We start from the raw sequence: 60948 nt of genomic DNA on the forward strand, positions 1-60948 counted from the left end.
ATCAGGAAACACTCATATATTCATCCCATTGGGTTAACTAGCCCTAAGTTTGCCCTGCAGCGGGTTTTTATTTTCCTGTTTGTTTGCAGAGCAATTTAAAAAATACCAAACAAATGAAAAACAACCCAAACAGCTGATGTGAAAATGGGGGAAAAAAGATTCCCTTGTAATTGGGCAATTCTTGGCAACAACACATCATATGATATGATGATAGTAAAGTGGAAAAACATCTGTGTATGGGGGTATGGATGGCCCTGGACAGTGGCATGGTGAAGGAAGGAGTAGCAAGGAAAGGAGGGCAAGCAAAGCTCACACAGTGGCCAACTTCACATCTGTCTTTAAAAGAAGACTCATGAGTAAGGAAAGAACTTTTTGGATGTGTAAGGAGAGAAAGTGAATTTAATAAATATCTGTATTTTTAAGTGTGCCTTCAGGATTAAATTAGTCACAACAACCTGTTGTTTGCTGGATTGTGTTACAGTGGTTTTTCCCTCCCAACTTTTTCTCAGTGCAAACTTTGGTAGAAACATGCTGACTGTTTAAACTGATCCTATAGGCAAGCTGGAAAAGGTGTAAAAGGGCAGTAGAAGCAGGCAGGTTTCTGCTCTCCTTCTGGAGGATGGGGCTAACAGGGGAAAGCTGCACAGGAGATCTCAGCACTGCTGTGGTTCTGCCCATATGGTCACAGGAATCATTTGGTGGGCCAAGTGATGTCCCACTCACCACCAATTAAGAGATGTGAATAACCATTTTCCTCTCTGCTGGCTCCAGCGCAGAAGGTGGCAATGGTTCCAAAGGAACAGACCCATCAACATCAACCACTATGCCAACAAGAAGAGCGCGGCCGAGAGCATGCTGGACATCGCCCTGCTGATGGCCAACGCCTCCCAGCTCAAAGCTGTCATGGAGCAAGGGCCCTCCTTTTCCTTCTACGTCCCGCTGATCATTCTCATCAGTCTGTCGCTCACCCTGCAAGTTATGGTGGGAGTGCTCTTGATATTCCTTGGTAGGTAACAACAGCAAGAACCACTGACTCGTATTTTTCTTATAGGACACAGCCTATAGGATGGTAAATAAACACCCTTTGCTTTTAAAAAGCCTTTACCTCAGAACCAATTCAGGTTAGAATCACAGAATCATTTAGGTTGGAAAAGACCTCTAAGGTCAGCTAGTCAAAAAGTTAACCCAGCACTGCCCTGTTCACCACTAAACCATGTACATAAACATCACAATTGCACATCTTTTAATTATCTCCAGGGATGGTGACTCAACCACTTCCCTGGGTAGTCTGTTCCAACGCTTGACAACCCTTTCCGTAAAGAAATTTTTCTAATATCCAAAAATGCAGATTTTCTCTTGAAACCATAGAAATACTGCAACAAAGGGAGGAAAGGAAACTTTATGTGAAATCTTCAATTTTTATCACCTTTCTCCTACTCATTTGCCCATACTATGAATATTTTTCCTCCAGAAAGCCTGAGGAGGAAGGAAAGTTATGAAATTTTGTAAAAGAAACATCAGTAGGCCAGACAGGATAGTGAGGTCTATCAAGTTTCATAATTATGTTTTTGGCAAGACTGTTACTTAATCTTATGACTGAAATGTATTTCTTCCATATCATATAAGAAAATAATGTGAATGGGGAACTCCAAAAGGGAAGTGAAAGTCAAAATTTCCATCGTCATGTTGGTGTGGCATGTTGTCTTTAGCTTGGCTGTGTTGCAATCAAGCTGCATCTACCATTGCCCACCTGGAATAAATGACACTGCCAATGGTAGGAAACAGCTGTGGATCATTTCTGCTAGTGATATGGGATCATTTATTCTCATAACATTTTTCAAATCTCATCCTTTACCTTAGTGGGAACTAGATAACTGACCTTGGGCCTAATGTAAATGAAAAGGCAGACTTCACACATGGCATTTAATGAGTTTGGCATCCCTGACAATCTTTCAGTGTTCTGCTCTCTTATCACAGCTGAAAAAATAATGTTCTGTTCAAGGAGAAAGTTCCTAGGGATCCAGGATATACATGGCTTGTAATATTCACAGTTGATGTGGCTTTTTTCTTTCTTACAAAAGAGATGGAATACAGCTGTCTCTGCATTTGTTAGAGTTGGTGCAAAAGCAGAATCCAGGTCTTGGCTCAGAGGAGATTGCAGAAGGGGACTGGAAAAAACCCAACCTGTTGATGCTGGCAGGTGTGGGAAACAGGTAATGGAAAAATCAGTAAAATACATCTATGTTCCTCAGTTGAAGGCGTCTCCCTGGTTGCTTCATCAGGCTTTGAGGCTGTAAACAAGCTCCCTGTCTTTCTGCTGGGCAATAATTTCTCAGTATATGCTGAGATACTGCTTTTTAATGCTTGTTTCTGCAAGACACTGCTTAAATGGTTTAAATTGCTATTATGTTACGGGCCACATGTTCAGTCCCTTAGGTGGTTGGAGACAGGGACGACACACACACCTCAAAGCTCCATTTGACAAACAGCATGTTTTGGTGTCCAAACCTAGTATATATAGGGGATTTGAAAACCCTGGTCTCAACTGCTAATTGGTCTGATCCCCACACAGCGCAGCTCCTGACCAGTGAGATGTCTGCAGCTTAGGATGGAATGTAATTGGTTGAGGTTCCTGTCTGTCAACCCAGGGGCCAGTTTATGGAACCAGTTGGGTTTCTTATTTATAGCCAAATCAATTGCCCAGTACAAGCCAGCTTGTACTGTGACAAATTGCTGTCAATTTTATCATTGTCACATTGAGGATAACAGAGCCCTTGGCTTATAGTGATGCACTCTTGGAGCAGTGTTGTCCCGCTAAGGTCAAAGACAGGAAGAAGACAGGAAACAGGACACAAAGGTATGAAAATGCAGGCATCAGAGCAAGAACTTTCTTTTCACAATGTATATTTTATAGTTTTGGCTTGCAGGAATAGTTTGTTTCTGTCCAGCCATGAAATTCTGTCTCTTCAAGCTCTCACACGGCCAAACAAAAGTCTGTGCCATGATCCAGTTTCTTTCCTTGAGTCAGGGTTTTATCCTGGGAACTACCAGTTCTCACAGTTTCTACTAGGTATTAAAAGCTTTTCCTCCTTCTAAAGAGCCTTTCATGAAAACAATGTGAGAAATGTTCAGCAAACTTGTCCTTGGAAGGGATTTGGTCACCTTAACTTTTTGGAAGAAAAGCAAAGAATGTCTTGAAATAGTTTCAGTGGCTTGAAATCATAGTAATCCATTATAATAAAATACTTGATGAATAACTGTTCTTAAGAACATTTTCACAAACACCCTCATCTGAAGTGCTGTAATTACAAAGATAGGATTACTGCAATTCTACTTGAAAGTTTAGAGCTTTTCCTAAACTGACAAGTATTATTTGTCTTCTCTGACCCTCCTGTGGACAAAGGGACAGCTCTGAAAGTGTCAGTTTGCCTTTCAGTGTGATTGCTTTTTACTCACATAACAGGTCAGGCCATTATTACCTTTCTATTTTTATCCAACTGTCCCAAATGCTGTTATTCTATGTTTCAGAACTAATGATTCAGTTTCATTTATTCTTCACTCACATGGAGTCCTTCCAGGTCCTGCTGGGGTGCAAGCATCCACATGCCTCCAGATACTTTACAGATGTGTATACTCATTTTAAGGTCGAAGTATTTACTGAACTTAAATTATTTAATGCCTGCAAAGGTGTGCAGTAGCTTCTCAGGGCAGTTCCCCCACACTGTTCTTCAATGTTTTGCCTGGCCTGTGATGTTTGACTACACTACTTTAGCAAACAGGACTTGAGCAGGTGCTCAGAATTCCTTGAAACCAAAACAGCATTATTAGGGACCCCAGGTGAACCTGGCTGTTAGCACTTCAGCATCACAAGTGTGTTTGCGACCATTCAACAACAAGGGGTATTGGTTCAGTGGTTCACTTCTGCAGTATGGAACACAGTGATGATGGTACAAGCAAGTAACAAGATTTATTTTGTGTGGTAGAGTCATAAGTTGTATGTCTATGTATGTGCCTATCAGAAGGAGCCCTAGGTTTTATGTTGCTGTAAAAACTTGTCTGGTATAAACTTTCTCTCACATGTTGTGCACATGCAGACACAAGCTCCAGTGATATATGCTGTTGAGAACTTGGAGTCTCAACAGACAAAACTCATTCTCAAAACATGCTCCAGAATTCATCAGCACTCACTCCATCAGCACCAAAGGAATGTAGCCAAGGGTCTCAGCTGCAGGGCCCTTGCTGCCAGAGAACAGAGACAGGAAACTCTTGGGTTTTCACATGGTATTTCAGTGGGCATAGTATTTGGTCAAAGTTGGATCTGATGACCTTGGAGGTCTTTTCCAGCCTTAGTGATTCTATGATGCCAGGCAAGTGCCCCAGACTTCTCACTGTCTTAAAACCAAACCTATTATCAGCCCAATGTAACTAATTTGTATGCTATCACAAGGCCTGGAATCAAAGCTTACACTCCATTAATGCTTGCGTGAGCCTCCCTCACTCCCTTTAGCAGTTCAACCGAAAAACAGCTGCAAGAAACAAAGGAAAATGTTTCCACAGCAGATGCTCTCTGTAGAAAGGACTGCAGCTACACTGCTCTGACACCTCCCTCTGTTTAACAGATAGAGTACCCTTGCTTTCTAAAAACAGAATCAGGGCAAAGGCAGGGAGTAAAAGGGAATACAAGCTGGGGAAGGGCACCAGTACAGAAAAAATCCAGCCCTGGTAATGAGATTTGTAGCATTTTAACTAGGAAATTCAACTTCATCCTCTCAGGGCTTCAAGTTTCATATATTCAAGACTGAAATAATTTTTAAATGCTTAAAGTCTGCAACAAAGCTCGGCTTCAAAACATCAAGAACTCGAAAGATTTCTAGTGATGTTAGTGCATCCATTACTTCCCATGTGTGTCCACAGAGATTAGATGCTAATTACTTGAAGTTAATAAGCTCCTTGTGGTTACAGACCTTCTCCTTAGCACTTTCAGTGACACTGCAGAATCTGACTTCCCTTTTAAATATGACTGATCCAAATAGCTTAGCATAAGATAAATTCTGTAACTGCAGCAGAAACCTTTTATTCTGGATTTTGAAATATACATATTATTAAACATTTTTTCTCCTTTCTCTTTGAAGTAAAATATGACCTTAACAACCCTGAAAAACATGGAAAGCTGAATTTCCTCAACAACCTTGCAACTGGACTAGTATTCATTATAGTAGTTGTGAATATTTTTATCACTGCCTTTGGAGTGCAGAAACCAGTTGCTGAGCCAGCATCAAGACAGTAAGGACCAGGTGAGTGTGGTCTCCTGCAGCATGAGGTAGCAGAGCACTGCATCCAGGAATGCAGAGCACACTGGAGCACTTCAGAAACAGCCACAGGCTGATCTGTACTGTTGAAGTTCTTGCAGATACCTGAGCTCACTTCCCATTAGTGCAAAAGCAGAAACTGCTGGGAACTGGTAAGCTATTACAATGTGTTTGTGAATGTGGAGTTCAAAAGTTGATGGCAGCACGTCACCCGTAGGAAGTGTAAGGATTGTCCTGGCCTAGCCACTCCTTTTCCTTACTGCTGACTGACACAATAAGGGAAATAATGTTGTTCTGCTTTCTCCAAATGCCTCTCCATTTTTTAAGGAAGGTTTGCATCCAGTCTATTACTTAATGCTGAAGACAATCTGTTTCCAAGTAGCTAGGGCTGTTAAATCTGACATGTAACACTGCACATGCTGGAGTCTCTCAGTTTCTGGGCTGGCTCCAGATCGTGTGGCTGCTCTGTCCTTCACAGGACGGGGCTTTGCTCTGTGGGAGACTCAGCTCACAGAGATGAGCACTATCACTTCACATGTGGCCATTTAGGACAATCTTGTTGCTCTACCTGCACTTGCAGCTTTGTTCTTTACTTATACAGAAGGATAAATACAGGAATTGTGGGGATGAAACTGGGTGTCTTCCTAGCTATGATGAGCAGTTTGGGAGGACATAAACCTAAATTATAGGCTCGTAATGCAAGAAGCACCATGGTCAACATCTGCCTTTAAAATAGCAGTGCTAAGTCTGTGCGTGCCAACATTGCTCTGGCACTTGGTCTCCCAGATGTCAGTCCAGGGTCAGAGACCTGCTGAAGAAGGAATGGCTGGGCTGACAGGCCATGGTTGCACTCTGTGCTACACAGACAGCCCGTGCAAATAACATTACTGCTTTGTGCAAACTTCTACAAGAAACCCTTTCTCCATAAAAAAGAAGATACAAGGCCTTTAAACTATTAATCTGTAGATGAACAGTGCAACAGAAATCTGTAACAAAAATGGGAGTCAAACCAAAATTTATCATCAGTCAAAACAGCATGAGGAGAAATCATTGTAAAAAGTTACTAGGAAAATTAAGAACTACAGTAATTTACTCAGGATGTGGGTGTAATTTTCTCCTTTAACCAAAACCTATGAAATTCTGGCAGTGAAAGAAGATAGTTTTAATGCATTTTCTGGCCATAGTTGCTACAAACAGACTAATAAGTATTTAATTTTAACAGCGAAGAGCACATAGATTATCTGAGCTATTACCTGAAATGCAGGTAGAATGTTAATTTCAGGAGAACATGTTAAAGCAGTACTGAAGCAATAACCCCAAAATTAACACTGGCAAAACCAAGGGAGCTGCATGAAGGATTATTGGAATTTTAGCTGCCTTCAGGACAAAACACACAAAACACCCGGGACAGAAGCAGAGACAAGGATCTGAAATAGGCATAAGGAAGCTCAGAACAGAACCAGAAGCTGTGGGCTCCTGCCTCCATGCTCTCACACATGCAGTTTCCTAATTAAACAGCCAAATGTGGTGTCCAGAACCTATTTTTTGCTGCAGACTTGTTAAATGTGAAAGTTCTGTATTGCTTTGGAACATTACAGCTGTTGTTTGCTCATTTGTACACATTGCCCTTGCTTGCCATCTGAATGTAACCTGAGAAATAAGTGTTTTTCAGTCTGTTGCCACAGTCTCCTCAAAACCCTGAAAGAAATGAGTAGCCATGTTCTGGCTTCACCTTTACTATTATGCACCCTTTTCCACAGAAAACTTAATTGCCCCTTTAAAGTAAATGTATCATTTACTATAATTCCTGTATCACTAAAATATCAATATCTTTGTGTTTCAGAGACCTGGAGCATTCATTTTAGATGCCATTTGCAGTTGAGCCAGCTACGCTGGACACAGTGGGGAAAGAAAAATAATTTGAAGAAGCTGGACACACCAAGCAGCTTTCTCAGGCTTCCAACACACCTGTATACCTGAAATTTTCCCATGTCTTAATATTTAAATTGTTTGGCATCTAAGAGAAGGTTAGCTTTGCCCCAAGGATGCTGTTTTTCTGGAATATTGGCATTTCAATTTCTGAAGAAACTTATTTTTTTTTCAGAGAAGTGACATAAATTCATGAAACAAGGAAATATCATCTGGTAGCATTTCACAGGATTTTTCTTTTTACATGCCTTTGGTTTTTGTGGCAATTTGTCATTTCACGATGGTAAGAAATGTCAGGCCTTTGATTCTGCTGTGGTCACATTGTCCTTTATTTCACAGCTTGGCACCAAGCCCATGTACTCTGTAGCCGAGCGGTGTGTAAAGGTGGCTCTGCTTTTGCACAGCTTTTTGTTTTGCATTTTTTTTCCACTCTAGCTAAAGGAAAGATGAGACGAAAAGAAATAAGCAGCATTCTTTTGCCCAGTTTTGTTCACAGGTAATCGTTTGAATTGTTTCTTCTGGACACACTTAAAATTTCCTGTCCTTCATGCACAGACACAAATCACCTAATTTTTAATGGTTTCTTACCATGTATTGCTATTCTGTGTATTCTGTCCATTATATGTATTTATTTGAATCATAGAGTAGTTTGCATTCAAGGGACCTTTAAAGCTCATCCTGTTCCATCCCTGCCATGGGCAGGGACACCTTCCACTTGCTCCAAGCCCTGGCCTTGGACACTTCCAGGGATGCAGGGGGAGCCACAGCTGCTCTGGGCACCCTGTGCCAGGGCCTCACCACCTTCATTGTAAAAGGTTCTTTCTTATATCAAATTTCTGGAAACCCTATTACAAGTGCCACCTTTTCTAGGCTCTACTGGTAAACTGGAAGATCCAGGGTGAACTTTACCTGTTAAACTGGTACCACGTGCCTGTCAGCAGCAACTCAAATGGCAAAATGAACTGAGTTTTTCTCTCTAGTTTCCACTCTCTCTTCCCATCATTGATTGCTGCAGTTTTGTTCCTTTTATGAGTTTATGGCTAAAAGCAAAATAAAATTTTCAATTTTTATTTTTAAATATATGTAGAGAGTTATAAATGTCTTCTAGTCTCTTACCTGCTGGCTCAGGGACTTACACTTTTTCTAAATACACTATTGCTAGTAATAGTGTAGGTTACAATAATTTCTTCAACAAAAACATTTTAGTCATTTCATTTCCAAAGTATCATACCTACAATCAGAAAAATCTAAGTTTTCTAGATTGCACTTATATGTAAATGCAAGATGTAGATTTGTATGAATCAATTTTCTTGATGTCAATTTTCAAAAGCTCCTTTGTACATAAGAATAGAAGATTGATTTCATGTGTCTCATCTCATTTACAAGTTTTATTACTGACCTTTCTCTTTGTCTCAAAGCCCACTGATGTACCAGACTTTCATGTATATGTTCTGTAAGAATTACTAACAGAAAACAAATCAAACTCATGTGATTAGTAATGGAATAAATATTCTTTTTTTATTTTCTAATTTGTCTTTTGTTGCTTCATTTCCATTGTTACATGTGTTTAACCAGTATCCAGCAGGCAGTGGTTTAATTCTGTGGGCTATACTGATGTAAACATAACTCAGAACAAATTCTGAAAGAGGCACACAGGACAACTTCCTTCCTGTATTTATTTTTCACAAACCACCAACTGCTGTAGAACTCTTCATGCCCACTGGCTGTCTGTCATGGCTGTCACACTTCTGATGCTGCTTCCCATGTCTTTTATTGTGATTAAGTAAGATTTGCAAAACATTCTTATACATGAAATCTGTATTTTAAGTCTTTGAAGCCTTCAGAGTTCATGTATTTTTTAGCAGACAGAAGCATCTGCAAGTTGGTTTCAAGTATAAATAATTTAATCACAGGATTATTATTCTTTTAAGTCAGGTGCTGCTTTAAAATCCAGGCAAGTATCTCAGAGGGGCAGCAAACAAATACATATGTTTGACTCATTCTTTGGTTTGCTGTGCTTTTTCAGAGTTTTTGGTTGGAGGCAAATATCTCTTTTAAAAAGAGGTCATCAATAATGAAGCGAGATGAATTTTCCAGACTCTGTGGGGAGCAGTTCGTGCCAGGTCAGCCGTTTGCTCCTGTTTCATAAGCTCTGGGCAGGGTGAGCACTGCTCATGGTCCTTCTCATTAGTCCCTTCAGCATGCAGAATAGCCTGGGCTGGGATTTTCAGTGTAGCTGTACTTACTGAAGCAGGTGACAAAACCATATTTACTGGAACTCTGAGTATTTGTCTTCTAAACCAGGTCACTGCTGGAGCTCATTCTGATGCTGTCTCTTATATAAAATGGGCTGAAGCAGAAAACACCATCCTGGTTTCTGTATCCCCTCAACTGCCATTCAGTTGTTTGAATTAACAACTTCTTTACCCTCAGTGAGTTTGCAGATGACACTAAGGTTGCTGGGAGTATTGATGTGCTGTCAGGCAGGAAGGCTCCATAGTTTTATCTGGAGAGGCTGGATCCAAGGCCAGTAATTGAGGTTGAACAAGGCCAAGTGCCAGGTCCTGTCCTTGGGTCACAACACCCCCTGCAGCTCCAGGCTGAGCCAGAGGGCCTGGAAAGGCCCTGGGGGTGCTGGTGGCAGTGGCTGAACAGGAGCCCAGGCGGGTAAGAAGGACCAGGGCACCTTGGGCTGCTCAGCACTGGTGTGGCAGCAGGGCCAGGGCAATGCCCATCCCCTGTGCTGGACATGCTGGGGTCAGTTTTGAGCCCCTCACAACATGAAAGAGCTTGAGGGGCTGGAATGTGTCCAGAGAAGGAAATGGAGCTGGGGAACGGGCTCAGCCTGGAGAAAAGGAGGCCCAGGGGGGACCTCTTGGCTCTGCACAACTCCCTGACAAGAGGGGGCAGCTGAGGGGGTTCTGGCCCTGGTCCCAGGAAACAAGGACAGGACGAGACAGAATGGCTTCAAACTGTGCCACGGGAGGGTCAGGCTGGGTGTTGGGAGGAATTGGACAGCACCAGTTCCTGGAGCAGGTGGTGTTTCTGATAAGCCCAAGAGAAGCTGAGCCCAGGTACATTTCTCAGATCGTGGTGCAACTTGAAAAGGGGCTGGGGGAGGCACCACCACCTGGACCCCACCAGCCAGTGCATGCAGCAGTCTTGCTGGAGAAGCCCATTAGTATTCATTCACAGGTGATCAACAAAGCTGAGACAGAAGCTGAGACGTCCCTAGAGAAGGAAGTAAACTGAAATAAATGAGAGAAGGTACTCCAGGAAGAGATAAATAACAACATGGTCATAGCAGGCCTTAGGGCAGAGTTTCCATCAGAGGCTGGGTTGCACCCAGGTGCTGCAGCATGACGTGTCAGCTGTAGCTGGAGTTTCACTCCTCTCCCCATCACTGAGTATTCCCATCCTGACATTGGAACACGTTCAGCAGCGGTGGGAGGGCAGAAGGGGCAGAAGCATGGACAGAACTGACCAAACAACTCGAGCTGATTGATAGCAGACAGCTCTTGGGCATGTCAGGAAGCAAACACACATTGTTGGAAGTACATCTACAGCAAAGAGACAGGAGAAAATGTGGTATATAAAGGCTTCAGCTGTTTGCAGGAATTTCTTCTTTTCACACTTGATCAAATTATTTTCACTGTACGAAATCATGAAGTCACAGAATCACTGAATCATTTAGGATGGAAGATACATCAAAGATCATTGAGTTCAACTTTTGACTGACTCCACCTGTAAATGCCCCCCCTCATCCTTGCTCCTGATGTTCATGTAGTCCATGGCTGTGCCAGTCGCTGACATGTCAGTGCAGATAGGGTGTGAAACACAGGATACAATCTTTTCAAAATAATATCTAACCAATAATTATCCAACTTCCTAACAGGGTGGTGACAAAACATAACCTGCCCTCCTATGGGATACTATGGGTTATTTTGAATTAACTTTTCTCCTCCTCCACAGTCTGTTGAAGATTTTCATGGTTCATTTTATCATTTTATTTTGGGTTCTCATAACGAGAACTATTTACTAACCTGGCTGCCTTCCCAAGAAGAGTGCCACAGCTCCAAGTCAGGAACAAAGACTTATCAATAGCTCCTCATCAGGCAAGTCAGGCTTTGTCAGAAATGGAGATTTCTGCAAAATGGCAAAAACTCCTTTTTCATTCAGCCTCCTTTCTGATGTTTTCTGCTCCTCTTTTTCCAGTCTTCCAGCCTAGAAGTTGCCCCACCCCTTTTTTAATGGTACGAGTTTTAACTAGTTGAGAGGTGAGTGTAAATATGGTGCCATGCTAGGAAGCACCACACCAGGATTACTGAAACATTGCAAAACATTTTCACTGGTACCAAAAATATTTGAGAATAAATCAGTTTCATCACCACTCAACATTACCACAGATTTCTGGCGGGAAGGATGAAAATAGTCTAAACTCTTGGGAAGGCCTAATGTTTCAGATTTGTTTTGGACTTGTGGAAGATATGGAGGGAGACTGCTATGTGTCTTTACCCTGAAATAGGAGTCAATTTTTTCTGTGTCAGAAAACATGATTCACCAGGCATGCCAGGGAGAGAACTGCTCAGGAAAGAGAGCCCTCAGGCCTCTTCATCCCTTGTAGAGTTTCAAATCCTGGCAACATGACTTGGGAACATGACTGAACTTCACAAACTGTATGAAGTGCACTAACTGGGGAACATTGGGAGCAAGCCACAATGTGCCTGTGTGGGTCACTGTTCTCCTTTGTACTCAATAAAAATTCTTTCTTCTCCATGCTAGTAGAAAAACAGGTTTGAAGGCCCACATCCCAGCTGCACTGGTAGGATGCCTCACAGCCTCTTGAAGGGACGCTGGTTATCACACAGAAGTCCTGCAATCTTCAAACCTGATATCACTGATAATATTTTGCTTAATTTGCATGTCCTCTTCACTTGCAGACAGAGGGTGTGATGGAATGATGTGTCTTGTTCATCTTTCCAGAGTCAGGACCAGCCTAGACTCATCCAGGGCTGAATTTCATCCAGCTCAGAATGAGGAATTTACCTCCTACTTGTTTTCTTATTGACTCTGAGATCACCAAGATGAGTTTCACTTGTATCTCACAGCACTCCTAGCTTGGGAATACCCTGAAAGATATCAGTGCAATTCTTTCATAGAAACCTGCTATCTAAATGATTACCATTAATTTTTATTTTCTGCTATAATTTTACCTGTTATACCTGGACTGTGAATTTGGTTCCAATCTGATGTTAGTTATCTCCCTACCTCCTGGCAGAACAGAGTTCTTTCAAAGCAGAGCAAAGTAGCCACATTAAATTGGCTGTGAGCCAGCTCCAGAGACACAGGTGAAACAAAATCCAGCTCTGTGCAACCATTATGTATCAGGAATATTTAAGAGGCACAGGTATCATCTTTCCAGCCTTCACTGGGAGCTTTTAAAATAAATTAGCTGAGAGCCCACAGAGGAAAAACAACGTCAGCTCTCTCTGTTTCTGCTGCAGTGGAGCGTTCAGCAGGGAGCAGCCCCGGGGACCCCACAGCCCTGCAGCTGGCATGCTGAGGCACCTCAGGACAGCACAGAGCAGCCTTGGGCCAGCACCCACAGGGCTGGAGCACTAGGAAACCCCCAGGATAGCTAAATCCAGGGCTAAAAAGGAAAACAAAAGCCACCTGAGAGTGATGAAATATTTTGCTATGGAGAAGATTTGCTGTAAATCATGCTGTGAGAACATGTCTCGCCTGTGATTGATCCAAGTTTCATGTGCACTGGCACTCTGGCTGCTGGCACCCGACTTCACCTGTTACCAGTTTGTGAAGCACAGACTGAGTCTGAAAGGTTTTTGCTTTACTAGACACAATGTTATTAAAGATTTATCAACAGCACCACGGCAGAAAGTGTTTCCCTGTGACAACAGTGTAAAGTGGCCTGTGTTCCAAAATAGCAAGGGCAGCTCAGGATTCCCCCAAAATGTTCTTTTATGCCAAAGCAATGGGACTGAATTAACTGGAGCAGTGCTGCTGCATAGCTGTCTCATCTCCTGCCTCTGATTTCTTTCTTTCATTTGGCTCTAATAACATCTCTATGCAGTGGGTGACATGAAGATAGAAAATTACCCCCTCTCCTGAATCCTATAATTTTGTAGTTTCATCAGGCTGTTGTTTCACTCATATCCAAACCTTGGTGATGCCCCTGATGCTCTGCTCTGGTCCCTTCACCTGGCACCTGGCACAAGGCTGCTCCTGCAGAGGCAGAGGGTTGGGGCATGCTGCCCAGCACAGGCACCAGCACAAGCACAGCCTCCCACTAAGAGCTGCTCCTCTCCCCAGAGGGCTACAAACCAGTGGGCAAGGAGGGAAGTCCAGTTCCCACTCATCAGGGAGTCAGTCCACAGAAGGGCACAGGATGAAGAGGATCTCTTCTCCTGATGAAGTTATCTCAGAGATGCTCCTCCATGACCACTCAGGCCCTGTTCAACAGAATCCAATGCCAAGCTCTGGCATGGGCTGCCCAGGACAGTGGTGAAATCACCATTCCTGCAAGTGTTTAAAAAAACATGTGGATATGGCACTTTAGGACATGGTTTAATGGTGAACATGGTGGTGGTTCAGCCTCAATTATATTAAGAGCTCTTTTCCAACCTTAACAATTCTATGATCCCATGATTATCCTGCTACAGCAACAAGTTCCTTTGATGGGATGCTCAACACTGCTCATAGAGGCACCCATGCCAGCAGTTCCCCCTTACCCAAAGGAACAGGCCAGAAACAAAATGAAGTCCCTTTCTGGGGGGCCCAAGTAGCACTTCAAATGAACTGTGTGTCAAAGTCCCTTTACATCAAGCACCAGTGCACCTCCAAGGCTTCATGGGCAGTGACCCTTGGAACTCCCAAAATGACACAAAATCAAGGATTCACCCAAAGACACCCAGTCTTTGAATTGATGAGTCCTGTTTAACTCCAGATCCCTAAACAAGCTAAGCAGAAAAACTGCAATTTTGAAATCGGGTGAAAATGTTAAAAATCCTGGTGCAAATACCCAGAAAAATTTAGCCATGAGAGGCAAGAGCCCAGGACGGGTCAGTCAGCAGCCACAACCAAGGGGTGCTTCTGCAAGGAAGAGCAGTGCATTAACTACAAGAAAAACAGCAGCATTCTTCTCCCAGATTTTATTTCAATTTAATTGACAGCTTCACCCCATTAAAAAAAGAAATACATTCATTTCTAAAGGATGTAATTCAGAGAAATTAATACAGGACACAGGCCCTGTGAAGTGCAGCAAATTGATTCTTGCCAGCACAGCCAAGGCATGGCATAACATGAAGTAACATCTGTGCACACAGAATGGCAGGGAAAAGCATCCACAATGGCACATTTTGATCAAATATGTTTTCAATTTATTACAATATGAGAAAAATAACAACAATTGAAAGAAACAAAAGGAATAACTTTGTCTTGGCAAAGGCACTTGTAACTTCCAATTCCATCCAGCAGCTGTAAAGCAGCCCAGTGCATCCCAGAATGAATCATCACTCCATTCCCACTCCAGCTCATCAGTCACATCATCCTTCACCAAGTCCTTTAAATAGCAGTCTGGCTTTAAAGAGAATTGTGCAAATTCTTTGTAGGATCTATCACTTTGCTTCCCAGCTCTCTGCACACAGACAGTCCCGTACTCAGCCTTAACCATTTCCATGGCTCAGGCCAGTACCTGCTTAGCTCCTGGACAATTCCTGCCTACAGCATGGCAGCCACAGTGTTCACCAGGATGGTCTCCACCCTTGGCATGGAACCACCTACAACCCAGCCAGGACAACTTCCCTGCACAAAGTGTGAACCATGTTTATAAATCAGTACCAGCACAGTTTCAGCAGCAAAGGCCAAGCTGTTCTTGACTTGCCAGGGAAACCAGAATTCTGCAGCTAAACAGCTTCATCCAAGACCCTGCTTGATTTATTCCCAAGTCTGTAACACTGTTTGCCTAAAAGGACCTGACTCCCATGCAGGTGCACATGTGCTTCCTCCAGGAGCTGAAAATGGAATTATCTCTGTCCATATGTGCTGCATAGATGTGCTTGCAGAGAAGCAAGCTCCTGAAAGAAAAATATTCTAAGAATGTCTCCCAGCCTGTGCACATGCCAATTGTATAAGCAGCCTGACACTCATTGTTCATATTAATAACTGGCACTAATGAAAGAACAAATTGTTTTCTATTCTTTGCTGTTAGGTCCTTTAACACTAGGATGAACCCAGACTCACTTTTTCTTCCTCCTTCCAGCTCTAACCCTTGGCATAGCTCATTCTGGATCATTTTTTTCCCTGAGAGATATCCTCATCTCAAGCAACCTCAGGAAGGGAGGAAAATGTAGCCCTAGCCATAGTAAAATTTCCTGTACCATACTGGGAAAGAATTCTTCCCCCAGCCCTGGCACAGGTTGCCCAGAGAAGCTGTTGCTGCCCCATCCCTGGAAGTGTCCTTTCAAAGCTCTCTAGTAGTTTAATATCTTTCTTATATTGTGATGCCCAAACTGCCCCCAGCACTCGAGATGAACCTGCCCCAGTGCAGAGCAGAGAGGGACAATCCCCTCCCTGGCCCAACTGGCCATGCTGGGCCTGGTGCTCCCCAGAACAGGGATGTCCCCCCTGGCTGCCAGGGCACTGCTGACTCATATCCAACTTTCCATCTGCTAGGATTTCCAGGTCCCTTTGCATGGTGCTGCTCTCTAGCATCTCATTCCCCAGCCTGTCCATACATCCAGGGTTGCACCATCCCAAGTGCACAATCTGGTACTTTCCCTCGTAGAACTTCACTGAGTTGGTGATTGTCCAGCCCTCCCATGTGTCCAGGTCTCTCTGTAGTCTCCCTTTACTTCACTGGGAAAGGGAAAGCTAAATGAATCTGGAACATTTTCTTGGTAGTCTGAAGTGCTTCAGGTCAGACATTCCACTCCCTGGAACGGCCCATGGGCTGGGAAGCAGCCTGCAACAGCTCCAGGGCATTCAAACCAGGGCCAGCAGCTGTGTCAGACTGGGAACAAGGCAGACTGGGATGAGGCACCAACAGGGAATCAGAAGACACAATGAATACAAGGCACACATCAAGGGAACTGGCACCCATAAACTTTTTACAGGTGCCAGTACACCTGAGCTCAGGCAGTGATTATAAAGGGCCTAGACAAAACAGTTCTGAGATGGAGATCCATTTCTTAGTAAGGGCTTTGAGTGCATGTGTTTAAGTTCTTTTCTTAAATTACTTCTCACAAAAGGAAAGCCAGAGTTTTTCAAACAGTTGTGATCCTTCATTCCAGTATAGAAAACACATACGCAAACATGGCTTCAGACCCATGCTCACTTAAGAGATCATTTTAAAGCTTATAATAAAAATATTTTTTATACAAACAATAAATACTTCAAGCATTTACAAAAATACACGGTCCATTCCCATAAAGAAGGACATTTATAGCTGAAATTTCGAATACATCTGGAGGCAAGGCAATTATTGATTAAGCCAGTTAATAAAATCTTTGGTATGAGTACAGGACATTTTTATCCACTGTTGGCTTCCTTTGGTGTACTGTACAGACAAGCAAAGATACAGCTTTTCCTTAATTTCTTGACATGTCTTCCAAATACAACATACAAATATTTCTAACATGTCTTCCTATGATAATAGGAGAAAAACCCAAGATTCTCCTGGCTCTTCCTATGACTTGCGTTTCTAAAACGGAATGATGAGAGGAAAAAGAGAAAGTGAGCAGTTAGATTTCATTTTATCTAGGAAACAGCATCTGCAAAAAATAAAAACCAATTAAAAATAACTCTAGAGGAAAGCCCATTTCCTTCAATTTGTAGAAATCAACTGCCAAGAGAGGTAAACAAGGAATCTGTTCAGATTCATTGCTGCAATCTCCTCTTCCTGAGACAGGAAGAGGAGATTGATCAATTAGGGAAGGGGGCAGCTTCACCCCTGAGCACAGCACTGGATGGTGTGGAGCCAGTAGGACTGTCAGGTGGCAGTTAGAGCTAACACCCAGAGCCAGCAGCATGGGGCAGCTGTAGCTGCTGGAACTCAGCAAATCCAGCCAGCATCCCCCAGCCCTGGCCAGGCTTCCACCAGCTCCCAAGGGGTGTGGGAGCCAGAAGGTTTTGGGTGTGTCCCATGACTGCTGGGAATCATGACCCATTGCTATAGCAACAGGAGTTCACATGACTACTGCATTTAAAAAGTGCCCCTATTGGTGGCATCTTCTGTAGGCAAAATATCCATTATTTATACCTCAGCATGTTTGCTGTGCAATTTGTATCCGGAGCTCATTAATGAATGATGACGCCTTGACCCACCCTGTTAGGGAGCCCTGTCAGATGAGGAGCCCGGCTCGTTCCATCCCTGCTGAGGGAAGGCAGGCAGGAGAAGCCCCTGAGAAGCTCACCTGAGTTACAGCAGTACCAGAAAAGGGCCAGTCCTGCAGCCACGCTGAAACACGCCAGGAAAAACACTGGGCCTACAGAAAATGGCAAGAAAACACATTGAGACAGAGCAGGGCACCAGAGGTTTAGCTCAGCTCACAAATCAACAATATGCATAATTAAGCATATTCAAATGAAGTTAACATATTCACAATTCTGTATGTTCTGTAGCTAATGTACTGTGAAGCACATTTATTAGACTGCAATTAATTTTTACTACAGTTGCTCTGCCACCATTCCCTGTTCCCCTCTGCTCACCTACCAGCTACAGACTATGACATTTAAGGAAAAGTTTCCAAACCAAACCTCCTGGAAACTGCCTGCCTGGAATTACACACAGTTTAATGGTGATGGTCAGTACTGATGTTCAATAAAACCTTTCTAATTCACACTTAGCCACTGACAAAACAGTATTAAGATTTGTATCTGCTTCTTTATTACGTAACACTCTATTTGTAGTTACTATCTCACTAGAAGCGGAGATACAATTAAACTACACATCTACTTGTAGATACAATTAAGCTACACCTATCAATTTAAGGTCAAGTGTACTGCCTCAACAAATTCCTGGAGCTGACTGCATGGACAAGGACATTGGAGAAACACTAAAGGAGCACAGATTTTGTTGTTCTTTGGCATGTAACCTCCCAAGGAGGGTGGCTAGTGGCCAAACAATCTCTAGTCTGAGGCCAGGTCAGAAAAAAACAACCAAAAAACAAAACAAAACAAAACAAACCCCAAAAAAACAAACAAACAAAAAACCCCCAAACACCTTCATTTTCTTATTTCCAAACACTTTCTCTGTTCATCCTGTACTGTTATGCTGCAGACAGCATCAGCAATGTGTAAACTCTGAACAGCAATTTGGTTCAATATTCACAGAAACACCACCACCACAGACAAAAATATACATTGAGTTAAATAGTGTTTCTGTTACGTATTTCAGTTTTTTCTCAGGAAACTGCAAAAAAGGCATAATTCACAGAAGGTGTTTTGAATCTCTCATTATTGTATCTAAATCTCTAAATAAAATACTGAACTTAAATAACACAATAGTTCATTACAAATGGTGAGAATTCTTCATCTTTATTTGAGATCTTCCTTTTCAAAATATCCTACCATGAAAAAAATATTTGTCTGTGATCTGGCATTGAACAGAGGAAAGTGAAACTAATTAATATGTTTTCCTAAGGAAAATATATTTAAGTTTTTCCTGCCTTTCCATCATTGCTTTCAAATGACTTGTAGTTAAACTGAGAGCTTAAAAAAAAAAGAAAAAAATTGAAAGCCAGATCAAAAAGTTATTGATGGCTTTATGCAAAATGAATAGACCTTACTGTTCAGGCATTGAAGAAATCACAGGAAATTAAGAGTTTAGCTGTAATAGTGTAAGTAATACCATTGTAAATATTGATTAAATTCTACAGTCTCTTCAATTTCCTGGCACTGGTTTCCTCGACAGTAACTCAGAACATTTTCCTCCATTAGTTCTACTTAACTTGTGACACTAAACACATCATAAGCCAAAGTAGTTGCTATATACAGTGCAAATTACATGATATAATAAATTGTATCATAATCTGCAAAGCCATTCCATCCGGTGACACTGTATGATTTATTTACCCCTGTCATTTAGCATATATTGCTCCTTGTCAGTGTCTATCTCTGTGGGATCTGGGGTTTCTAGAAATAAAAGCAATACATGAAAAGTTAGTACTCAGCTCAAGCAAACAAACAAACATAATCAGCACATGCAAAATGGTGCAAAACACCGTATTTCAGAAAAATATCCAATATTGACATAAAGTATTAACCCCTCCAATGGTAAACCATTGCTAAAGTTGGACTGACCAAAAGACACAGGCATAGAGTCATCTGAATGCAACTACAAATAGCTGCAGTCCCACCTCTGATCAGCTTAAGCACTGACCACATAAATAACATTACACTTTTTTCCTAAGTTAGGAAAGCAGGAGATAATCCTTCACAATACCAGCAGTTTTCATTGTAATACATAGAAACTCTTTGTTAACAGATGCACTAATATCAAAACATCTCTATAATTTAATGTATCACCATCCTTTGTTCTTGAGCAAATCTCCAGGCATTGATGTATTTAGCAGGTAAAGCACATAGAAAGAACTTCTTGGTGTAGATTATTTACTAAATGCAGGTCTCAGCTGAAGGCATTCTTTAAAACTCTGTAGGTTCTACATGTTAACATTTGGCACAAGTAATTTCAGCCTCTATCTTTCTGCATATTCTAGTAGAAAAGGAGGCTGGCCATAGGACAAGGTGTTCAGTAGTTTCCAATCTGTGCAGAAAGACCCTTTCAGAGCTGCCTTTGCCACACAGATGTGGAGATTATGCTGTCTGCAGAAGGGGGATGCACAGCTGTCACCAGACATGGCAGAAGAGTGACTTTTCCTAACACATCACTGATCTGCAACACCAAAAGCCAAAGCTTTTTGTTGTCATGCAATCACAGAATCATAAAGGTTGGAAAAGACCTCTATGATCACCAAGTCCAACTGTCAAAGGGCTAGGAGGGTTAAAAAAGGAAAGGAAAAAAAATTAAGAGTTCTGAATCTGGCTGTCAATAGGGAAGAATTTAAGACTGATTGGTTTCACCTGCTCTCCTTCTCTCACAATGACACCAGGATGTAGGAGAGGTGCCTCGAAAACTGCCCAGTCCACCCAGACATCCACCCAGACAGCGACAGGGGAACATCCATCTCCCCTGCTAAGGATATCCCTCTCTGTGAGGGGACAGGGCATGGCCCTGGAGCAGGACAGAAGCATCTGGTGCCCTTTGCTGTGAAGCCTGAGAGTCACCAGAGCAGCAAGGATTGCTGCAAAGCTCCCATAAGCTTGGTGTGCCCCTAGCAGCCTCACCCAGCCTGCCCCTTTGAGGAGCTGATGTCCTTCCTAGAAACTCCAACTAGGAATCCTCACACTGCACAGGAGAGCACAGGCAAATCTCTGCCACTTCTATCACTGCATGGGGCTGATCCAAGCCTTTATCCTTTAAGTCTATGTCAGCATGGAGAGAAATAAAAACATTTTCTGAGTCCCTTGGAAACACCCATTTGCTTCAACAGCTCTGAGGCTGCCCATACCATATGCCTTACCTCCCCTCTAGTGGGAATGTTCAGACATTACCAGACACTTCATTGGCAATTTACACTTCAGGCAAAGAAATTTTGTTCTAGCATGAATTTTAAAGATGTCATAAAAATGAAAAAGAAATATTTGAAAGGATTTCCTCTGCTGAAAAAAATCTTTACATGCAGCATGCATACATATGTAGTATGTATAGCTGCATGTAATCTATTACAGAACTACGGAGTTCATCCATGAACCATCCATGGTTCATCTATGTCCTCATTGATAATTTCTCCAGCTGTTTGTAATGCTGCTTGTTTCAGCTCAGCCTGCATTTAGAAGCCCCATGTTAGTGATTCTCCTTGTTCTTCATATTTACAAATTCTAGTGGCAGTTCTGTAAATGCTTTGTGCTAAATTTAACAACTACTGCTAAGAGCATTATAGAATGATAGCATGGTTTGTGTTGGAAGGGACCCTGAAAACCACCCAGTTCCAACCAACCTCCTGCCATGAGCAGGGACACCTCCGCTGACCAGAGTGCTCAGGACCCCATAGATTTTGGCCCGTAACACCCCTTAAGCACTTCCAAGAAGTAAAATTCAAGTAACAAATTGTGCGTGTTGGAAGTCTGAAGGATAATGCCTTTGATATTGAAAATGTCCAAGTTCATTTAAATGAAAAGTTACTCCTCATATTGACAGAAGGAGCTTTTCCTGAAGCATAAAGGTGTTTGCAGTTTCAGCTTAAAAAGCTGCACAGATGTTTCTTGACCATTCAATCCAGAATGCAGACATTTGTTTTAATTACAGAACTCTAAGAAGGAGCAAGCATATTAACACAATCATCTAAATATTTATTTCTTAGGTCAACAGAAAGAAACTGCCGAATCTCAGCACACAGTAAAGTTTTAACTCAGTTCTTTAAATTATCCTTATCCTTCTGAGGATGGTAACATAAAAGAGTGTACCAAGATAACAGAGAATTTAATGACTTTTCATGTTTACTGAAGTCAGCAGTTTGCAGCAGCAGCAAAACTGTTTTTGAGTGCCACAAGGAGCTGTATGTTTAACGTGAAGCACTTCTAGCACAGGTATTTGCTATGCAGAGTCTGAACATGAGAAACCCTCACCCTGCCTACTCATGGCTACCTGAGGAAAGCGCAGAGTCACCACATAAATCATGTGCAAGGATGAGCACATTTCTGCTCTAGCTAAAGGTGAAAACATCCCACAGACCCTATCCAAGTCTCCTTGTAAAGATACATTTTCAAAAATGGCTTGTGGAATATGCTATTGAATATTTAAAAAGCTTTAACTCTTAAACATCAAAACAGTCTTAAAATTTTTCTTCTTAGTGATTACACCAAGACTTCTCAAACTGCTCTTAATTCATAAAGGCTGTCTGCTAACTGCTACTCAGCCTGGTAGAAAAACTTGTTTCTTGACCTCTACCAAAATAAAAATGATAGATCCAAGACAATTTGATTGAAGAGCCTGTTCTCCAAAGTGCACAACTTCTGCAAGGTGAACATCAGATCAAAGCACTGCCTTCAAGTTGCTGGGAGGCTCAGTCAGTTGGGACTGGGGCTCATCTGAGATTCTGAGGCAGGATGGGCCCAGACTTCCCCAGTTCAAAAGGGTTCAGGTATGGATGTGGGGTAACTCTGCAGCCTCCCCATGCAGGCAAGAAAATGGTCCTCCACCAGTTTGTGCAGGGTAGATACAAATTACTTCTTTCAAAATGAAAGACAAAATGAAGGAAATTACAATTTTACATTACAAAATCCCCTTACAGCTTTTGGAAAACTCAAGTCAGAAGGAATTAAGGTACACCCCAAAAATTATTTAAGTAACTTCTTTATTTGTATTATTTATAATCTGTTTAGGTTGTTTAAATGACCTACACTACATCTGAAATTAGGTTTTGTAATACACTGGTGAGGAAATCCTCAACTCAATCAACTTACAAGTCAACTTACTCAAGATTTTCCTGCTTGGCAGGTCATTATACAGCTGTTCAGCATTGATCTGCAGAGCCCTGTAAAACTCCTGACAGTGTCTGTCTCCTTTCTTTTGGAGGTGTTTTAACAGATCTGAAAGCCTGGTATGGAGTGATGCCTTTGGGTTCCTGAACTGCAAGAGAAAAGTGCTCATCAGACAAGAGATTAAAACAGAAGACAGATTAAAATATCAATTTTACATCACTATGCCAGTTATGTAGCTTCTTTATAGAGCTTCTTTGATATTTACTAAAAGAATGGGCCAAAAAGGGAAACCTAAAAAGGACATACATGCAGTGCACAGCCCTGAGCTCCATGTGGTCAGCAGAGTCTGATGAAGAGCATATTGTCTCTGCCTCTCCTCCTTTTTTCTGTCCCAATCAAGTGAAAGACACTCTGCATTTGACATCTTCCCTGCATCCAAGCTGCGATGGTACTTGCTATTGTACAGTTTAATTCTGGCAGCTGTAGATAGAATATTTCAGCAAATCTTATAATTTGAAATAAAGTTTGATTTTTTCAAGTTTGCCCTTAGCTGCCTAGTAAGGATCCCCTAAAAGGCACTTTATACTGCTTATCCTAGTCCCAGTACTGGAGTGTTCATCATCCCAAGATTTCATATTTCATGGTTTTTTATTGTTTCCAGCCAATTAACTGCTGTACACCCACTTCGACAGGCACAAATTCCCATTACTCAGGTTGGCAAACAGTTGCAGTGGGAAATACATTTTTTCTGTAGTGCTAAATGTGATGAGTATTAGCAGACCTTACAAAGAGAAGGAAAATGCATCTCTAGCTTTACACTTCAAACCATTCTCAGTTTATTTCAAAAAAAATCCAAAGCCATTCTCAGCAAAACACCATATTTCATAGCAGCACAGTGGAAAACCTTTGAGGCATACTGAGTTGGGAACAATTGCTGCTTGAGGGGGACAAGAATGCCACAGATTTTACACAATACTCCTTATTCTGACAAAATTCCCACAGGGTCTTCCAGATACAGCTGAGATTATAAGCTTCCTAAACATTCAATAGAGTTGACACAAACTTGCCTGAATCTATTAAAAAGCAGTTCATTTCTGCCTAAGTGCAGAAGTCACAAATCATGTTTCAGATTCTTTATGGGTTTATTTTGAAACTCTTGAGGGAAGTGGCAAGACTGGCTCAGTAAATGATCTAGCTCTGCTCTACACCACAAAACACTATTTGTCTCCATGAAGTTTGATTCTGATAGAATTGGACCTATTTTTCCTCATGTTCAAATACTGATATACCAAAACTCTTTGCAGACATGAAGCCAGCAGAGGGTAAGTACAAACTATTGTAAGTAGTATTGTGGAAGCTCTTAGCTGACTTTTATTTTGTCTCCACACAGGATTAGAAGCTTTTTCTCCCTAGAAAGAGCTACTCATTTTTGAAAGTTTCACATCAGGGAGGGTGGCCTTCCTCCATACATGGTGGCACCACTGCAAGATATTATTAACTCCACCCACTTCCCACAGCTCCACACTTACTAATGGGACTAAAACCCCCCACTTCTCTACCAATACTTAAAATTATTAATTCGTTACCAAAACTGATTGAGCTAATATAGATGATTTTGTGGGCAGAGATGGATGCAGCACAGATCATCTTGTGTGCCACTCCACAGCACCTCGTGGGAGGAGACAGGCATGTCAGGCATGTGGTCACAGGATGGGTGCCCTCCTGCCCAAGGACTGGCTGCGTGACTGTGTGCCCCTGATCATGGCAGGGACGGTGGCATTAAACTGCTGCTGAAGAGAGCATTCTCTCCCATGACCACTTGGCACAGGGAACATGCCAGCCCTGTGACTGCTCCTCTTACATGAGATGCCAGACATAAGTAGTCAGCAAGCAGGAGGTGAGGCAGGCTGGCTGCATGTGGCACCAAGAGTTGTGTCAGGAAGAGGGCAGCTGGGGTAGTGACCCGCAGAAGCAATACAGCAGTCAGAGACACAGCAAAACTCCTCAAATTACCTTTTCTGCTTCTTCATTGGTAAGAATTTGGGGATAGACTCTGTTGAGCTGAAGAACTATTTTATCAACCACTTGCTCATTCAGTCGGCTAGTGCTTGTAAGGAAATACATGTCATACTGCAGCCGATGACAATACGACTGATCTAAAGATAAAATAACACAGAAGAAACCAATGCAATTAATTAATAAGCCATTTTTAAATTCCATACATTTCATTTTACTACCAGTGATTAAATAGCTAAAATAAAATTATCACCACCACCTAATATTAGCAAGCTGAACTATCTGTTAGGGAAACATAACACTGCCATGTGCTTTCAAAGACTCATCCACTTGAAATTACACAAATCAGAACTTCTGGCTGGTCACTTCTACTGCCTCTCTCCTTCCAAAGGGAGAAGGCTATAAATCATTTAGAAGTCAAGCGCTGAAGGATATTTAATCAAACACAGCCTTAAAGTTAATGAATTACTGCAGATAAATACTCTATCACTTATGAAATCAGATTATGACATTTAAGGCACCTGCAAGATGCTTCTCCCATCCAATGGGACGCTCTCATTCTGCTCTTGGAAATAATAAGCCTCATAAAAAAACTTATCATACATGACCATAAGGTGCCAGACTGTCTGCTAGAGCACCTGCAGAAAAAAACATCAGGGACACCCTTTCTTAAGTTCTTCAAACAGGGAGTTTGTCAGACACAATTCCCAACAGAGGAAGGGATATGCCAGACCCTGGCAGCAGCCAGAACGCTGGACAAACCCATATAAAGCACTCTGCTTTATATGCCTGTGCTGAGGTGTGTGGCTCCTGAAAGCTGTCACTAGCGCCACTGGCACAACACAAACTAGAACTTTCAAGTTACATTGGTTGCTAAAAACCCCTTTGTAATTTTGTTTCTGCTTAACTATTTTTAGCATAAAACCCTCATGTTGCTTTCTGTACAAGAAACATCAAACAGGATTTTTTCACCATCCCCTGCCTACATTTCTTCATGATCTACTTTCACTGCCTTTCTGGATAAAGCCACAGGGCCCTAAGGAGTTGCACTGCCACTTCATATTTATCACAGTAAATTAATAAATACAGCTGCATTGCAAATTTGTAGGCCGAGACCAGCCCTTCCCTGCCCCGCTGCAACATGCAAGCACTCATCCACACCCAGGCCCTGGGAGCTTCCAATCACCTTTAGTCAGGCAGGTACACACTCCTAATTAATAAGTCCAACAATATTTACATAAGGACTCTGGACACTGTCTCTGACATCACTGTATCTTTATTATGGTTTCATCTTTGGTTTGTTTTCCCCTTAAAAGCCGTCTTAAGTTTATCAAGCAAACAAACAGGATCATTAAGGAGATAAATTTAAATACAACAGACATGAAAACCAGTGCAGCCCTCTGATGTTCTCTTGAACTTGCAAATATCCATTCCAGAAAGCTCAGTGGTGTCTGCTGTGCAGTGCAAACACGAGTTGCTACTTCCTGTAAAATTCCTGGGTGATTTTCATAAATATACAAAAAAGCTGGCAACTAAAACCTGGAAGGTTTGGATCTGATGATCAAACCATTTGTACGTGTCCGTAAGAACTCCTTTCAGAAGCATTTCAGGAAAGAGGAAAAAGACTCTCTCAACAAAATGTTAGCTTAACACTAATTTAGTTTTGCCTCTTCCCTTTCAAGATCACAAGAAAGGAATGGCAAGGATTTAAGAAGACTGGCTGCAGAGAAATGTTCTTGAGAAGATCAGATGGCACTGGTTACCAAATGCACTCATGAAGAGCAACTGGTCTGTTCCTCTGGGCTGAAAGGATGACAGAGGTGAAAAACAAGATGCCACCCTCCTCTGCTACTGTCGCCCACTGCCATGTGCTACTGGCAAGTTACCAGAAGTCAAGGGACTCTGACAGCAAGTGAAGAGAATCACAGAATCATTTAGGCTGGAAAACAACCTTAAGACTTTTGAGTCCAACCATTAATCCAGTATCATCAACATGTTCAGCACTAAACCATGGAGTCATGGAGTGTCACATCCATTTGTTTCTTGAACATTTCCAGGGACGATGACTCCACCACTGCCCTGGGCAGCCTGTACCAGGCATGGGCAACCCATACCAGGCCTGGGCAATCCTTTCAATGAACAAATTTTCCTTAACATCCAACCTAAACTTCCCCGTGTGCAACCTGAGACTGTTAACTCTCATCCTGTCACTTGGTGCTTGGGAGAAGACTGACACCCACCTGGCTACACCCACCCATCAGGGAATTGTAGACTTCAACAACTGCAGTGAGCAAAATATTAAAAAGTATTTGATACTAGAGTGCGACATTAGGTTACACACAGTCTCAATCCTCCAAGCTCCAAAAGACGGCTAAAACAATCGGAGTCACCAGGAAAACTAACCTGTGTGCTCCCCAGGTGTAGAGGCACAGTACCAGCGAGCTGGATGGAGGCTAAGAGTAAACAGCAGACTTCGCTGCCACACAACAGGCAGCCAGTGTGCCAGGGTGTGAAACGTGGCACTGCCCGGCTACACCGGACACGCCAGGCTGGGGCTCCGCACGCCCCTGCTGCCACGAGCCCCGCGCCCGGCCCCGCCCCGCCCACCGTCCCACGGCCCGCCCGTGCGAGGCCCAGCAGCGCTGCCCGGGCCGGGCCGGGCCGGGCCATGCCCCGGGGCGGTCAGCCCGACCCACGGCCGGGCCGCGGCCGCGCACCGAACCGCCGGGGCCACCGCGCTGGCGGGACCGCTGCGGGGCGCGGGGACACCGCGACATCGGCGCTGCGGCCCCGGAGGCTCCGGCCGGGCCTGGGAGCGCAGCGGCGCTCACCAAGCCGCCGAGGATCCCCGGACCCTGCCCGTCCCGCACTCACCGGCCATGGCAGCCCCGGCCCCGCCCGGCCCGCGGGCTGCGGCCTTCGCACGGCGGCCTTCGGCCTTCCTGCCAGGCCGGGCCGGGACGGGGCGGGGCGGGGTGGGACGGCCGGCGCAGGGCACCGCCTCCCGGGCCCGGAGGCGGCGGGGGAAGCGCGGAGCGGGGGAAGCGGAGCGCAGGGCTGGGGGCAGCCGGGGTGGTACCGGGGCAGGTCCCCCCTGAGCCCCCCCCGTAGGCCACATCGGCGTTCCCATCACCTTGACCTCCGAGGTAAAAACATTTCTTCAAATGTCTGTGCTCACCAGCCCGTCCCGTGTAGAAGCATAAATTTACACTTGCACAGCCACAAGTTTTTAAACAATTAATGCATGATTGGTAAAGCCGCGATTTCCTTTTCCAGAAGAAATTACAGTGTCCAAAATACCATGTCTACATCTTCACAACATCCATGTAGAATTTATATTTTCCTTGTGCTGCAGCACAACACGCATTTAAGTGCAGCTGGACACGTAAGGTACATTGGGCAGGTAATGACTCAAGCCCAAGGAGCAGGGACAATTTCTCTCATAGAAAGAATTTCAGTGAAGCATGTAATTAGTTGGGATAGTTAACTTTATGAGTGAAAAAGTACAAGCAAATCTGTGGATGTAAAACCTGCTATTTGTCCCAAATTTCATCAACAATTAATTACCTAGCAAGGAATGGAAGAGAATATGCCTTGCTAGGGATAAATGCTGCAGAGGATTGAAGCATTGTCAATTGCTGTGACATTCAGGGTGCATATCCTTGAGAAGATTAGTAGAGTATATACATCCTGAGTTTATCCTATTTACCCTCCGGAATCCAGATCTTCCTAACAGCATGAAAATACATTTTAAAATTATTATTATTATTATTGCACATGGAGACCTTGATCACACCTGCATTGGTGTGATTTTTGGCAATGTATTTAAGTAAAGAAACAGAAATCTTGTGAAAAGTAACTTGGAATTTTGTAATTCCTTTTGTGATATATTTTAACATCATTTTGGATGGGGCTGAGCTACCTGGCACAGTGGAAAGCGCCCCTCCCCATGGCAGGGGTTTGGAACAAAATTATCTTTAAGGTCCCTTCCAATCCAAACCATTCTTGTATTCTACAATTCACTTCCATATGCATATTAAAACATTACAGCAAGAGGGGTTGCCTAATACTAAGAAGCAGTGGGAGAATGCCATGCTGAGGATTTGTTTTTATGACCCCTTTATACCTCTGTGAATTCACTGCATTTTGTGCTCTACTAAAAAGTTTCCCTGGAAGCTTTTAGAAATTTTAGAAGTTTTAAATTTAAAATCTTTTAGAACTTTTGAAACTACTAGAATCTAAACCACTAAACAGAAAACCTGGTCATCTTAGTGCGATATAGACTGAAATCTCTAATATAAATCTAAATGTTTTTCAGCACACAGTGATTCAAAGCACAGTGAGTGAAGTGGAAACGAAAATCAATCCCTCAGGAATGCTGCGATATACAGTGCCACACTGCCTGGAGATATTTTTGTCCTGCAAACTCAGACAAATACACAAGAAGCAGAGGTTAAACATATCTCCTCCTCATGCCGGTGGCACGCAAGACCTCTGCAGCAGGATCGCTGTCAGGTTCGCTTTGCACAGACAGATCCTGGCGGAGCCACACGTCCACAGCAGAGGCCGCCGCCGTGCCCGTGCTCCTAGGGAGGGAAGGACCAGGCTGGGGCTGGTCCCGAACGCCCTCCCATGGTGACAGTCACAACCCGTGACAGCCACAGCGCGCAGCCGGGTGGGGGAAGCCGCATCGCGAACCGCGAGGGGAGAAACGCGTCCCTCACCCCGCTGCGGAGAGAGCGGCACGCCGCGAACCCCCGCTGCCTGACAGAGCCCAGTGCCCTTCCAAAACTCTAATTCATTTCAGAGTTCTGCCTCCGCATTTAGTGGCCATGCGAAGTGACCTGCACAACGTTTTTTTTCCCAGCAGACTGATTTCCTGCTTAGCTAATCTCAAAAGCCAGTACTGTTTCCCCCCCGCTAAAGCGACCGATTTGTTTATTTAAGTGAACTATTTTACTTACTAAATAACACCCTTGTCCTGGCAACATTATCATGTAGTGTTTTATCTGTTAACTGTTGGATCACAATACGCTTTGTTGTTTTCCCACCGCCAGAGGACTGAATCTCTTTAGCAACAAATTAAATCTATATAGCGCAAGCAGTTCCTCTAACAGTCTTTCTTTGTGCTTAAGAAAATACAATCAAGTATTTCTTAACAAGGTCAGATAGCGCACTAGGCTCCCTTCAGTAAGTTTCAGTCAATAATTTACAAAAAGAAGCTCTAAGAAGGGGGAAAACGTGAAGGCAGTGACGGGTTTGGCCACTCCCGTCAGAGCCACTGCCCCTCTGTCTCTGAACTCCTGTTCCCACAGATTTGCACCTTTCAGACCCTTGTTTTGCCCAAATTCCTCGCTACAAATGTGCACTTACAGCTTCTGTAGAACATCATCCATCGGTTTTAGGGTGGGTGTGTGCCGTGCCCGGCACACGTCCCACGCGGGGCGGCCGCAGTGCAATTCTCCTTGATGGGATAAGCGGAGGTCACGGGCAACTGGGAGAAGCGAAAGTAAAACAGGGAGGGAGCGAGTCCAGTTGTGACAGCCGGCAGAGCTCCGCCGGGAGCGATGGGCGGCTGCTCCTCTGCCCCTCGGAGTCAGCAGCAATTTGCTGATGATTTTAGGGGACGTATAATTAGCTCTGAAAACCAAGATGTTTGTTTGCTCAGAGTTATGAAGGCTTTTTGTGTGTATGCTAATAATTTCTAGAGTTGCTTTGCACATAAAATGGGATATTTTCCAATCTTATTTATATAGTCAGAATATGATTATTGGTATGATTACTTTGTTGGCTAGGAGATGAAGAAAAGAATTATCTGACTCCAAACACAAAAGCAGAAGCTGTGCTGCAAATTCCCAGCTCTTTATTCCTAACCAGTTAAGCCAAACCGTGAAATGGGAACAGAACTGACTTGGATGAAACTTCCCCCAGAGGGTGCTGGGCACTGCCCAGGCTCCCCAGGGAATGGGCATGGCTCCGAGGCTGCCAGAGCTCCAGGAGTGTTTGGACAGTGCTCCTAGGGATGCCCAGGGTGGGATTGTTGGGGTGTCTTGAAGGGCCAGGGGTTGGACTGGATGATCCCTCAGGGTCCATTTAAGCTCAGGCTATGATAGCCTGGAGCATCCACAGGTCTGGAAACCTAATGGGCATGTAGAATAAGTGTATACACATAGAAGTAGAATAAGTGATCACACATAGTCCTGGTAAATACTGCACAGATTCTGGAGAATGAACAACCAGCTTCACAAACATGTTCAATACTGCACTTGGCTCCTTATCTAAAGCACAAATCAAATTGTACCCATGAAAAAAATACTCAGCTAATTATTTTTTTAAAAAACCAAACAATTGAATTCTTTGAAGATAGGAAGCAAATAAAGTTGTTAGAGCATCCTCCCCTTAAAATAGGTGTGTAAATAAACAGTTGACAGATTTGGCAAACTGATATTCTGCAGAGCTTTGGGAAGGGAACAAAGCCACTTCAGGTACACATCTTCACATGGAAGTCATCCCTGTGCCAGCTCTGGGCCTCATCTGACCCCCACAGCCAGGAATGAATGAGAGGATGGTGTGCAGCCTGTGTGAAGTAAAGCCCTGGGCATGGGTTAGTGTAGGTCCCTTAGAGTTCTTGGGTCATCCTTGATGGAGAGCTGCTGCGGTGTGATGGTCTGCTCAGATGGGTGGATGCCTTTATCTTTTGTAAAAGGGATTTTGGGGATTTTAGTTGTTGTACTCATAGTCTTGTTTATGTTTTCCTCTTTAGTTAAATGTTTACAGAAATCCATAGGAGAGGCCTTTTTAATAAATAAAAGGGAAATGTGGAGGCCTGTGGACCTGCCAGGGGACTTCCTGCACCTATGCCCTGGAAGAATGTCCACTGGACTTCAACCTCTCCCATGGACTCCTGTGACATGCTGTCAGTCAACCTCAGTGCCACACCCCCTTTTGGCCCATTGGCTGTTCAACTGCCTGTTAACCATATGTGGTTAACAGGTTCTAGCAGTTTCTTTGTTCTTTGTACCCTCGTTTGTCTGTACCCCTGTCTGTTTACGCTTGTGTTTCCCTTTTGGTCACTGTAATCTTCTTCCCTGCTCACACCGTCAGGTGATTGTTGCAGCAGGGGCAGATGCTTGTTGCTGTTGGCTCTGCCCCTTTGTAACAGTATGTGGTCCTGGACCCTCTACATCTCCCTGTGTTTGTCCCTGGACCCTTTCAGAGTGTAGGTGAAATAAGCTACCACTGGAAACCTACACAAAGAACCTTCCTGCCTCCGCTGTCTCACATAAGCAGCTGCTGCGTGTGAGTGTGGTATTTGCTGTGTGCTTGGTGGAGCGCTCTCCTCGTGGGGACACTTCAGGAAGGTTTCAGCAACCAACCATCTGCCCGTGCTGCAACAGGTTAGAGGCCACTGCAGATTCCAGCTCATAGATACAGCTTAAGTCCTGTGGGAAAGACCTCTGTGAGCAGTGTGCAAGTCATCAGTTTTACAAAATGCACAAGGAAATGCAAGTGTTCTGTAGCAGAAGTAGGAGCTTGAATCCAGCTGGAATCACTGGCCAGCAAACATTTAAGGGTTACAAGGTTTTAAATGTCTATTTTAGAGTCTCAGCTGTTTTTGTCTCCTTCCTGCACAGCACTTACTTCCCTTCTGACAATAAATTATATTTGCACGAGCAATAAAGCTAACTCCAGGGGGTGCAGCCATCAGAACTAAGCACAGTCCCAGAGGAAGCCAAGCCACAAATCTTTCACAAACAGTTTGGGTGTTGCTTCCTTATCTTGGTGTAACTTTGCTGCCTCTTGCATTAGCTGCCCAAATAAATGGCAGTCATTTAGCTCTGGCACAGGGACAGTGAATTTACCTGCCTTCTGGGGTGCTTCCCATGGCTGCCAGCATCCCTGGCAGCTCAAGTGTGCACTTTTTGTCCCATCCAACATTACTCAGCTTCTCCTCGTGCAGAACAGGAGAGAGGATGTCTCCTCACACAAAGTGTTGACCCAAACATCCCAACAGGGAATTTATTTCACTTGCAGTCATATTATTGCATTTTAAAGCCAAATAATGAAATTAAAACACTAGGGAACTAAATAATGGAATTCTGTGAGCATAATCATAGAGATGGAAAGAGGAAGGAAATTCAAAAGAGCTACAGAGAGGCAGGATCAAGGATATCTTGGCCACCCTTCACATGTGTACCTTAAGCATAATATTGCCAGTAGGGCAGAACACCTCCCTCCCATGCCTATAACTCTTTTTAATCCTAGGCTGAGCTGTATCTTCTTTGTGAAGGACTTGTTTAACCATTTGCTCTACACTTCAGGGGATCAGAGAAAGCCTCCCATTCTGGTACTTTTGAGGTTCTCTTCTCTTCCCTTATTAAATTTGCCCTTTTCCGTTTTCTAAGGGCCAGGCCCTCACCACCCTCTCAGACAAGAATTTCTTTCCTGTATCTCATCTAACCTTCTGGCAGTGGGGAACCATTCCCCTTTGTCCTCAGTTCCTCTCCAGCTCTTCTGGAGCCCCTTTAGGCCCTGGAAGAGGCTCTGAGGTGGCCCTGGAGCCTTCTCCTCTCCAGGTGAGCACCCCCAGCTCTCCCAGCCTGGCTTCAGAGCAGAGGGGCTCCAGCCCTTGGAGCAACTCCAGGGCCTCCTCTGGACTCTCTCCAGCATCTCCATGTCCTTCCTATGCTGGGGCCCCAGAGCTGGACACAGAGCTTCGGATGAGATCCTAGCAGAGCAGAAGGACAGAACCATCTCCCTTGAACTGCTGCCCACACTGCCGGGTAGAGAAGCTGTCTGGGTCTGACAGGCAACTGAAAACTGCAGGCAGAATAGTTCACAGCACAACTATATCGTGATAAACACTAGCTAGTACTAATTGGATGAATTGAGAATGTAATTGGGTGGAGTGATGGGAAGTACATCCATTCTCCTTTTTGCAGTGCATAGTGAGAAGTGTGTTGCAGGATGCACCTTGGTGCAACCTACAGTAGAACTGAGCTTATTAGAAACAAGAAAAAAGTCTTTTGCTGCAGCTTTCATCTTACTGAGTTTCAAGCACGTGTTTTTGATCTCTGCAGAGTATGGCCAGGATAGAAGAGGGCATTTGCCAGCAAGCTACAGTAATTTGAATTTCAAAACTGAAGCTTCAGAACTGCAGGTTGTGAGATGATACCTGATTCATACCAAGGGAATATACCATAAAACAATTACTGCAGCCTGCTATAAGGTCATGTTTCTACCCACAAGAGAGATGTGATGATACCCATTAAACAGACAGCTGATGACAGTATTAAGTAAGGCTTCAACTGGAACAAAAAGAACTATAAGCAGTATATACATCTATTTGCATATAAACAGTAGAAAAAGCACTGTATCTGTTACTTAACTATTCAAAAAGGACAAAAGAAGAAAAAAACCCACTTTTTTTCCTCACATGATGTACAGATGAACAACAGGAAAAGAAGGCAGGCTTTCAAAAGCTACCTCAGCCCTTTATTTAGAGAGGTCTCATAGGGATGATGCTGCAGTGATCCCGAGCTGGCTGCTCCAGGAAGGCTGCACTGCTGTCCCCACCTGCACACCAACTGCTCTTGCACTGGGACACCAGTAGAAGCTACAGGAGGTCACTGGTGGGGGCCCCAAGGTGTGCCACAGCATGACACCACATCCCTCCATGTGCCATCTCCTCTCCCACAGGCTGGCAGACCTGCAGAGGGGCCTCTGCTTCACCCAGTCTCACATGGTCTCTAAACACAGAGCAGATGAACTAAAGACCTTTCTGATACAAAACAATGCAGAATTCAATTAAAAAATAATTTTTTGTAGTTCTATCATGCTACTTTGTAAAAATATGGGGGACTTTTCTTTCTAAATTCTTACAAAACCCACTGATTCAGAGAAGACTGGAATCTGAGGGGTGTGTAGTTATTATCAGCAACTTCATATGAGGCAAATATGCAAACTGGGTACCACTCCTCTAACTGTGCAGAAGGGCATTATGCTTTTGCCATGGTCACACTGCACAGCACACCACAGAGAACAGCTCTGGACTGACAGCCCCAATATTCATATCTTTATTTGTATCAGACCTTGAAGCATTTCTCTTAAATAACCATCTTGGAATATAGAAAACTTACAGTTCATATGAATAATGAACTTTCTGTGTTGTCTTTAAGGCACATATTTCTATCAACATTTCATTTTGGTCCAGAGAAGCAGTTGCATTTGAGACACCAGCTATCGAGGTATCTGACAGGTTGGTTTGTTGTAACTATCCTTATGACTGTAGACTTCAACAACGTGTATGGAGTTCACCGTCTGCAGTGCAGTGTTGTGTCTCGGTACCGTGTGTGCCCCAGGTGCACCACTGCTCTTGGCTACCTTCAGCAGGCGACTGTTGTCTTTGCAACACCCAGGAACGACGACATCCCAAGTCTGCTCTTCCTGGGACCTGTAAGCACAAAGGGTAAAGTTATTTCTGTTTCATTAATTCTGGTGAAGGTACAGAATTTGTGCATTTTATTGGCACATCAGGTGTTTTGCAAATGACTTGTGCTGTAACATGAAAAATTGCTTCTCCCAGCATCAAAACCAATTGGCAGCAGTGGGGCAAATAATTGTGTCTCTGTAAAACCTCAACAAGACCTCAAGTACCTTTTTGCTGGGTACCAACTGAGCACTGAGCACCACTGTGACCTGCCATCAGGGAACAGAAGCTACATGGGGTAATGCTGCACACCTCGCTGCCAAAAGAAAATCTTCTGACATACCTGCTGTTGTGCACTTATTTATTTTTTTTTTATAGTATAAGGAACTTGGTTCCATCTTCTTGAGTTGGTAGTCAAAGATCAAAATAAAAATCAAATCAAAGCAGCACATAGACACAGAAGGACTGGAAAAAAGCTTTGCCTGGGCCAGCAAAACAGCCTTTGAAAAAAAAACGTCTTTGCAAATTGTTCTGCCAGGATTATAGCTCAAGTCTAGGTATGCTGATTATAGAGCAATAAATCCAGTCCACCTGGGCAGAAGTCATCCCACTCTGATGTTTTTCCCTATAAATCTCTATGTTGTGAAACACTTCAATTACCCATAGTCCACCACTCAGGAACCCACACTGGCTAAAACTGTACTTGGAGAAGAAATGTACTCCTGGCTTAGCAACCCATTCCTCCCATTACAGGAACTATTAAGCTTTCATTGACATCTGCTAGCACAGGGTGCCCAGAGTAGCTGTGGCTGCTCTATCCCTGGAAGTGTCCAAGGCCAGGCTGGATGGGGCTTGGAGCACCCTGGTCTAGTGGAAGGTGTCCCTGCCCACAGCAAGGGGGGGAATGGGATAGTCTTTAAGGCCCCCTTCCATCCAAACCATTTCATCATTATGTGATTCTATAAGTGTAGGGTGAGACAGTAGGCACCTCTCTTCCCTGCAATAGATTAAACCCTGAGGACATCAGAGGGACAGTAAAGGCAGTGAGGTTTCACCTCAGCAGAGGCTGAGAAGAGCTATTAAGCGGGTTGCAGCGTCACTAAGGGACAACTGTGCATGCAGTGGGCTTTGCTCTGTGTGCATGACCTTCAGTCAGACACAGTCTTCAGTTTGCTCTCCTCTCATCCTTGGAAGCTCTGTACTTTGTCCTGAATAAGCGTGACTGTTTTTTCAAGCACTTCAACTTTCCTTAACTCCAGTTCCCAACTGAGCTACTTCAAAACACCACAGCAAGAGGATTAGAACCCTTCTCTGCACCCTTACCTGGCTATAGAAACCTGCCCTGGGCACTGCACACCCAAGTGCATGATGCATTTGACAAGGACAGACTGTATCTGACAGATAAAATTTGGAACTCCCATCAGGGGAGAAGAATAACTATCACAGCATTTGTCAATGGGATTTAGAGGATTCACAAGAATATTCTTCTGTGTGACTTGAGAGATGCTCCTTGCTGGAGGGAAAACACTGTTAACAGGACATCCGAGACATGTGAGAACGCAGCCACAGAGCTGCCTGGTGCTGGTACTGCCTCTCAAAACAGCTTTTATACTAGAGGATGGGAGGGGATTTTTTTCTTGCTGTATGCCTAGTGGCTTTGTACAAGACCCTGGGGTAATCAGGAAAGCATTATGAAAACAATAATAGCAGCTCTATTGAAAGCACATGTTGCTGTACATGCCCCTTTCTAGCTCTTGCAATGACAATTAAGACTGAAATTCAGAAATGGGTGTAACTTAAAAGCCAGTTTATCCTACCCTTCTAACAGGGCCCCAAGGTGAAACCACAGCTCACTTCCCCTGTCTCAGCTTTCTTTGAAACCTGCATGTCAAAAGGTACTGGGAAGATCTGAGCCTCTAAAAGGTGGTGGTGGGGAACACAGAGCACAGGAAAAACAAGAGGTAAACAAAGAATAACTCCATGAACAGAGAAGCTCAAGGCTGGACCAGTCATGGGCAAAAGCAAGGAAAAGCAGGGAAAGGAAATCTGCCCCTCTCCTATGCTGGTGTCTTCCCTTCATGGTGCCATGCAATCCAACATTTTGTGTAGGGAACTGTATCAATTCCATACAATTGTATCAGTGAATGCTCTATGCGATGCAGCATTAAACTCCACAGTGATGCTGAAAATGCTGAGCTGCCTCTCCTAATAGCATGCTGCCTTTGTGATTTTTTACAAAATCTTTTCAGTTGGAATTCTTTGTTGTTGGATTGTCCTTATTTGCTTTTTGCCAGGTAGAATGGTAAAGCATCTTGTAGTCAGAAAGGTCTCTGGTACAAAAATTTCAGCAACTAAAAATATCTTCTGTGGGAGAATATACCAGCCTGCTTCTCTGCAGAAGGATTTTTTCTTCTTGGTAATATGTTCCAGCTGTGTGAATAGCTGAAAGGAGGACTTTAACCCTACTGAGACATGGGCTTTTCCACTTGACTAGCTTCTACAGTCAGATCAACTACTTCACAGAGAATGTTTTGTAACTTGACTTGAGCTGTGAAAAATAATTCACCTCTAAGCAGTCCAAATTTGAAACGTCCAACTTCTTCCAAATGTTTCCATGCTAGACAAAAAACCACACCAAATTTCTTTGATTCTCTTTAGATTGCATTTTTGAGCTGGACTACTTTTTTTTCTTGTTGTCATCTTAGCTGGCAGAGAACGAAAAGGAGTTAGTGTACAGCTACATTCAGCTCTCCTGAGTATGGAAAATGCTGGATCATCAATTCTCCCTTACAAAAAATCAGCACATCCCTTGAGTCAAGGGAGTATCTATTCCAGGACAGGTTACAGGACTTTTACACTGAAAAGAAGAGCAACAGAGCCAAGGTGTGGCTATTTCTGACCATCACTAGGAAGATGATGCAAACTGAAATGAGCTCTCAGCGATTTCTTTACACCTGCTATCTGTGCTGCTCCTGGGACAGTATCTTCTACACATGCAGATATATAAATAGGTTCCAAAAGAGGAGTGCCTGGTTCTTTAATGTCTCTTCATGCCAGAAGGGTTTACCGTTTGCTCTCACAATGTTAGACTAGGTTGTGCATATTTTGTCAGAACAAAAGTGGTTCCAGTTGGATTCAGGATCCCATTTCTGGCACAGAACACTTGCATTTCCTCGTGCTTTTTATGGAACTGATGGCTTCACTTCCAGAACAAATGTAAATGCTACAAACTACTTAAACAAGCACAGGACAGTCCTCTTCCTGAATGGATGCTTACAATTTAATTGATGTACATTACAGCAGTGGACAGGACAATTCTTTACAAATTTAAAAACTGGCAATGATGTTTATCAGAGCAATTGCTTATTTGCATTTCCTCACGCTGTATTCCTACAGCAACAGCTCTGCTGAGGCTGTTGCACTAGTTTGCTGTGAAGCTTTGCCTCCTCGCTGAAAACTGAAGGCACTTTTTAAGCTCTGTCATTTTGGGGGAGGTTTAGGTTGGATATTGGGAAAAAATTCCTCACAGAAAAGGTTGTCAAACCCTGAAATACCTTCACCTGGGGAGCAGCTACAGCTGACCATGAGCAGTGGGTGAGCATAGGCCCCTCCAGCATTAAGCTGACCCCACTCTTCTTTTGGACACCCATTTCTTTAACATAACGTCTCAGTGATCTTCATTCCATCTCTCAAACACTACTAGCAGCTGGCACAGACGAAGGACAGCTGCCATTAAGTTTTTCTTTACTGATATTTTACCCTGTGCCGGTCATGTGGCAGAGGACAACCTGTCTTCTTGGGCAAATGCCTGATCCTAGCTCTCCCACATTGCTGCTTGCTGGGAAGGCAGAGAGCTGTTTGTCTCAGGTGGTGGGTGCCCAAGCAAGTGCTCCAGAGAACAGTTACTGCAGGGTCAGGCATTATTTCTTCATCATAAAATAATTGACTCAAAAATAACACATCCTGGTACATCTTGCAGTCAGGCTCTGAGAGCCATTCCCAACATGTTGACAAGCCCTCTGCCCAGCGTCCTCCTGGGGACTGCTTTGGAGGCTCATGGGCATTGTTCTCCTCTAACTACGTGGCCCAGGGCTGCAGCTAATCTCCCTTCCCTAGACACAGACCCTTGTTTTCAGCTAATCTCAAACCTCTGCACTACAGAGAAAACTGCTATCTCTGCTGCTCTGAACTTCTAAGAAGCAACGCAGGGGAAACACCTCCCTCCGAGCAGCACCATGATCTGTAACTTGTTTTTCCCTGCTCAACATTATTTAGTGTTTTCAATAATATAATAGAGCAAATACGCTGTAAATACTTGCAGCTCATGCATATAAGACCTTTTTCTGCTAAAAATTGGTATGTTCATCCATCCACCTCATTATGATTTTTTACATCCAAATGAAAGAGGTAGCATCTGGAGTGACAGCACTCTGTAGTTAATGATTCCGGGTATTTGTACACATATTTCTTATCATTTTAAAGCAATTTGTTCAACCAGAAAAGCAGTCAGAATGAGAATCATTATAATTAAAGCAGTTGCCACTAAAATCCAATGTTTTCCTGCAAAACTACATATTCACGATGTTTGTGATATGCTTCAAACATGAGGGGAGAAAGTTCTCATTTTGTGGCAGCCAGGTCCAGAACACCACAGTGGAGCCCCTACAGTCACACAGCTGGGCTTCTCTGTTATTTATAAGCTCTGCACATCAGCACTCTGCACCCACATTATGTCACCTCACTGCAGCCAAAATTATCTTGTCAGCATACTAAGGCCCCTCTTTAACTGATTAGAGTGTTTTAATCTTAAATTTGTCTGTAAACCTTTATTTGTTTTGTAAACCTGTATTTGTTAATACCTTACCTGCCTGAAAGAATTGATTTTTTATATTATATTGCCTTAGCTAAACGAATCAGCTTTTTATTTTATCTCTTCTTACAGTATTTTGACCCTCAAGTACTGAATCAAAATGTTAATCTCAAAATCCATTCAATTAAGTCTGAAAAGTAGCACAACCTACATGCTCTTCTTAATTTATTCAAAAATAAATTAAGATATACTCAACAGAGTCTTCTTCAAGGGTGGAAGAGTTCTTACTCTTCCAGATACTTCATATGCTACAAGAATATGAAGCAGAACAGTTTCTTCAAGAAAAGAGAGAAAGCTATCATAAAAATGACTGAATTTTTCAGGCCTCCACCCACTCCCTTGTCAGACATGGGCAGCACTCATCTCAACTTCCCCTTCTAAGTGGGCTGCAGAGCCACTTCCCATGGCTGGGTTGCAGAAAACAGCATGTACCACAGCCCTGGAAAAGGCAGGGAGGAGAGGATTCATCCCCTGTGCCTCTTCAGACAGCTCCTGCCTAGAAAAACCAAGCAGGATTGCTGCTGTGCTCAGAGATCTCATGATGCATTGGGCAATTCCTCCAAATGTCTGAAACTTTAACACAAGAAGAGGATAGGGTAGGATAGAATAGGGATAGGGTGCTGATAGACTACACTAGACTAGACTAGACTGAAATATTTCAGTTGGAAGGGATTCAAAAGGATCATTGGGTCCATCCGCCTGACCCCTTTAGGGCTGACCAAAAACTAAACCTCATTACTAAGGGCATTGTCCAAATGCTCCTTGAGCAATGCCAGTTTGGGCCACCAACACTGACTTGCTCCAGGACTCTGTTCCAGGGTCTGACCACCCTCTTGGTACACAAATGGCTACTCATGTCAAGCATGAACCTTCCCTGAGGAGTCTTGGTTAAATTCTCTTTTGGTTCTTGACCATGGATATGCAGAAATATATGGAATCTTTCCTTTGGGACTGCCCACCCTGAGTTTTGCTGCTGTTTTTCAAACATGCCACATGCCTGTATTTACTTCTTTGGACAATCAATACTGGAACAGCTTCACCACTGCAGCAACACGCACCCAGGTTTAGAGATTTCCTCCAGGCACAGGCTGCCAACATTCCCACCTCACACTGGAGGGGAAATGGTACTACAGCAATCACCCAGACAGGTAACGTGTCCTTTCATTCCAGTCCTCCCAGCACAGCCCAGCTCCACGTTTGCACCTCCCCAGTACCTGCATTGTTCTCCTGTTCCCAGTAAGCCAGATGAACACAGGATGAGGAAACTTAGCCTAATTTGTTACACACACTAAAAAAACCAACTTGCAAGTGAAATACAAAACTGACAGGCCATTTGTTGTCTTCATGAAATCTGTCAGTAGAATTCCCACATCTCACCTTGCATGTCTATTCATTTTACAGAATTAAAGAATAGAAATTGCTTGAAATTACTTGATTAAACAGCTCTTACTTGAGTGGAAAAAGAGAACAAGGTGTAAATAAGGAAGGGTCACATCCGTTCCAAGAGCAATTCCAGGACGGTTTTATTTAGAATCACTTTAATGACACTTCCATCTCTGATGAGAAGCAGTGCCCACTCTCCATACCCAAAACAGCCAGACTTTTGGCTAAGGGTGCACAGACTGATATACCTGCTCTCATAGCTGGTTTTAGCTCTGGTTAGTGTTTAGCCAGGATCCTATCAGCTCATTCAAACCTACTTTATTTTAACAGCCTTACCTGTAGAAGCCTTGGTTATCATATACCATCTTAGTCATGTCACCGAATACAGAAGGAATCCTGAGTTTCTTATTATTGTTGTTACTGTTCCTTCCCTTAAAACCAAAGTAAGCAGCTTGCATGTGCTCTAGTTCTTCAGTCTTCAGCTGGTACCACAGCTGCATTTCTCTGTGAATATACCAAGCAGTAGAAACAGTATTGTGATATATGGCTGTACAGCTGAGCTGTTATCTGACCACAGACCTGAGTCTCTAGAGCTTAAATCTCATTCCAGGTTTGTGGTGGTGTTCGCAGGGGTCCAGGACCAGGGAAGAGACGAGGATCTGACTCCATGTTTCAGAAGGCTGATTTATTATTTTATGATATATATATTATATTAAAACTATACTACAAGGATAGAAGAAAGGATTTCATCAGAAGGCTAGCTAAGAATAGAAAAGGAATGATAACAAAGGCTTGTGACTGACTGAGACAGTCCAGACAGCTGGACTTTGATTGGCCATTAATTAGAAACAACCACATGAGACCAATCAAAGATCCACCTGTTGCAGTCCACAGCAGCAGATAATCATTGTTGACATTTTGTTCCTGAGGTCTCTCAGCTTCTCAGGAGAAAAAATCCTAAGGAAAGGATTTTTCATAAAACATGTCTGTGACACAAGTTTACTGAAAAAAGCACTTAAACACGTGCTGAACTTCATGTGTAAGCCAAACTTGTAGAGATTTAAATAACACCCTAAGATAGGGAGTTCTTCAATAGCATAAATATTATTGTGCAAAATAGTGTTATTTTAAGTACTGTCCAGCAATCCTCAAAAAAAAAAAAAAAACCAAACAAACAAGAAAATGAGACCGATTTTCTCATGAGCACCAATGGATAGTTGAAAGAAATAAACCTCCAAGAATTATGTCCATTTGAGTCAGTGTTTTTCCAGACTACATGTAGTAAGAAAACTCATATAAGGGTGGGATGATGTCTCAGTGCTCTAATGGACCTTCAACAGTGACATCAGGCCACAACCTGTTATGTGTGAAAAGACTTCATATCCTCTCCATTTTATGGGATAAATTATTTCAGGAAAAAAAAATTATTTTCTGTGACTTTTTGCATCACTGCTATTCTTAATGTTTCCAAAATCACCAGGCAGGTTGCAAAGATATTGACTTAAAAATGAAGGAGACAGGTAGTGTTGCATTTGTTTCAAGTTATCAAGCCTACAGCTTTTTGTCAGATTAATGATTTGTACATTCAGAAGTCAATCCACTTTTCCACCTCCATCGCCAACAGAGATGCTGCCACTCCACCTGACAAGTTTCACAGAGGGTTATGTCACTTTTTCTCCCATGACATGGACAGTTTGTACATGACTTCAATTCTTTCTGACAGAAGGGATAAGATACACAATGCCTACAATGCCCCCAGGTTTCCCCTTGGAGCTGGACTCTGCTGCCAATGGGATGGAGCAGCTCCTTCAGGAGACAGGGAAAGAAGCACAGGGGAGCAGGGAACTCAGAAGGTCTCAGCAAAAGGAATAATTTTACAGCCTGATGACAGAATCAGGTCATTATGTCCAGTGTGAAGGGCTTTTCTTTTGTAAGAGGAAAAATATCAAGTCATCAAAATAATGAGAATGGCTAGTTTTTACAAAACTTCATTTAAAATAAATGAATAACAAGGACTGTGATATGAATAGTCTTATCAAAAAGAAAAGTGGCAATTCCAAAAATGTCAATTAATCTTTCATTTCAAAGTAATTTATTTCATGCTACCAGTAAAAACCTGAATATTATGACTGACACTAAGGACTTTCATTTTTTGACACAAAAAAGTCTTTTAAGAGAAACAGAAAATCTCTATTTTGGCTACACTTGGATTTCAAATGACAGAGGTTCCCCCTTCAGCTGGTTCCCACACAGCTTCAGATAAATCACAGCTCAGCATAGAACCCTTCACTACTGTCTTCCCCAGTCTCCCTCCACTCCACTGGAGGGCCTGGTGGGAGTAACCAGCAAGAAAAGTGAGAGGTAAACCAAGTTCCTGTGGAAAGCTTTCTGCAGCAGTGACTGTAGGTGGGTGCTCTCGTGAGCACCAGTAGCGTGGCTCCAGCCTACAGGCAAATACGCTCCTGCTGACACTAACCACACTGAGTTTTTATAATGAACTTGATTGAAAATTTGACTTTTTCCTATTCCTGTTTATAATCCACCAATTTGTGCTCCAAGCCAGAAGACAAAATCCTCTGCTCTTCCAGCCCTATGCTGGGACAGCTTTGAGGATGCTCAGCAGATGGTGAGGCCTTGGATGGCTCTGACACAGGGAGATTCCATTTCCCAGCAGTTTTCAAAGAAAAAAAGGGAAAAAGGAAAGAAATAGAGAAGAAGGGGAAACATTGCCAATCTTAAATAACTTGAGAAGAGAAATGCTGTGCCAGAAAATAAGACTTGTGTGTTCAGCTTCTGCATAATCCTGGGTAAATCCAGATCTGCCTAGGCCTGTTGAGGTTATCTGTTACTAACAGGCATCAGGTATCTAAGTACTCTGGAATTCCAAGTCCTTCTACACCTAAAGCCTGACCTACAAATTAAGGATTTCAAGTAATTAACATCATTGCAGTGCTGCAAGCAGCAAATCCTTTGAAGCACTTGTTATCACAGCAATGGGGTCCATATGATGTACACTCTTACACAGTTATTAAAACTGTCATCTTGACATACCTTTGAGTTCTTCTCCTCTCACTTTTCTTTGCACATTTGATCAGACAGCAAGTTAAGAAAGCCATGGACATCAGCAGAATGACAGCACAGCTCACAATGGAGGCAATTACTGCGACCTTAAAGCCAAAAGTCTCGTATTTTGATATGGCTGCAACAAAGCAAACACAGAATTGTTTCTAAGATCAGACCATAAATTTATCTTTCACATTTTCATTAAACCATGCTGAAGCCTGCTGGCTTCACACTTCTGCTCAGTGAGGACTTCCACATTACTATGTGTCAAGATACCAGAGAATCTTGGCTTCAGCTTTGACCTATGCAAGCCTCAAGCTGGACTATGTAAAAATCTCATGTTTATAAGTTACTATTGAATTGTTCACAAGCATTTCACCACTGCAATTAATTAAACACAGTGCCCTTAGCACTGCAGTAGCTTAAAAGCACAAGTCTGCAGATGAGCTGCAAACTCTTTATTAACAAGGACTGAAGCTACAGAAACGAATACTAACACAGGTAAATGGGATTAAAGAAGCCGTTTAGAGCAAGGACAGTTCCATGTAATTACATCCTCTTTAGCAAGCAGCAAACAGGTCTTCCTCTGCTTGGGGAAGGATACGGGATGGAAGAAGTGATGTGCAGGGCTGAGTGTTCACAAGGATCTGATGCTGGAAGCGAATCATCCAGACAAAAGGAGGAGTAGGAATGTGATGTGGCACAGCTAATGCAGATCTCTGCCAACTCACTTGGAGCAGTAAGCATGTCTTGCTTCAAAACTCAGCTAGTTCTCCCAGTGTCACAATGACCAGCATCACAAATGGTTCAGCTGACCTCCACACAAAGCATTATATTTCTGCAGCCTCTGGGGGAATTGGGGGAATGATTTCTCTCATTTTTTCTTTTATGGGATCTCCAAAGAAGAGGTAAGAATAGCTGAGTGTGGGAGAGAGTACTAAGTGTCTGTAAGAGCAATGTATCCACTGGGGATTTGAAATTATACAAGGTCTGAGGCACCTCAAAGCTCAGAGGTACCAAGTTTTCCTTGGGTCTACTTCTGGTCAAACTATTAGCAACCTTAGAATAAATAAGCAGAAACGCAGCTAAAAGATAGTTAATGCTGTTGTCATTCAGACACTATTTATCTATATGGTAAATTTCCCGTGCAGCTGCAACAACCAAGAATTGTTAAAAAATATCACTGTGCTTCTTTTACAGCAAATACGTTGTCAGAAAAGACTGCCAGGAGATAAAAGGTCCGCAAATATGTTTGCACATCAGTTGGTCATTCCCATAGTGTTGGGGTGATTTATGATGATGGTCTATTCCCTGATTCTCTGCTTTATGCCCCAATATGAATGCTGTGTCTTTAACACGGGTCCGAGGGAAGGGGGAGCACTGGGGCCCTTTGCTGGGCTTTTTCAAAGCCTCACTGCCCCAGCATCCGGTAGTGTGGTGCAGTCTGGGTTTTGCTTGGCTAGTTTGGGGTTTTTTTGTTAGCCCAGGCAGAAATTTGTTTGTTTTTTTTCTTTGCTTTTTTTGGGCTTGGAGAGGCTGCAGCAGCAATCCTTCAGCTGCTTTTCGAGGTGAATTGGACAGTTTGGTTTTGATCCAAGATCAGTGAGAACAAGTGCCAGGAGAAGAAATTGGCTGGGCCCGGCTGGAGGGAGGGGCTGCTCTTTTTTGGCCCCAGACCCGGGAAAAAGCCCGAGCCGGGCAGGGAAAGCACACCTGCTTCACCAGGGGACCAACAACAGAGATTCACCAGGTTCCCATCTGTTTGCCCCAGCTGCTACGTGAACCTTTTGGTTTTTTCTCTGAGACAGGAGCTGGTGTCATCTTTCTCCCCACCCACCTGCTGGCCATTGTGGGTTTTTATCTTGCTCTGGCATTTTGTTGGTTTTTTTTTTTCCGTGGCAGGAGGGTGTGTGTGTTAAGGTCTGACAGTTCAATATCTAGCATTTATTTACTTTTTCTCCCGTGCCGTGTGGGCAATCTGTTTGTCAATAAACGGTTGGTTTTTTTCACTTTCAGCCACTAGTATTAATTTCTTATTAGTGGAAAGGGATTGTTGGAACCCTATTTTTCAGAGGAAACACTCATTCCAGAGTGTTTTTCTCCTAAATTTGTCTCTAAACCAAGTCACCCATACATTCTCTAAAGAAGCATACAGCTTTTAGCTAGAGGTACAGTTATTCCAGGTGCTACCAGTGACATGAGATCAGGGACGAATCCAACAGAGTCTTTTCTGTGTGTCATGATAATGGCATGTCAGAACATATATGGAGTGGAATTACCATCAGTGGGGCAACTTTGAAGAAAATTGAATTTGTATTTTTCTTTGCACAGGTATCTAGGAAGAATCCTAACATTGCAGGATAGGCAGGGCAAAAGGAACGCACTGCATCCCAGAGGGAGGGGCACGGTTTGGGAAGAACCTTACGCTTGCAGGAGGGCACTCCGGCTGTCCACTGCGTGCTGTTCCCTTCCCAAACACAGGTGACGATGGCCGCTCCCTCCAGCTGGTGCTCGGCGGAGCACTGGAAGGTGACCACTGTTCCCACCTCGGTGCCGTTGCCATGAAGGACCTGCAGAGAGCCGAGCTGCGGCGAGAGGAGGTGGCTGCACTGCCCTGCAGAGCAAACACAGACACAATGCAGCGCCGCTGCCAACAGCGAAGCCTTCCACTGAGGTTTCATTGACACCAGACTGTAAATCAGTCACAGTTAATGGTCAAAACAAATACCAGACCTCGGGGCGGCCAATGCTGGCTGCTCTGCCAAACATCAGCCCACGGCTACCCTCTATCAGTGCCATTCAACTGCTCCCCTGCCCTCATCCCCAGCACAAAGCAACTGATGTTGTGACATTATCTGCTCAGACTGGAACATGTTGAACACTAAAAACTCTAATAAAAAGTAATTTCTGAGTGGCACGGTCCCCTATGGATCCCTGTATTGTTAGATTCTGATTAATTTAGTACTCAGGCTGGCTGGGAGTATTCATTACGTGTCTTCCTGCACACAGATTTCCAAGATCTACTGGACTGATCATGCAGTTCAGCCTACTTGGTAGCATCTTGGCATGATCTGACTGAAACTTCTTATCTTTACAAGCACTGCATGTCTGTTTGGCTTGGCTGAAAGGGGTCAGCAGGGTCAAAACCACAGGGAAGAGCATAGAAAGACATATACATATAACTTATCTCACTTTTTGAGTTACAAACTCTGCTTTTCAGTAAATCATTAATTTTTAATACATTTTTGTTCATTCCGCTTTTCTATTGCTTTGTTGTTTATACAGCTGCTCTCTGAGCTGTGGAGCAGTTCTCCTCTTGGCCACCTAATTTTAGCCATTAACTTCATACACTAAATTTTATTGTCACAACATTCCTTGTTCACAGTAATTTTAAACAAAACTTTCAATGAGAGATGATTAAAAAACCATATAACATCTAGATAACTTCAAAGGTAACAAATACTTTTTCTGGGTCTGTACAGAATACTTTTCTGGGTCTGTGCTTTGACAGAATCTAGAAACTCGGATATTTTTAACATTTACAGAATACCAGCACTGCTTCTGCATTAGAACCCAAGTTCCCTATTTTTCACTGGCTTTCCAAAGACTTGAGAAAACTCAGAGGTATAGTGCTGCAAGCACTATGATGACACATACAAAAATATTAAAAGCACGTCGACAGGCAAAAAGAAATTACAGCCTCCCTGAGAACATCCTGACAGAACCACATGTTGTTAGCAAATGCATTTTATTTTGAATGCTAAAACTCCCCCCATGTCATTATTGTCATTAAGCCCCTAAATCATACCACAGCAGGCAGGTGTCCCACCTATCTATCTCCAATTCATGCTCTTAAATTCCCTGTCCCTGGAAAAAAAACCCAAAGGAATCTCAGCAAAAGACCAAACAGAAGTCCCAGTGACAATTACTAGGCTAATCTACTGAGTAAATATGCAGCAAACACTAGCTTTTAAAACCATAGCTCTTTAATTCCATGCTGATTATTTCTGTTTGTTTTGCCACTTCTTTCAGCCTCTTACTACGGCAGAAATTGGCCTCAATGAGAGCAAATATTTTCTGTAGGACTGATTTCTCTTCACCTCTTCCTGCCCACATCCCATTCCTGGAGCATACAGGATGAGTTGGACAATTTTCCTTCTCACTCCAAATGAGTGTTACGAGTTTGGGCTTTTCTTTTTATTTTAATCACTCTGTGGTTTACCATGAGAAAACATTGTCCTAATCTGTAAAATAAAGATTTTACATATAATTGTTTGGTTTTGGTTTTTTTTCTCATTTTACAATTTCAAGGCTATTTTTAGAGATCAGTCCATATTTCTTAGAGTTCACATTGGTGACTCTTGTAGCTGCACAAGATGCAAAAAGTAATTGGAGCTGAATTGGACTTGATGCACACCTGCTGGGCCACAACATGCAGCCTCAGCAGAGGCATTCAGTATACCTGCCAGTTTACCTGGACTCATTGTTCACTCTTTGTTCTCCAAAGAACAAATAATTTGGCACTGGATCCTTTCTTTCAAGACATATTTCATTTAATCCAGCACTGACCATCCCGAGTAACACGTGCAGCTGTAGCTGCTGGAGTGTTTTGAACCTTCCCTGCCCCGTCCTTGCCCAAGATGGTGTCTGCCAAGACATCAAACCTCTGAATGGCAGTGACCTTGTCAGCACCATTCCTCAGCTGTGGGCTTTAAATTATTTTTGCTCCACTTGAGCTCTACAGAAATGTCTACTAGCCAGCATACCCTGAAAATGTGGGTATTTCCATGCTTTGCCCTGGGCTGCAACAGCATCATGGATCATGCCCAGATGATCATTCTCATATGAATGTATTTGGGGCTGGAACTACAGAGGTGCCTCTCAATGAGAGTTACACATCCAAAACCTTCTGTACCTGAGCTGAAAGTTCATCAACAACTTCATGTACCTGCACTTCTGCAGAGGAGAAATGCTGTTCTTCTTTTAAGAACTTTCAATTCCACTTCTTCCCACTAAAGCCAAACACTTAAATGTGTCACTGCTTTTTGCTTTTCACAAATGCATTTATTGAAATGCCCAGATGGAACTTTGCCAGAATGACCTTTTGAAATTTCAACCAAGCTGAGATTCAGCTTCTCTGCATAAAATTTGCCCTAATTTTAATCATCAATTATCTTCTAAAAATGCTTTTGGAAAACTTTCCTGCAAGCTCTAGTGTCCTTCACTTCTTTCACCTGTAATGTTTTTGTAGTTAGCCATGGCATTCACTTTTCTGCTGGGCTAATTTTACCCTTACATCTCCAAAGAATCATGTTTAAGTAAGCTTCTGTCCTTATACTTAAATAAGCAGATGTTCCATGTAGACTTCTTTTTTGAATACTCTTCAGGCATGTTTATCAGACTAGATCTACTACAATCAAGAATTTTATTATTGTTTTTATTGTTAGAATTAATTATATTTTTGTTTTCAACTGAGACTGGTGTCTGAGGCTGCATTGCTGCCTGGTAAAACACAAACATTTGTGCTGACAAGATTAACATTTAAATTTGTATTTCTTTTATAAATATCTAGAAAATGTTATGTTCAGGTCTTGGTTTGCATAACTGGCACCCAGAAATGTAAAAATGAAAAACTGTAAAATTGAATAAATCCCCTAATTAGAGAGCTGGAGGCCCTCTGCTCTGGAGACAGGGTGGAAGCAGTGGCATTGTTCAGCCTGGAGAAGGCTCAGGGGAGAACTTAGAGCCCCTTGCAGTGGCTAAAGGGCCTACAAGAGAGCTGGAGGGGGGCTTTAGAAAAGGGCCTGCAGGGACAGGACAAGGAGGAATGGCTGAAACAGGGTAGATTTAGATGGGATATTGGAAAGAAATTCCTGGCTGTCAGGGTGGGCAGGCCCTGGCACAGGGTGCCCAGAGCAGCTGTGGCAGCTGTGGCCTGGATCCCTGGCAGTGTCCAAGGCCAGGTTGGACATTGGGGCTTGGAGCAGCCTGGGACAGTGTCCCAGCTGAAGGTGTCCCTGCCATGGCAGGGGTGGCACTGGATGGGCTTTAAGGTTCCTTCCAACCCAAAACCTCCTGTCTACAGTTCTATGATTCCAGTTTCTGCAGCTATTTCTGCAGCTTTTTGTAGAGCAGGAGCTGATTTATACAAACGCAATTCTGAGCTTGGCCTCATGCTGAGAGGACATCCAGTGTTCAGAAAATCTCTGAATCTGATGCTGCTGTCTGGCAGTGCAGAATTGCACTGGCTACAACAAACAGGTTATTGCATATGACAAATAACTGTCCTCAAAGTAAGACAGACACTAAAGCATAGTGTTCTCCATAAACTCTTAATGCACCCAACCTCTGGGTTCAGAAATAAACACATACATAATTTCCAGGCAGTGAAAAATAGAGAGTAACGTAAAAATTAAAATAATTCAAAGTATCTCTTCTCGTGTACAGCCAGGATTATCTGTATTGCAAAACTGATTTGTCAAAAAGAGGAAACATATGGTTTCACTGTCAGCAAGCAGTGGGTTTATGTTTTGCTGATAAGAAAAAGAAATGAGAGAGCAACCTAGGCATGCCTGCCTGGTAAACATTTCCTGTGCTCCTTCCACAGCAAAACAGTGAGTAAAATCAAATACATTGCATAAGTATCTACCAAAATTATCTAAACTACACAAGTAATTACCTGGAAGCATGTTAGCAAGGCTGCCACTTGCTGTCTGTGCAGAAAGAAAGCGATCCATGTCTTTGCCTCATTATTCCCAGAGACACAAAGGTTACCCCTTTATATTGCTTACTGTTGGGAATTGATACCACTAAAATATGCTGGAATAACTAGATGCCAGAAAAAAAGAGAACACTAGGCTCTATCAACCCTGTAGAAAATAAACACACCAATATTATTGCTGTAAGTCTCTTTTCCTAGAGAAGCACACCTCAGAAACTGGTGTCCCTGAAATCACAGGCATGTTAAGCATCCACAGCAATCTCAAAGAAGAGCTCTCAAGAGCTCACTGTGTTAAAAAGCAAAAGAAAAGCAGCTAGAAGTGAAATATGAAATAAAGCAGATGTAGCAAAGCATCTTGCAGAGTGAAACTGTCTGGCCCTGGCATTGGTCTCCTCACCACCATGCCTTTGCTTCCTTGCAGAGCTGGCCTCAAGTGCTGCCGGGGCTGGGCTTTTAAACCAACAAACGGCCACCAGGATCTGATCCTCCCACGAGAAAATCCAGATGCTGGCATGGCTTTTAAAGAAGTTAATATAAGCATGATACCAGACTTACAGTAAGAGAGCGGGGTGAGACCCAGGCTATAGAAGCTGCAGAGATTAACCAAGGTCCCCAGCTGTGCTGCAATCCCTGGGCAGCTGCTGTGAACATGTGGGAAAGCTCTTACAGATCTGTCTGCCTTCCAACACACAGGTATGGCTCTATGAAATTATTCCCTGGGGGAAGCTTTGGTGGTTCAGGTGTGGCACAGACCACATGCACCAAAACACAGCCCTCTGCACACCCATCACTGCAAGGACGCAGGGTCAGGCTTAGCCACCACTGCTCCAGGAGCTTCACACCCCAAATTCTGATGGAGACCTGCAAGAACTGAACAGCAGCCACAGGACTGCTCCTCTGGGTCAGTCACATAGAGGAACATCTAGACAACCGCACAGGGTAAAACTTGCAGGTACCTAAGGAACACATCTGTCACAGAACATTACCTGAAAAAAGAAATGCAGCTTATTAATATGCGGTTCTGGCACCTGCCTCATATTAGCATTTCTGAATGAAAATATTCCCCATAAAACATTGCGTGTTTCTATTGATCAAACTATTTTTAAAGTGTGATAGAGGGAACCCAATATCTGATGATTCTTACAGGCCACCATTAAACATTTGTAAAAACACCTTTTCAGAAAAGCTAGTTCTCCCATTAATACGTAATTTCCATGCAATTAAGGAGAGCAAAAAGAGCAAAAAGGTATTTGAAGAGAGTTTATTTCTGTGTTCAGAAATCCATGCTCAAATAAGCTCTCTGCTCCTACCCCTGTTATAGCAGATACCTCAGGCTCACTCCTACCCACTTCCTTAATTTTATTCTGTTGTCTGTTTAGTAGGTAAAACTGATTTTTCGGCACATGTAATTTACAACATGCAAGGGTTCAGGTGCTGAGACTCCCACATCCATCACATTTTGGGCAGCATTGCTTTCATGGAATCACCGAATGGTTTGTGTTGGAAGGACCCTTAAAGCTCATCCCATTCCATCCCCTTCTAAGGGCAGGGACACCTTCCACTATCCCAGGTTGCTCCAAGCCCTGTCCACCTGGTCTTGGATCCAGGAATCCAAGGGGCAGCCCCAGCTGCTCTGGGCAACTTGTGCCAGGGCCTCACCATTCTTTCAGGTCACCATGGGACTTGCAAGACATGCGAGTCCCAGGGCAAGTGTGCACTCTACCTCTGCCACCAGGTCCCTCTGTTCTCAGACAGGTTTTGGTGGGCACATCCTTGCTGGTGTCCTTCATTGGGCCAGTGAAGTCTGGATTTTTATAATTTCAACTTTCACCATTATTTTTTCCCACTACTAATGAATAATCTCTCATTCAATAAACAATTGTAACATTTCTGCAGAGGGTGCAAAGTGATCCACTAGTTGGAAAGCCAGCGACTGAAGAAGCCAAAAGAAACCCCAGATGTATTTCCACAGGGAAAGCACATCTCTGTTAGGAGCCATGGATAGAGGAAGGATGAAGGATGCCCCACCAGAAAAGTGGACAGGACAGACGTTGTGTGCTGCCCCATGGGAAGCCTCCTGCAGCATCCCTGGAGGAAGGGCAGCAACCCTGCCTGCCCACTGCCCACCCTCAACGTGCTCCACTCTCCTCCACTGCCCTGGGTGCTGCAAGACACAGAGCTCAGCCTGGCTGCATATTTGTCTTGCTTGGCTCTGGGTTATCTGCCTTCACCAACTCTTTGATCTGGCTTGTGCACAGCAACAGGCACGTGCTGGGGCACTGAACAGGGCTGATAAGAGCAGATGTGCCTGGACGATGTGGCCGGTGGCCTCTTGCTTCTGCACGACACTTGCCAGACTGGGCATAACCTCTATGGATGGCTGGGGCCACACTGCACTGACCTACTTGACCAAAAAAGTTCTCAAGGAGGAAGGCCCCAGAGCTGGACAAAAAACAGTTCAGTCATTAAAAATCCACCCCCAATGTGAAATTTTAGGTGGACCAGATCTGCACGCTACTTGATGGTCATATTTTAATTTTTGCCAAAAAGCTTAAAACATAGGAATTGCATTTCCACAAAGAACTGATCTGTAAAGAATATAGAAACTTTTCAACCTTTTATCTTTGCAACCACTTTCCTGGTTTAAAACAGATGAGGGAATACAGGTTCGTTATTTTTCACGGGGAATTTCCAACCACCCTGTTAAGCAAAACAAGCCGGGATGATAAAGACCTTACCTGCATTCCCTCCCCCTGGCTGGCCCACTTTACCTTCCCTAAGTCTTTCCCAAGAGCAATCTGAAGCTAATCCTGTCCTTGGTTTGCTGTGTTAAGCTGTAAAATGCACACCACAGAGCTGTGACCTAGCATCCACAACTGTCAACAAGAATTTCTGTGAATAATTGGCTTTTCAGACACCAGTCTGAAAAAGTTAGCAATAGCATGCCTTTTATTATGGTGACAGAAGTCATTCATGGGCTAAGAAACCAACAGCCAGATTTAAAACCCATCTCTGTGGCTTTATAATTTTTTTATTTTTCTTCTCCCCTGATTGGTTCTTTTCCTGACAGAGTTTGGCTTTCCTGTTCTGGGCTTCGCGCAGAGAGACATGCAGCCAGCAGCTTGGCCACAGCCACCAGAGCAACCTGCAAACTGCTGGGTGAGAGCCATACAGCATCCTGCCAGGAACTGCTCAGGCACAGCAACAATTAACAGCACAAGTCAATAAACACACCTGCTTTCATCCTCCCTGCACACAGGAATTGCTGCAAGATGGCACCAAGACAGACAAGAATGCCAGTATAAGGACAGGGAACCAGTGCATTGTGTTTGCTTTTTCCCATTTAAAAAGTCAAGGACTGCAGGTGAGTTATGCACAGAATGACAAACAGCTCGAGAGAGCAGAGGACGGCAGCCCCATGTCCTGCCCTTCCTTTGTACATAGCTAGGGAACTTGGGGCTACACGTGAGAATTCAGCTTCTGGGCTGAAACAGATTAAAATTAATCAAAACCTTAGTCCTAATCTAAATTTCTGCAGGTATTAAGAATAATGGGCACCAGAGCTCTCCTGCCTGTGCAAAACTGTCCCTGGTTTTGTGGGGCATCACTTCTTAGAGCAAAGTAGAACCCCTGTGTCCAGTCCAGATGCCTCTTTTGACCCAAATCAACTAGCAAAGATCTTAAAAATAACTGTGGCCGTAAGCAGAAACCTTCCTGGGTGTAATTCTGCTTTTACATGAAGGCACAGATTTCTGCTCTTCTGAACAGGAAAAAATCAGACCCCAAAACTTGCCCTTTGCAGCTCTTTGAGCTCCCACAGGCCAAATCATCCTCCTACACACTGTTCCCAGCCCACACATGCACTCAGGGAATTTTGTACACCATCCCTTCACCCTACTCAACTTCTGTCCCCATTTTGACCTCTCCTCAAATTCATTCCCAATCAAAGCTACTCTGCTTAGGAGTCTGGAATACACAAGCTGCCTTGTGACTGGCTTTATTGCATCCCAGAAATAACAATGGAATCATCTCTCCAGGTCTATTGGAGGAAAGGCAAGCAGTTAACCCATCCCTTTCCCCAACACTGCTTCTACCAGCCACCACCACTCCAATCTGGGCTGAGGTAGCTCTGACTGCTGCCCCCCCAAGCAGCTACTGACCCCCCTAAAGATGCTGCTGGGCCACAGGGGCTGCGCTCTGCTGCAAAGGCTCATTTGTAATCCAGGCATCAGCTCAACTCCCATCCCTGAGACCCTCAGCAGACACAGGAATTGATTTATTTTAGGGAGCAGTTGCTCATTCTGCAACTTCTGCATTTCTCTCTGTCATCTGACAACCAAATGAGAGGCAGACGTTAATGCAGACTGCAAAATCACCTCTCTGCCAATCCTGATCCACTTGGCCAGTCAAAACTGTTCTTTAGAATAACATGGTTGCTCATCTGCAGCTGCATTTCAAAGACAGTGAGTCAATAAAATGCCTAAACAAAACCTGACAATTCTCCTATGTGTTAGCTTGTCTTCATCATAATATTGAAGGCAAGACTCTACAGTGCACATAAAAAGTCAGTGGCAATCATGATTAGTAAGCAAAATCATGCCGATTCTATCATAGTTATAAATCTCCTTGGTGTAGAGTTGCAGTGATGTTTGGGGATGCTCTGCTTTTCTAGGGGAAAGGTCCAAGGATGTCTTGGCTCTGACACAGTGGGAACAGCAAAACTGGCAGCAGTTTTGCCCTTTAAAATAGACCACACCACCCAGAAAATGCTGGGTTATCCACTGTCATTGGGGTGCTTCTGTGTTTTAAGACTGACTTGTGATTTTTTAAATTTCAATGTTTTGGATCCAAAGCATTCAGCTCACCTAATTCATTAGCTGAAATTCAGATGTCTACTAATAGTCTGTCTCTCTAGCCTAGGTAATTTCAGAGTAGCTAGGACAAAGCATTGGAGAATACCACTTCTCCAGTGTATAGAGAATAGTGTATAGAATACCACTATTCCCAAGAGGGAATAATCTTGCACTGTGGAGGACTCAGAAAACCCAGAAGCTCTCTTCCTTCTCAATTTTGTACTGTTCTAATGGTTTAATGACGAGCACAAAAATCCTTCCCTCAAAGCAGTATCAATGCCTGGTGCAAATGCCTAACCATCCAGATTATTAACTCCTTGCAGTACAGGAGATAAAGCCAATTAGCAGACATTCTGCAACTGTCACTTCTTTTACATTACTTAATACAAAGTTTGACTTTGAGCTCATGGATAAACAAGAAAGGAGAAATAACCCTGGGGAAATGACAAGTTGTATCACTTTCTGCCCTGTGGAAATAGAAATTTGGGATCCAGGTTTTCTTCTGCAGCCTAAAAATGGAACCACATCTGAGGATTGCAGGGACAAGGTGATAAAATTCTATGTGGCCATACTGCAGAGCAGCAGCGCTCCTGGCTTCCAAGAACAACTTTGTTTTTGCTGTCCTGGAAGAGCAACTGTAAGTTCTTAGTAACATAATTGCAGTTTCTGCACTGCCAAGGAAACTCCAGAAAAAATAAAGTTGCTCACAACAAAAGAACAGACAGCTTAAGTCACACCATAGGTACATCCACCCTGGTACCAGCATCCCACCATGGCCACCAACATCCAGGCTACAACTGAGCCAAAACACGCTGTCCTGCCCCTATCCTCCAGCAAACTGCAACTTCTATCTGTTCTAAGCAAGAGACCCCATCCCTTTCTTTCAGTGGTGTCTGCTAGATAATTCCTTCCACAATTAGGTCTGAATAGAGCATTCACTGCAGCCTGCAGCATTTCCCACCTCACAAAACCTCTCCCCTTCCCTGGAAAGTGGAGGAACAAGGCAGAACAGCAGACAACAGCCTAGCAGTGAGACCTACTAATTAAAAACCTGTCATAATGAGTGTTTCTGCCAGATCCTGCATTAATTGTTTCTCTGTCTGTGGCTGCACTGATGTGTTGTCAATGCATCTCTGTGTTGGCAGAAGTACATGCTACCTGGTCTGAAAGAGCTACAGGAGGGTATTAAGGAATGAGAGGAACCACAGCAAAAAAAAAGGTAGCATCCTGGATAACTGGCGGGCCAGAGCCTCCCACTTCAGCAACATAAGGACTAAAAATAATGATATGCCTTCGTGCTTCTCTCTCTTTTTCCTGTTTCACCCAAAAGACCCCAGTATAATCTGGGCAGTTTCAGGGGCACCAGTATCTCAGTGGCACAGGCTGACAACAGCAGCCATGGCAATTCCCACAGGGCAGGAGAGTGCTTAGGTCACCTAACACAGGCCTTTCAGAATCTCAGAGGCTTTTCCAGAGAATTTACTGAGCCTGGCAAGCACTGGTTGATGTGTCCACAGAACACTACCACAGCACGGCAGTGACACTGTAAACGCTGCTGTGACAACACAACAGCCACAGTACAGAAGGCTTCTTCTCAGCTCCAGACCTCTGTTGTGCTCTTCCCCTACACATTTGCTGACCTTCCCTCGGGGTAAGCCAGGCTCCCACAGTTCCTCAGGGAAGCATACTGCTGACCCTCCCCAATCAGAGGGTGGGATCATTCTCCCTGCTCCTGTGAGTCCTTCAAAAGAAGGCAAGACCAGGAAAAGTGCAGGGTGTTTGAATCTCACAGCTGTGAGTCAGGAAGCTCTAAGGCCTCTAAATACTACAGGCATCAGGGCTGTACTAAGGAACTTCCTTTAATTTCTCTCTCATTCATGCGTTAATTCAAATGGAAATCCTGCCACATTTTTTTCATCCTCTCAGAAGGAACATGTGAGGGAGTTTATTTGTGCAAGTCTTTATTATCACCTTATTGCTCATGGTCTGAAATAATGTAAGGGGGTAGTCAACATCAAAAAGGATCACCAATAAGGACAGGATGCAATGAAAGATACTGTATACTGTGCAACAATTGGCAGCAAACATTGATATATAAATAACATGGTCACATTTAGATGAACAAGAGTTTAATTTAAAATTATATAAGTAGCCATCGTTTTAGCTATCTAAACTGCTTATGGTTGCCACCAGTACATCCACCTGACTCAATAGTTCCAAATGTTTTTTTTGCGAAGGTGGAATTGCACCATGGAAAAGCCCCATGAAGCAACAGAGAAGGTGAAGAGTCGACACCTAGGTAAGGTCTGGCAAAGCCCTGGGTGCTCAAACATCACTGCTGGTCCTACAGTCAGTGCAGCACAGCCAAGCCCTCACCCAGCATATTCCAGTTTAGCACCTTACTGAGAACTCCTGCTCCACAGTTTTGTTCTAGTTGGCTTGGAAAAAAATGGTCTTTTTTGTTCTGGCTGGAGACATGGCTCAGAGGTGCCAGGTCTATAGATATCCAAGGGATTAATTGAGGGTGGATTTCTAATTTGAACAGCAAATAGTTTTTGGCAGATTAGCATTCCTCGCTGTTTTGTCACAGATCTATGCAAAGCAAGATTAACCTACACAGAAACAGAAAGGCTGAGTGTAACACAGGACATGTCACTTCCAAAACTCCTTTTAGTGTTGGCAAACCCAGCCCCACAATACTTTGACACAACACATAAAAGCAGCTAAATATACATTATTTTAAATAAGAGAAAAGTCAGTAATTAGCAACACTATCAGACTAGAGCAACAGGGTCTACACTTGGGTTTGAGTTAATTCTCTAAGCCCATTTTCCAGAACTTGTTTTGCATTTTCAAATTAACCTCTATATTAAATTCAAATTAAACAGTCAAGCACATTCAGAAGATACAATTTAAAGCATTGCTACTAGCATTTAGCTAGTAGCTAAAATACATTTGCCAATTTCCATAGGCACAACAAATTCAGGTCATTAATGAAGTCTGTTAGAGCTTCATGAGCCAAATAAATTGCAAGGATATGAGAGGACAGGCTGCACATGAGAAGGAGGTCTTTGGATTTCAGCAGCACTCAGCTCTGCTTGCATTGAAGCCAGGGAAAAGCCCATCTACTCTGTGATCTGAAGAAAAGAGGAAGAAACCCCCACAATCAGCAGGTCACGGCAGCTTCACCAAGCTCTAGCATCCTTCCATCTCACCTTGGTCCTGGACTGCAGAAGTGGCTGTGGCTGGGAATATGCATCTCCTGCTGCCTGGGCCAGCAGGTCCAGACCATGGTTCTGCTCCCTCCAGGCCCAGACACCCACCAATGCCACAGCCCTGTGCAGCGAACATGTCCCACCAGTTCAGACCCTCCCTCACCTCACATTACCTCCAAATTATTGAACCCACTTAAGCCAAAGAGGTTTTGAAAGGATGTTATGGTCTATGCAACTGAATTGAGTAAGAAAACTCCAGGGAACAGAAAGATAAGAAGGAAAAAGCTTTGCTTGGTTTCTCATTCCACCAATGAGAAATGTATTAACATATTCCATTAAAACACTGATATCTTAATTTCCTTCCCAGCCCGGTGATACACACCCAGGAGAGATGTCTCTGAGAACCAGCACTCCCTTCTGCCCCTATGCACTCGTCCCCCGTACCGGGGCCATCCCAGCGACTGAACCCCAAACTTCTATCATTAAACCGCAGCGCCTCCTCTCTGGGAGCAATCACCCTCTCCAGGGCCCCCGGCAGCCCCCGGGTGAGCCGCTCGGACGGCTCTGGAGTGCGGCTGCTGTGTAGCAGCCGCGGCGGTATTCGGCCCCTCCGCCCGACCCGCGGTCCAGCACTGGCCCCGCTCGGCTTCCCGAGTGTAGCCCCGGGAGAGCTGTCAAGGGTCACCGGGACCTGCCGGGACACCCCGGGCCGGGGTGGCTCCGGGACACCCGTCTCGAGGCGTGCCCGAGAACTTCAGGGTGCGGATCACCATCCCCTCCGCACTGAGCGGCTGCAGGGACCGGCCAGAGGCGGCACGGAGTGGGACGGGAGGGGCCGCTGCCCGGCGCGGGGTTCCAGAGCTGAGTGGGAAGGTAATGCAGCCCCAGCTGGGGTCTCCCGCGTCCCTCTCCGAGGACATACAACACCTCTGTCCAGAGATACCGCATCCTGCACACCCCGCATCCCTACGCGGAAGGGATCCTGCACCCTGACTGGAGTCTGGCGCTACTCCCGCTGACATCCTCCCTCCCCTCTTCTGCGACGCAGGAGGGAACTTGCGCGAGTAACGACGCGGGACCACGCTCGTACCTGTGTATGCGCGGGGGCCGCCGCTGTCCCGCCCTAGCGCAGAGGTGCGCGGCGTGTCCAGCCCGGGTGTGCTGGCGGCCGGCATGGCTCCGCCGAGCGCCGCCGAGCCCCGCCGCGCCGAGCCGCCCGGCAGGTGCACCGCACCCACACCCGCCCGCCCTCCGCCGGGGCCGGGCCGGGGGGAGCAGCGCGGCACGGCCCATCCCGTCGAGCCCCGCCGGGCGCCCGCCCCGCGGCCCCTCCGCGACAGCCGCGGGGCGGGGGAGGAGGGGCAGCGGGGCGAGAGGAGGGGCCACTCGGGGCTGGCGCAGGCGGGCCGCCGCCGGAGCTTCGCGGCCGGGGATAGCGCCGTCCCCTGACGGCCCCGGGCTTTGGCCTAGCCCTTCCCCGGCCCGCGCGGCGCCCCACGAGCGGCCAGGCGGGGACGGGCAGAGACTGCCTGGCCCTCGCTGCCCGCCCTGCCTAACCTACCCTCTGCTTGTCCTCCTCCACCGCCTGCCATCAGCCCCCGA

The 60948-nt window shown here is 44.0% G+C and overlaps 3 protein-coding genes across 8 annotated transcripts in view; 1 reads left to right on the forward strand and 2 right to left on the reverse strand.

The window, feature by feature from the left end:
• NINJ1 (ninjurin 1) overlaps nt 1-8767 on the forward strand; it is a 15326-nt gene extending 6559 nt beyond the window's left edge. The window contains exons 2-5 of one of the 2 annotated variants that reach the window (XR_011681244.1): nt 772-1006; nt 5133-5294; nt 5402-5461; nt 7153-8767. Coding sequence is in view for 1 of the 2 variants with exons in the window: in XM_071440127.1 (XP_071296228.1) it covers nt 772-1006; nt 5133-5287 (390 nt within the window). In the remaining variant the exon portion in view is untranslated. The remainder of the gene's footprint in view (nt 1-771; nt 1007-5132; nt 5295-5401; nt 5462-7152) is intronic. The other variant, XM_071440127.1, reaches the window with a different exon arrangement.
• A 5625-nt stretch (nt 8768-14392) lies between these two features.
• CARD19 (caspase recruitment domain family member 19) lies at nt 14393-27819 on the reverse strand. 2 transcript variants are annotated; one of them, XM_071440125.1, is made up of 6 exons: nt 27687-27819; nt 24810-24952; nt 22791-22944; nt 19329-19388; nt 17669-17740; nt 14393-16956 (listed from the first exon to the last, which is right to left on the reverse strand). In XM_071440125.1, exons 1-6 carry the CDS (start codon nt 27691-27693, stop codon nt 16844-16846), a joined length of 549 nt encoding a protein of 182 aa, XP_071296226.1. In that variant the 5' UTR covers nt 27694-27819; the 3' UTR covers nt 14393-16843. The 2 variants fall into 2 exon arrangements, with proteins under 2 accessions (XP_071296226.1, XP_071296227.1); XM_071440126.1 differs by lacking the exon at nt 27687-27819 and adding an exon at nt 27216-27356.
• Nucleotides 27820-34285: 6466 nt separating this feature from the next.
• Nucleotides 34286-60684, reverse strand: SUSD3 (sushi domain containing 3). Of its 4 annotated transcripts, XR_011681243.1 has the most exons (6): nt 60437-60684; nt 46983-47171; nt 44546-44693; nt 41831-41998; nt 34952-35265; nt 34286-34561 (listed from the first exon to the last, which is right to left on the reverse strand). XR_011681243.1 is itself a non-coding variant. In XM_071440122.1 (5 exons), the coding sequence occupies exons 1-5, from the start codon at nt 60519-60521 to the stop codon at nt 35052-35054; spliced, it is 804 nt and encodes a 267-aa protein (XP_071296223.1). In that variant the 5' UTR covers nt 60522-60684; the 3' UTR covers nt 34866-35051. The 4 variants fall into 4 exon arrangements, 3 of the variants coding, with proteins under 3 accessions (XP_071296223.1, XP_071296224.1, XP_071296225.1); XM_071440122.1 differs by lacking the exon at nt 34286-34561 and having other exon boundaries at nt 34866-35265; XM_071440123.1 differs by lacking the exons at nt 34286-34561; nt 60437-60684 and adding an exon at nt 53002-55802 and having other exon boundaries at nt 34866-35265.
• Between the last annotated feature and the right edge of the window lie 264 nt (nt 60685-60948).

The sequence above is a fragment of the Agelaius tricolor genome, unplaced genomic scaffold (assembly GCF_023055355.1).
Source record: "Agelaius tricolor isolate 1412-34295 unplaced genomic scaffold, bAgeTri1.0.p SCAF_14, whole genome shotgun sequence".
NCBI classification, from domain to species: Eukaryota; Metazoa; Chordata; class Aves; order Passeriformes; family Icteridae; genus Agelaius; species Agelaius tricolor.

Bases quoted from the DNA above. Each gene is read 5' to 3' on its own strand.
- SUSD3 (XM_071440122.1), bottom strand. From the start codon at position 60,521: ATGCCGGCCGCCAGCACACCCGGGCTGGACACGCCGCGCACCTCTGCG. The intron at 47,172-60,436 runs GTACGAGCGTGG...TTTGCTCTGCAG, and splicing joins CGGCCCCCGCGCATACACAG to GGCAGTGCAGCCACCTCCTC. The intron at 44,694-46,982 runs GTAAGGTTCTTC...GCTTTGTTGCAG, and splicing joins CGGAGTGCCCTCCTGCAAGC to CCATATCAAAATACGAGACT.
- CARD19 (XM_071440125.1), bottom strand. The intron at 22,945-24,809 runs GTAATTTGAGGA...TTTCTCTTGCAG, and splicing joins CCAATGAAGAAGCAGAAAAG to TTCAGGAACCCAAAGGCATC. The intron at 16,957-17,668 runs GTGAGCTTCTCA...ATTCCGTTTTAG, and splicing joins CTGGTACTGCTGTAACTCAG to AAACGCAAGTCATAGGAAGA.